Source organism: Spea bombifrons, chromosome 1, assembly GCF_027358695.1.
Source record: "Spea bombifrons isolate aSpeBom1 chromosome 1, aSpeBom1.2.pri, whole genome shotgun sequence".
Taxonomy (NCBI): domain Eukaryota; kingdom Metazoa; phylum Chordata; class Amphibia; order Anura; family Pelobatidae; genus Spea; species Spea bombifrons.
Genome location: NC_071087.1, coordinates 83316506 through 83388594, shown reverse-complemented (window position 1 = coordinate 83388594; position 72089 = coordinate 83316506). Strand labels below are relative to the sequence as shown.

Genomic DNA, 72089 nt, shown 5'->3' with positions numbered 1-72089 from the left:
GCTGAATTATTAAAGAAGACACTATCTATCACAAAAATCTTTAAAACATGTTTAAAGCATTTGACGTGGCTGCAAGATGACTGTGAAAAGGAAATAAGAGGAGCTAAAGTCTAAGTAAATGGACATATTTGGGGTAGTAGAACAATACAGGGAAACAGTTGATAATATGTGTTTCTGATTTATATTATTCTGCTGTGATTAATTTCCACCAGAAAATACCTACAATACCTTGTTTTTTAGTTTTAAATTATATTCAATCCCATACTAAATATTTCAGGATTTACGCTGCCCTACGGTACCTATGGAATAAGTTGTAATTAGCAGATATACATTTTAGTTAGTGGTAATTGTGTAGAACCGGGTACGTCTGCAGACAACTGAATGATAAAATATTGCATGTCCAAAATGGAGGGTTTCTGCCAAGATGTCGCAATAAAACTCCCATTTATTTCCACCTCCCCATTGCCGCCAATTTAAATACCATTAGCTGTATCGTTTGTGCTGGGGTCTGTATAATGGTGTCTGCCACAGAACACTGCATGGGGTTGGAATCTTCTGTCACTTTATCTTCCAGAAGGTAATCTCCGGGGAAGCACTAAGGGCAAAGCAAGAGACTGGGGAGGGGGAGGAAGAGGGATCCAATGCAATTATTTAATCAGACATTTGTTAAAATGACTACAAGCTTTACGCACAGCGTTTGCAATTTAGGAGAATGTACAATAGCATCTTCATCTAATTATCACATAGCTGTGGGACGCTCGGCATTTTTCTGAAAAGGTAACTGTTGGTTTTAAAAATTAGATACAATTGGGCAGATGTACCAATGTGCTTTGTGTGCTACGAGCGTACGAATCGACTCTTATTTTGCCTGCGGCAGATGTTACAAGCTCGGAGCAGGGAATCCTAGTCAGGGGAGCCATCTGCCTTATGTCCAACATGTGTACCCGGTGAAATACACAGGGGTGTAAAGAGACTTGTTGCCCCACACACCTTGTAAATTTAACGCACCCACACTAAATCAGAGCTACCTTGAGTAGACAGAAGTTGGTTTTAATCTGTCTGGAAAAGGCTACAGATTTCAGTGCTCTGATTCCATGTTCGGAATGGTAGATGAATTCAAATATTAATTTTTAGGGGCATTTAACCAGTCCTCCAAATATTCTTTGGTACCCTAAACATGTGCCTGTAGATGTGATTGGTTGGACTAATATTATTATCTGACAACATCAATGCACTTTAACCTTAGCCAGAGCTCGGCACCAACATTGCTCATGGAGGGCAGTTACCGTATTTGCTTAAATATAAAACAAGGTTCTTTTCAGAGCAATTCCTCTGAAAATTTACTCTTGTTTTATATTAGAGGTCGTCTTATAATACGACCTCAATACAGGTCTGACTATAAATCTAAGGTCCAGATGCCCTGCAGCACTGCAGGGCACCTAGATTCTCCTCTCTGGCAATGCGCGCAGACGACTGCTGCCAAGCACTTCTGCTAGGGCTTTTATGATGGATTGCCTGCCGGTGTGACATGACCTTCCGGTGCTCAGTCATAGAAACCCCGGCGGAAGTGCCGGCTAGCAGCAGAGGTTGTCTACGTGCATCATGCAGATGCCCCCACTAGACACCAGGGAGACTGAATCACGGGGGAACATGTCTGGGGATGCATTGGTAAGTCTGGGGGGGCAGAGTGGCATATAGGGGGGTATAAGGCATATCTGGGGGGCAGAGTGGCATATAAGAACTTTTTTCCTTTAGGGTAGTCTTATATTAAGGCTTTTTCTTTTTTCCTAAATTAATATTCAAATTTTGGGGGTCATCTTATAATCAGGTTGTCTTATAATCGAGCAAATACGGTACTATGGTCGTGGATAATTTTATGACAAACCTTGCCACGGACACTGGTGTCTCATTCATGATTTTTACAAGTGACACAAAAGCTGACAATGATAGGTTGTTTCCATAGAAACTGAAAAGGCTTCTTAACAGGCGTGTTTTGTGGGTTTAAACCTTAACAGGAAAGAATAAAAACATTTGCAAATGTTTATTTGTTCAACATATTATAGCGTATAATTCAGAGGACGTAGCTAAGGCCTCTGCAGCCTTGGGGGGCCTCGAGGTTTTACCAAAGATAGGTTCATCTGGACAAAGAATAGGCCCCTCAGAACGGCCTTATCTTTCTCCCATTCAAAGTAGGTAATTGTACTTCTGACTGCCCAAGCGATAAATCATGTCTGGGCCTGACATTGCCTGTCAATGGATCTTGACTTCTTATATACAATCAAATTTGTATTAAACAAGCAAATACATACTACATTAAATGCACAAAGCGACCACTACAGTAATGCTCCTTGATCTGTGTAATGTCATTCCCGATGTTCATTAATAACGTCTTCAGAGATCCTCTAGATAAATGAATTATAATCTACATGGTTACTATTTTGATCTTGTCCTAGACTTTCCAGGAATACTGTGATCATGTTAAGCGGTTCCTACTGTGACTGTAAGCAAACAATTTATTCACAAAATTGTAGATCTGTTATTTATTTATTTTAAGCTGTGAAGACTTTTCTCTTTCTAGGATAAGCGTAATGTTTTACATACATCTTGCAAATAGAAATAGACGTGTAGTTAAAAGGGAGGTATCCATATTATCCTGATACTTGGAAACTTTACCCAGGAGACACTCTCGGCAGGGGAGTGCCACACATTATAAATGTCACATATATAACCAGCCCTGCAGAATTTACCTAAATCATTCTGTTAACTTTACATTTATTTCTAAAAAGAAAACATATTTCCCAGCGATACACAATTTATGTTCAAATGGTATATATTGATGAAACAGCATCCAACATGATAATAAAGCAAATCCCAAATGCCCAAGTTATTTGATCCGTCTTCTCCCAAATCTATCCAGATCTTTCATTACTGATAAGTATGTTTGTCAAATGTCATTGACCTTGTTTAACAACCTTTGTCTTTCCTTTAACCACAGCTTTTGTTGGGGAAATACAGGTGCATGTGTTTACAAGACAGTAATGTGTTCTGTTAAACAATATATTTAATAAAAAATATTACTTTAAAAAATGATTTAACAATAATCACTTATTAGATATATTTAAATATACTTGAAATCAATTGAATTTGTGGAATGTTATGTTTTTAAACACAAGCTGCTTAATCATGTAATCACCAATCATTGTATTTGTGTGTTAGCAAGTTAATTATTGTTCATTCTTCATGTCATTATTCTCCCTTTTAATACTTAGCAACTGTGTGTATTAAAACTGTGTGTATAGATAAATATATATAGGAGTACCATTGAATATGCATACATTTTATTTTGAAGACAAACCTCAAGTCAAGCTAGGCCTAAAGTTAGGAGATGGGCATTAAAGAGCTTGGCATACCTTTTATTAAAATGTGGTTGCTATACTTTGCTGAAACCATCATGTTCGTTACTATAAAAGAGGATCAATTCTTCCACTTATATGCTCAATTAACTTTCTTGCCAACTCCACAAAAAATCCAAATGCTGTCTTTTTCAATTTGAGGCTATCTGATAATGATGCCAGGGGAACCTGGTATATCAGATAACTGGTGCATGAGGAGTACAAACTTCCCCATAGAGTACGGTAATAGAGGGTGTTTCTTTACTATCAAAGACAGAGAACTTATGTTACCTCACAAGTCCTTGGACATTGGAACTGGGGGTGGGGGTACTCCACTTCAGATTACTTCAGAGAGAATGAATAGCAGCTCTACAAATATTAGGTGGGCATGGTATTATGACATAAAGGTACAAGTTAATGTTTATATTTCTTGGACCGTTTAAGGTTCCTACACCACAGTATGCTTTCCATCATTACACCTCCATTTCTGTGCATGCTGGTAGTTGCAACTGTAATCAGAACAGCATTCCATGTATAACTCTTTCAAATTCAATTTATGGGGATAATTTGGTACCTTTCTACCTGGTAGAGCATACTATGGAGGTTCTGTTGACTAGACACAGTCCTGTAAAGTGTGAATGGGCATTTTGGGACATCTCCCTTGAGCAGGAGATCACTGTCACAGTCTTCTCCCTGGCCTCTCCCTTGGATCTGATGCCCCAGGACTAAGTCAGAATACACTGGCGGTCATATGTAAGAATGTCGGTGATCTTATCAGTGAAGCACACTATTGTTTTATGAGTAGTGCTCGCTCATCCTTTTGTTCAAGCATGCTTACATCTGAAACACCATATATTTGGGTCAGAGCTCCCTGTAGAATCTTAATTGAAGTTAGACCATTTTTTGAAAACCTTCTTAACAAGCTGATCCGGAGATTCTTTGAATATTAACCCTTTAATAGTCAATTACAAAGATAGTATTGTACTGACTTGTTTAAGTTGGCAACTAAAACATGACTTATCAAGAGGGGAAGATATTCTGCATTGACACCTATATTCAAGAGGGTTTCAAATTAGATATACCAGCGAGAAATGACCAATTGTGATGACTGCGTGACTGTGAGACTTATGTAGAACCCTGATGCTTCCCAGGTAAGAAAATGACCCTTGGTTGAACAAAACATTAATCACAACTTTTGTGGTTATAATGTTTTCACACTCAGCGTACAGAAAGAGCAGATACTTTAAGATGTAGCCAAGTTAAGGCCAATACATTTTGTAAGAAAAAGTTACACTTGATTAACATCCTCAATGTACTTGCATGTCTCTGCATCTTATTCCACTAATCTGCATGTTATTATCAGTGAATATATTGTGATCATTACAGATACTGTACTTATTTGCATGTTATTATATCTGTCCGCATATCATCACCATAATTTACCAGACACTTTATGCACATATATGCATCATATATTCATGCTACACACTGTATGAAGTAGGCCCGATCCTTGAAGTCACTAAACTCCTTTCTTCTTCCTCAACTTACATCCGATATACTTCTCTATTTTACGTAACACATTCATTATGTTCATATATTCAGCTTTAACATGATTCTTCTGTATGGACCTTGTTGGAGGTTTCATCTACCCCCACCTCAGTAAAGTAGAACTTGTAAAATCCTAGGTATAATATACACCAATAAGCAATATCATGAAATACCTAAATTGCAATTGTAATGAATATAGCTGTATAATATGCACCCACTAAGTGACCTACTATTATTAAATGTGAAATTTTAGGTCTCCAACCGTGTGATCTGGAAACAAATACGTTTTTTTTCACAGGCCATTAGATTTTGTGAATGATCTTGTTTTGGATCACTGCATCATACGCCAACCACAGAGTTGTTGTTGTAGGAGGCCCTACTCTTGTGATTTTACAACATAATAGAAGGTTGAGGGGGAATGAAACAAAATGTGAGGGATGCCCATCGAAATTAAAGAATGATTTGGGTGAGAAATCAAAAGGAATGATTTCTGGTAACTGTTTACTATTAAATTAATGAGTGATGTCCATGCTAGGTGGAGTCTACACCCAAGAAGACTCCAAACTGCTCAGCCCTTCTTACAAGAGAAGATCACTGGGGTCGTCCCCTCATAATATATTCATGTCATAAACATTCAACGCTCCTTCACACTCCTACCACTCCGTGACATGATCACTTTTCATTTGTTTCCCATCTAATTGAAATCCTGAAACAAGGTAATAAAATGTGTCTTGGACACAGCATTTATTTCTGTAAAATAAATATGTGAAGTTTTAAAAGTAAAAAATATCAACACACAAAACCTTAAACAATAATTTGACTTTTAGAATAATTAAGTAAAAATAAACAATAACAACTGTAATAACAGCAGTAATTTAATCACTTTATTTTTCTTAACAAACGGAACCTGAAGAATCAGCACATTGAACTACAGCAACATCAAAAGAGATAGAATCATTGAATGTGACTGCATGAGGCCTCTTAAGTCTGGATAAGTATTCGGGATATGGGATGATCGTGGATCTGAGGAATGATTTCTATGCAAACATTCAGTATTAAAATTCATAAAGAAATAAAATTGACTTATTTCTGCTTTTTATACCACACTTTACAAAGCACATTAGCAAATGCCACACATGGTCTCCCAATGTTTCAGGGATCTGCTTTCCATTCCGGAAATCGGTTGTTGGGTATACAGATTGGCGAACATTAAACTGAAAAGCAAGGTAGCTTCCACGACCCACATACAAGCATTGTTGAAAATGAACAGAAATGTGTGTGCTATATGGTCAGAATGACACACTATTCTAATGCATTTGGAAAAAAAGAACATTTTTTATGTACTGGCGCTTGCAGCACATTATGCTCTAAATTAAGGGAACAGCGTTGTAGTGATGTTTAATAGACAGAGGTCTCTTCTCATATTTAGATTTTAGGAAAAAAAGCACATGAAAGGGGATTGTGTCCTCTTTATATCTGTAAACGTGCCCTTTGCTTTTTGCACAGGAATGACCCTGTTGCTTTTAATGTGTGAAAAAAAAAGTAAAGTGGTTCTGAAAGCATATTTGTCTTCTGAAGGAACAATCCTGCCATGAAAAAATATTTGTAAATTTGGACCCAGCGTACAAATTGCTTTTAAGAGAATGCCAAAATGGAGCATATCTCATCACAGCCAAACACAATTTCTTCACTTTCTTCTAACATTTCAATGTCTTTACGAAAGCTTCTAATCTGTTTGATTAAGAAATTGATTCAAAATCTTTAAACTTTATCGCATCTCCATCAATCGAATGAAAATTTCAGGTGCTACGATTTTGTCTTCAGATTCCACTGAATGGAGTGAATGGGCTCGATTCTTTTTCCTCGACATGTCCTTATGTCGCCCCCAAAGGCCAGCCACTCTAGAATTAAGTACAATTTATGCATTTCACACGCACTTCGCTGTGAGCTCTGCTGTTATGCTAAATACTTATGGCAAAAACATTCTATCTTAACATTTTTTGCACATGCTTTACTATTCCTTTAGGTTTTTACCAACTTGCTTTCCACGTTTCCATTGATCCATGCAGCCTTTACTCATCTTTACCTCTAGATATTGCATTGTCCTGTTCTCCCTTCTGTTTTGCCATCTCTGTTTTCATTTCTCTCTCGCTTTATGTACATCTAGCCTGTTCTGCTACTATGGCATGCACCCTGCCTTCTTGATTCATTTTGCAGGCTCTACCTGCCACACTGGAAAAGTAACCAACTTCAGCTAGTCCCCAGGAGAACCACTGGATTCATGATCAACAAATTATCGCCTCCTACAGTGCTTGCTTGCCTACAAGCATTGTTCTATTAGCACTGTGTGTAAGAACCCTTAAGTACATGGTGGTGGAAAAGAGTATTTATTAATATAGAGTCTAACACTGCTAATGGATACACAGTATATGTATCTAGTAACACGTCCACCTCCTTACCGTGTTCCTCCCAAAGTCCTAACACATAAAGGGAACTCTTCGGGGTGGAACTGCCTATACATGCTCAGAAAACTTATAATAGGAATAAATTGTGGGTATACTAGAGAAAAAAACAACCCCCACATTTTACAGCTCCCTACCATTTAGGTTTGTTATTGGCTATTATGTTTTCTTCTAAACATTGTGTAATCTGTTCTGTTCCACGGGCAACATCTGATGTATATTTGAACAGTCTTGATCTGATAAACCAATATTTCAACGATTGCCAGCTTACTATTCAGTTTGTTCTCGTGTTGGATTTATTTTGTGCAGGATCTCTCGTATCATCCCCTGGATCTCAAAGGAATTTGTTTAAAGCCTCGTTTAGAATGTATCTGGATCATATTCTGTGTTTGCATTTTTATGAGACGCTTTAGGGCATTCACTAGAGTTATGGACTGTAACAGAGCACCAGTTACAAACTGTTTCTTGCTTACACTCCAATTTTGAAAATTCATTGACAATTACCCCGTAAGCACTTGACCTTGTTACTAAAACTGCTTGATGGGATGCAGTCCAGTGTGTAAACAGAAAGAAGTGTTAAAATCCAAATTTATTGAAATGACAAATTTGTCGCAAATAGTGATAAGGGAAATGCACACTGATGCAGAAAAATACCTAAAAAATAGAATCATAAAAACGAGCGGGTAGTATAAAAATATATAAATGGGCAGTATGTAGTTAGTAAAGTACATATATTTTATCACCACAAGTATGTGGACACCTGACGATCACACCTATAAGAGCTTGTTGGACATCCTTGCCCAAAACCATGGGCATTAATATGGAGTCCCCCTTTTACGGCTATAAAAGCCTCCAATCTTCTGGGAAGGCTTAACACAAGATTCTGGGGTGTTTCTATGGGAATTAGGCCAAAAGAACATTTGTGAGGTCGACACTGATGTTGGACAAGAAGGTCTGGATCACAATCAATTGTTCAATAGGGTTAAGGTGAAGTTACTCGAGTTCCTCCACACCACACTTGTCAAACCATGTCGTTATGGACCTTGCTTTGTGCACAGTCATGTTGGAACATGAAAGGGTCTTCCTCAAACTGGAGCCACATAGTTGGAAGCATACAATTGTCTAAAATGTCTTTGTATACTGATGCATTAACATTATATCTTCACTGGAACTAGGGACCTAACCCAAAGCCTAGAAAACATCCCTCTTCACCAATCTTTACAGTAGACACTATGCATTCTGGTAAGTAGTGTAGAGACTCAGACTAGTGAAGTGTGATTCATCACTCCAGAGAACATGCTTCCACTACTCCAGAGTCCAGTGGTGGTGAGCTTTACATCACTTTAGCCGATGCTTGGCATTTGCACATAGTGAACTTTGCCTTGTCTTTGGCTTTCATGTCAACAGCACCTCAAAATATATATGCTTTTTAGGGTGTGCTTCCTTTTTTGTACTGTTTGTATATATTTGCAGATTTAGACTAGATCCTATGGGTAAGCACTTCACATACAACACAGGTGTCTGGAATTCAGAGAAAGTTTTAAATTATGCAATGTGTTGGTGGGTTAAAATCCAGCGCAGTCCCACTCAATGGTAAGCAATACAGTCATGTAACAGGGACACCCAAGCCATCATATGAACTTTAATGCATATAATACCTGTGTGGTCCCTTTAAATTAGACTGTTCCTTTAAGATTAGATAGGACATGACACCATTGTAAGTGAATAATTTGTCATAGTACAGAGGCATCTTTTAATTGTGAATAGGCGTGTGCGTGTGTATATGCAGTTTACTTTGTACCACCACTACACGGACATAAATATAGACTTTTCATGTGAAAATCTGTGTTATGCTCTCCTTTTTCAATTTATACATGACTAGATGATGCACCCAAGTGAAGGATCCATAAAGGTTGTGTGCACAGTTGCTTCTATTATATATAATAAAGTATAATAACAAACATACTACTACTACTAAAAATAATAACAAGTGCATATATATAAGTAGGATTCACAAAAAATGTGTATAAAAATAAGGTGCACAAAGCCTGGTGTGAGGTGTGGTGGAGCGAGTATGTTTTAGTGTAAATATTTTTTGGACTGTGTGTGTTATGATGTAGTAATGTGAGTGTTTGTGTGTGTTAGAGTGATTGTGTATATGAAAGTGGTTATTAGTGTGAGTGTGTGTATGTGTTACTGGGGGAGTGTGTAAGTATGTATATGAAAGTGTGTATGTTATTTACTGGGGGAGGCAACTATCCAAGCATCATTTGAAGATCCTTGGCCATCGTTTGACCAACATACTTGCTGGGGACAATTTATATTGCTCCAGTGGATGCAGGACTACAACCGTATCACTGCAACAAACTAAAGACATATGGGCCTTGGGCATGTTTGCAATAAATTTCAGAGAGTCAATTATCGTTACAGACTGTTGCGTGGAGTAATGAGTTAATTATGTAAATGTTCATGCCATAGCATTTCCTCCAAGATTTCAATGTTTCGCAGTACCATTATGCCCAAATTCTCATCCTCCTTTAATCACACCATTATGGGGTACAAGCCTGACTTCCATTCATGATTATTCTAATAGGATAATTAGGTGCTATAATCCAATTCTTTCCTTTCCCTGTGTTCTAAAGAGTCTGTTCCTTTCTTCCTACTGATTATATGATTCTCTGCTCCAAGAAGCAGCAATTAAGGAAAAATCTTACTATTTACTGCTCTTTGAAGTGGGACAGGTTTCAAAATTCTCGAAAGAGAAATAGAACATACAATATGAAACCTTTGATTGAACTCATTTTGTCCCCAGCTGGTGAATGAATACGGTTAATAAGCAGAAGAAGAGCTTTTAGATATATCAAAGGGTTATCTGGGTCTTTTAATGCCAAAGGGATGTGTAGCCCGTCTACCACTGAAAGCGTTAAAGCGAAGGTGTACAATATGGCAGAGAACGTTTAACCTCTTGACTGCTTGTGGTAGCTCAGGTGAACGTTCTGCTAGGCTGCAAAGTAGTGTTGGCTGGGGAGGGGTTAAAAAGCCCTCACACGCCTGCACATCATCCGCAGTTGCTCATTGTCTGGAGCTGCACACCAGGAAGATGATTTAATAGCACTTTTCAGCAAACATATAAGAGACGCGCAGCAGGGTCTGTGACAAAATAATTGTCAACCTTCCTTCGCTGGCTGCTGCTCAAACACCCCAAATCTCCTGCTCTTCGAGCAGTGGATATAAAATACATATCAAATAATGCAGATTTTATTAGGTTACAAAATTAGGTGACTTTTCTGTATTCTGCAGAAATGTTAGCAGAACACAGGTCTTCTTGTATATTTAGTGAGTAATATATAAATACATTATTGTTAACCCCTTTCAGTGTTTTCTCTCTTTGACAAAGGTTTACAATGCTCTACACATAACACTACATGAGTGGATAAGGTTGGCTTTGCCATAAAATAGTGGAATTACAACACAATTAGGATTCTATGTACATGCTGGCAAATGTGTCGATCATTAAAACGATGTGGCCAAAAACCTCTTTCTATCTCCCTTTCTCCTCCCTTATGTCCATTCTCTCTCTCTCCCTTGATCTTTCTGTCCTGGTCCTTTCTGTTTTCCCTGTTCAACCTCTTCTCCCCCTCCTCTTCTGTCTCCTCTGTTCGCTCTCTCACTCTCCCTCTGTCCCCTCCTTGTCTCTCCATTCCATCTTTCTCTCTCCATCACCTCCCCATTGAAATCCTTACCTATCTTCTTTTAATTACTTATTTTCCTTCACCCTTCCTCTCTTTAACTAATCATTTGGAACATTCCCCACATTTTCTTGGATGCCATCCAGCAGTCAATTTGTTACATTTTACCGGAGTAATACTCCTCCTGACAAATGACCCCACTCTACAGAACATAGGCAGAGTCACAGCAGCCTTAGAACATCTCTTAAGATAGATGTAGATAATATGTTAAAATGAAATAAATAAAGGTAATTAAATCAACCTGACTACACTTAACACTTTAATCATTCATTATAGAGATGGGGGGTTTAGAGTAGAGGGGTTGGGAAAGGGCAGGTAAGAGGAGAGCTGGAAGACGAGCATCAGAGTGGAGGGGGTGGGTCAGAGTGTTGCAGACAGTAAGGGGCTGGGAAGATCAAAGTGGAGCTGGAGTGGGTGGGTCAGACCACAGTTGGCAGGGATGATCAGAGGGGACTTGGAGGGAGCAGGTCAGGGTGGGTGGGCCTGGGTCACAGCAGAGGGAAAGATGAAGGAGGGGCAGAGCAGAGAGGGCACAAAAAATGGTAAGGATGATCAGATAGGAGCTGGAAGGGACAGGGAGATGAAGTGAAGTGTGTGTTTTTTGCCAAAGACAAATGCATTTTGTGTTTCATATAAATAGATCATTATAAATCTCTGATGGACAACAAAAGGGCTGAGTGCTGCATACTGCATAGCTAAATTGCTTACATTTCTAACCAGGTGCAATCATCTCTGCAAGATTCCTTTGACTTTTGTCTCAGCTCATCATGGTACAATGTACAATCCTATATTGTACAAGCAGAAGAATGGACAACAGCCAGGACTATTCAGTTGAATGTCTTTCTACCTACACATTATTGTTGATCTTATGATGTTGAATGTATGACTCTGTTGAATACTGAACCTTAATTGGGACCTCCCACCTTTTTACGCTTTATGTTCTTTATGATTGTAAGGAATATGTATAGTTATAATTTATATAATGACACCTGATTCATTTAGATGCAACACAGCTGCAAATTACCGTATTTGCTCGATTATAAGACGACCCCGATTATAAGACGACCCCCCAAAATCAAAATATTAATTTAGGAAAAAAACAAAAAGCCTGAATATAAGACTACCCTATAGGGAAAAAGTTTTACCAGTAAATATTAATTAATGTAAATTATTTTCATGTTTAATAAAAGCTATGATTGAGAAAAATATATTTTTTAAATTTCCTTTTATTTGCCAACCTGCCCCCCCCAGTTATGCCACTCTGCCCCCAGAAATGCTTTATACCCCCCTATTTGCCACTCTGCCCCATGATATGCCTTATACCCCTGTATGCCACTCTGGCATATAGGGGGTTAAAAGGCATATCATGGGGCTGAGTGGCATATAGGGGGGTATAAAGCATTTCTGGAGGTATATAGGCATATAGGGGGTTAAAATGCATTTCTGGAGGTCCAGAAATGCATTTTAACCCCCTATATGCCACTCAGCCCCATGATATGCCTTTTAACCCAGCATGTACTGGCTGCCTTGGCTTGATAGGAGTGTGATTGCTGTTAGCAGTTTGATATATATATATATATCAAACTGCTAACAGCAATCACACTCCTATCAAGCCAAGGCAGCCAGTACATGCTGGAACCTGGGGATGATAGCAGTGGGATTACAGCCTCCATATGCCATGCTACAACCCCCACCCCCCTTACACATCCATGCTATCACACACACACTCACACTCATTCACAAACATTTAAATATTCATTCATTCCCTTAATCACACACACTTCACACATACTCAAAAACCCTCCCCCACTCCCTCACCTGAACTGCAGATCTCCCACTCGCAGACTTCTGCAGGGGACCGGCTGTAGCAACTTCTCTGGCCCCGCCCTCAGAGGAGGGAGGGGGGAGATAGAGTTCTGTGAGGACGCTGCAAGCTTCCTGCCCTGCTTCTAACAGAAGAGACGCTGCTCGCGACCGGTAAGCAGCATGGCGCCAGCATTTTTTTGGGGTCTGATTAGAAGACGACCCCGATTATAAGACGAGGGGTATTTTTCAGAGCATTTGCTCTGGAAAAAACCTCGTCTTATAATCGAGCAAATACGGTAAATGAGATGTCCTTATGCAATCCTTATGCAATCCACAATGCATATTTATTTGCTTTGTGTATGGTGCTTTGATGTGTTGTTTCCTGATATATTTGTGGAGAAAGAGAAACCTTTCTGCATCTCTCTTTCTCCACAAACCTATTTGCATTATTTTGGCCTCTTGTGCAGTTCTGCAAAAAGGCGGAGCTACAGAGACAGCTGTTTTTCCAATCGGGGAAGTGGGTGTGTCTAGAGGCTCCACCCTTTTCTGGAAACACACAAAGAGCAGTGGCATACTGCAATGAAACCAGGGAGGCAGAAGTGTGTGAGCATGGATGTGTACATTTATATGAGCATATATGTGTAAGTGTGTATGAGTATGAATGTATAGGTGTGTTAGGGGCAGTGTGTGAGTGTGTAAGTCTGTGCAAATGTGACAGTGTGTAAATATGTGTGTATGGGTGTGAGCATGGGTGTATTTGTGTGAGAGCGCGAATGTGCATGTGCAAGCATGAATGTGTATGTGTAAGCATGGATGTGTATGTGTGAGCAAGGATGTGTGTGTGTGTGATCATGGATGTGTATGTGTGGGTTTGACCAAGGACGTGTGTGTTTGCATGGTTATGTAGGTGCTTGTGTGTGAGCATGACTGTGTGTTTGTTTAAGTGTGTGTGAGAGGGAGTATGTGCGTTGGTCTGAGCGTTTGTTTGAGAAAAAGGTGTGCCAGTTTGTATGTGAGTTACCGAGGGGTGCAAAGGGCCAGTGTGGGGGGGTGTCAAATGTACGATATGGGAGGCCAGGCACATAGAAGCAGACAAGGAGAGAAGACATGGGGAGAAGCGAACGAAGAAAGAAGACAGAAGAATGAAGACGAAACAAGAAGACGCAAGAGAGGAAACATTGCTGATATAATAGAGGATAGGAGTGCAGATGCAGTCAGTGGAAAAGGTAGAACGACATTGTGAGAGAGGGTGAGTAAGAGTGTGAGAGAGCATGAATAAGAGTGTGAATAAGAGTGTGGGCATGGATGTGGGCATGGTTGTGCTGGGGCGCAGCATTTCATCCTTGGATCCAGGCAGCACAATGTCTTAGGCTGGCCCTGATCTAAGTATCTAAAGTATGGCTTTGTGTAGTTGCGTTTTACTGCCCTTCTGCTTCAATAAAAACCTACTTAGTGCATATTACTAGGTAACCTACTGATGATACAAATATGCCATATAAAAAATAAGGTGAGCCTTCTCCTTTAAAATGTTCCTCTTTTTCCTTCATTAAGGCTCATTGCTGAAGGTTGCCGCAGTTGTTACCTTGGCACTCACCATTACTGGGGAGCTCCTTCATATTTATTTATATTTTGTGTATATGAAAATCAAGAAAGTTATTTTGATCACCTTCCACATTCTTCTGTGCTGTATTGCGTGTGTATATTTACTATTATAACTTATTCCACTCGTCCCTATGCAATTGTTTTTAAACGGGTAAAATGGGAACTCTACGGGTTTGATCTTGAGTCTCAGGGTGAAAATCCCCATCCCGAGGTGTCCGAGTCACTTTTTGTTTTCTCTGGGCATGGGAGCAGCATTTAGCCATGCCCATTCCCCACCCACTTCCCTTCCTACTTTCAGCTACGCTTAAAGTAGCCTGGGGCTAACCGCACCCATATGCCCAGCTAGCCCTGCCCTAGACAAAACTGGCCCAACCCTGAGCATGACTACCCCCACCGCCACTTGGCGAGCCCCACTTCTCCTTAAAGCCAGCTGTGGATTAAATAACATGAAAAAAGCCCTTGATGGGTATTTTCTGTTCCCCCTTTATCCTACCTATGAATTAGCATTTTACACATAATTCAAATATTTGCTTCATGACCTCTTGATCCCACTTTACTTATATACCAACTATCTCACAGGTAGAAAGAGTTAATTAATTAGTAACAAAACACTTTGTTTTCACGATAGGGAATCTTAGCAGAAAATCCCATAGAAACTGGAAACTCGCTAATTGGATATGTTTTTTCTATAGACTCTGTTTTAAAACGGCCTTGGCTTCAACTGAGCAGGAATAAAATGTCCAAGGCATCACAAGAAAAAATTAATGTTATTTTTGAACCATAAAAATAACATTTGTAAGCTACTTTACTAAAGGGGTATAGGGATGCTCTACATTTTCTCCATTTTGTTGAGTAGTGTATACTTGTATTCTGTAGCAATGTCATTTTGTTCAACCGTAATATGCATATTGCCTAGTAAAAATACACTGGCAGTTTTAAAGTATATTTTTTTCCAAACCATAATATACACATTTCCACTGTGAGTCTTTTATAGGACCTGTTCTATCTGCTTTACCATAGATTTGTGCCCAGGCGCTGTTCTCGCTGCCATGACCTCAGCTAGTGTCATCCCGATATTGATTGTGCGCTGCCAGCCTGCGGCCTGGCCAGTATCTGGCTATATGTTAGTGATTAATCTGTCACATTTTTGATCTCTGCTTCCAGTTCTTCACAAAGTCTTAATTGTAGCTCAGCATCAAGCAAAGGTACTTCATTCGAGCCGATCAGAAAGACAGACCAAGACCCTTGGTGTCCACCATGAACACACCTAAAATATCACTTACTGCTTTTAAATTATATGTTATAATAGCATGTTGAGTCCTTTGATATGCATCTTCAAGCTTCAATACAAATTAGTACTCTACATGGATAAATCCTTGTTATTCCTTGACGTTTACCTTTGTCGGGAGTCTACAAAATGAATCAGGTCAGGGAACATCTGGCAGGATTAGAAAATGAGTTCTAGACAAAGTTTGGACATTAAAAGTAATAGAAGTAAGGGCACTAATGTTGTATGAGGAAGTAAAGGTGTTATATACAGCAAAGTTGGAGAATCAGGACTTTTAACTTGCTGGTATACTGTTATCAAACCTAGCACACTAGCATTTGCTGTATGAACCCATTGGGACAGACCCCCACTAGACATGTATCGGGGCATACAGTTAATGAGAAACCCACTGACCTCTTTGAAGGTAAACACAGTATGGAGTAGTTATTCTAGATAGCAAGATATACCGTATTTGCTTAATTATAAGACGACCCCCCCCAAATCTGAATATTAATTTAGAAAAAAAAGCCTGAGTATAAATCTACCCTATAGTTTTTTTTTTTAATTCACAGGTAAACTATTTTTTCATATTTAATAAAATAGAAATAAACTATGACTGAGAAAAATGAATTTTTTGTTTTTATTTCCTTTTGCCAACCTGCCCCCCCAGTTATGCACATCTGCCCCACGGCTTGCTACTCTGCCCCCATGATATGCCTTATACCGCTATATGCCACTCTGTCCCCAAGATATACCTTATACCCCCCTATTTGCCAATCTGCCCCATCATACCCCTTATACCCCCTTTATGCCACCCCCCGACTTACTGATGCATCCCTAGACTTGTCCTGCATGCTCCAGAATCCCTGGTGTCAAGCGGGGGCTACAGGTGGACGTCAGCACGGACAACCTTCACTGCTCCCAGGACTTCCGCCGGGGCTTCTATGACTATGAGCACCGGAAGGTCACTTCCAGGCGGTGCTCCACCATGGAAGTGTCGGGTAGCAGCGGAGGTTGTCTGCGCGCATTTCACAGATGTTCACCAGCTGCCAGAGAGGACGATCCAGGTCCCCTGCAGCACTGCGGGCGATCCTCCTCTCTTGCAATGCGATGCGCGTAGACAACCTCCGCTGCTGCTGGCTGGTACTTCCGCTGGGGCTTCTAGCAGTGGAGGATGTCTGCGCGCATCGCATAGACGTTCACTGGCAGCACTGCGAGGGGATCTGGATTTTAGTCTTATAGTCACACCTCTATTTGAATACAAGACGAGGGATATTTTTCAGAGCATTTGCTCTGAAAAAACCTTGTCTTATAATTGAGCAAATACGGTATGTGCATTTCACTGGCATCCAGTGACTTAGCAGAGAAAAGAATATTATTCAACTAGTAATTTACCATACTCTCCCCCAGATACAGATCCTTCATGAGAACAATGTCTGTGGCCTACTGTTACTGTATCATCTCAATACCATTTTGCCGCTCTTTAGTAGATACAACCTGAATGCTGGGTGGATGAAGAATAAATTTGGCAATGGGGCAACATTGTCTGGATGAGAATTATGAGGAGTAAAAGAGCTTAGCATGGAGTGAGTTTTAGGTCTTGGGGAGGGCAAGATGCATTGCAACGGATGTGATGGCCTCTCCCAGGCCCCTGCCCATCACCACCAGATAACGCAGCCTGCTCGTGTGCAGTTGCTATCAGTTGATACGCCAAAGTAGGCCGTTCGCCTACAGCCAAACCTGTGAACTCTCTGGCTCCAGCTACTCATAGCCCCCTCTCGCGGGATTTGGGTAGGAGGTCCCACTGATGGTTGGAAGTGGGCAGGGTGTGGAGCATGCTGCAACACTGCTGCCACAACCCTGCAGTGACCCGGAGACAAAGTTCTTTACCCAGAGTCTACAGGCAAATCCCAGAGAGTTCCCAGATATGCCTAGAGCGCAACACACTCACCTGATATGTCCATCCAGTGGCAGCGCACGGTCACTGGCTGTATTTGTGAGCATAAAAACGAATCATGTCGTCGCACATATCCAGTCGTTGGCCGTACTTACATCTATGTAAGAGTGTCGGGGCTGGCTTGTGCTCGGCTGGACTTAAGTTCTGATTGCTGGCTGTCTAAAATAAATCAGTAATGTCAGCAACTGGGGTATGTCTGCTTGTATAGCAGCTAATCAAGTGACATGTTTTAGAGGCGATGCTCCTCAAACTCAATATGAAAGCAGAGGGGTTTTATAATAAGTAAAAACAGGTCAGAGTGCATAGCATTAACATTTTAAATCTACCATTAAATTCTGTTTTCTCCAGCACTGCTTGTCAACATAATATTGTATCAGATGAATGGGCTCTCATTGCATTTTACGGCACTTATATATCATACTTAGCCGGGATACATAACAATAATGAGTGCTCTGTTGCAGAGGATATTTGAATAAAAAGTGTTTAGTGGTTTCATTTGAAGGGAAATGTCATATTATTTCGCACATTTGGCTGCAGGCAACAAAATATTCCATAGTAATGTGTATTTTGTTCTTAATGGGCAGATCGAGCTAGCACAGGGCCATGTGGGCAACAAAGATATGCACACATCGTTAAATTCAGTTTAAAAAAATATAGCAACGTGGTCCGTTACAGTGTGTCGGTTTGTGCCTGCACTCTGCATATGCAGCCTTTCCTAGATGCACGAACAGTGGTCTTACTTAGATATGCATTTGCCAACAGTCTAGAATTTGTCAAGACAGTCCTAACAACTAGACTTTTCTCCAAGCTACCAACTGCACATTCTAGGAACTGCTAGCATGGATGCATGTGCAATGCCCAATTCAAACACTGGCATCAAGGATGGGGTGTTCTGTTGGTAGACCGTGGCATAACAATATGACCCTGCCCATGCAGTATGGGAGATGCATGTTGTGACATACTACTGCTGACTATCCTGTTGGACAGAAGGTGAACAGAAGAAGCAGACCACACCTGGAGGTTGAGAGTTCTGCACCAGGCACGGTAGCTTGTCCTTTTTGAGCAATTGTGGAGAGCATCTGTTGTGTGACCAGCTAATGTAAGAGTGTATATGAGTATATTTTCAAAAAATATTAGTAATCGGAAACCAAACTTATGTTATATTCAAGGTAGTCTCTTAGTGGCAATGTTTACCACTGCACTGCTTCATGTCCTGCCATGGTTTGCTGGTCTCAGGTTCTGCTCCCACCACATCTGATCTGGTTACACTTGAAACAGCGCACCAATGATAGGAACACAACATGGCGTCCCCAGACAAGCTCAGTCAATCAAATCAAACATCAAGGTTCAGCTAACATACATGCAAATGGCTGACACTATTCCCATGGACTTTAATGGGAGTGTGACAGTGAAAGAAAGATGCATACTTAAATATGCTTTCTGTTTTCAGTAGGGGCAGCCAGAGGAGGAGTTAAATGAGACAGAAGCCTCCAAACACTACATAACGCGTACAGTTCAGGCCCATTGGCTTATAGTTAGGGTTGCCTTATATATATTTAATATTAAATTCAAAGAAAATGAGACCAAACCAGCTCTATTATTGACCTTATTCACCAACGCCTTAATCATAACATTTTAGCATTCCTACAGGGATGTAGTTTTTATTTTTTAATGACTACACCTACTTAATTGGCTTCACACAGCTACTTTCCATCAGATCGGTTTAACATCAGTACGTTACTATGTTTTTTTCTGCTTCCCCTGGATAACAGATTTTATTCCTATACCCTAATTGTTCTGAATCTGTTTCATTAATTGCATTTTAGCGTGTGAGTCTCCTAGAGGAGCGTGATCTTTCTCGCTAATTGGGTGCCCTTGACACTGTTTTTTGTGTAAAGGGGAAAGATGTGATCAGGGTAGCAGAGAGATGGCACATACAGAAGAGAGCTTTTTCACTCTTTCTGCCATGCCATTCCTTCTATTTCAGACTCCTTGAGAATTGGGGAGGACTTATGATTTATTTATCTTATTTATCTATATGTATATGCGGACTCAGAAGCAAGGCTTCTATATATATAATTATATATATATATATATATATATATATAATATATATATAAATATATATATATATATAATATATATATAATTATAGGATAATTGTTTTACAAATTAGGATAAAAATTTTTTTTATCTATTGTAATCTATCTTTTTCATTATTGACATTGTCTGTATGAAACTTTGATTCCTGTTGGCGCCAATAATAGCAAAAACATTTGGAAGTAGGCCCTCCAGCATAGAGATCCCAGCCTAGTTATATTATATATGGATTGAAAAGAAAGCGTGAGACAAAGGATAGAAAGATTAGTGGGGAGTACATTTTAATAGGCTTTACAAGATAGATTTTATGATTATTGCTTCTTTTACACATTTGCTCATTAACATAATCATTTCATTAACTTATTAGGGCTGAAGCACACATATTTGCAGTTTATGGCCTGTTAAGGGCTTCCAGATGGTTGGATTGAGACCAATGGTTTCATGAAAGTCTATCATATATCTTCCCATTTTGCTGCATAGGTTATAGCTAAAAACGAAAACTAGATATAGCTGAGAAAACAGAGTCTTTAGTCAAAATTGATAAATTTTATTGGGCCGACATAAAAAAAAAGATGTTAACTTACATAGGCTTTTCTTCCATCTGAGGAAAAGACCACTGATGTTCCAAGAGCTTATATAACTTCACATATTTTTTTTATGTTGTCCAATAAAACATACACAGTAACACAAAACATACACAATAACACAAAATCGCTTATCACAAAAATCTCTCTCTCTCTGTATAAAGGTATCCGGACCTATTGAGAGATGCATGCCTAAAATTGTGCTTGTGGCTTAATTCTATCTATAAGCACAATTATATCTATATATATATATATATATATATATATATATATATATATATATACCGTATTGGCTCGGATATAGGCCGCCCCCGTATATAGGCCGCACCCTAAAAGTTTGGTGCTTTTTTAAAGAAAAAGTTTTTTTTCTTTAAAAAAGCACCAAAAAAAACATGCTGCCACTCTGTCCTCCCTCCCCGAGATATGCTACCACTGTCCTCCCTCCCGAGATATGCTGCCACTGTCCTCCCTCCCCGAGATATGCTACCACTGTCCTCCCCCCCGAGATACGCTGCCACTGTCCTCCCTCCCCGCGATACGCTGCCGCTGTCCTCCCTCCCCGCGATCCGCTGCCCTCCCTCCCCCCCCGAGATCCGCTGCCCTCCCTCCCCCCCCGAGATCCGCTGCCCTCCCTCCCCGAGATCCGCTGTCCTCCCTCCCCGCGATACGCTGCCGCTGTCCTCCTCTGCCCCCCCTCCTCGACTTACCGGAGCAGACTCCCGGGTGTCTTCAGGGCCGGCGAGGGACATCTACGCAATACGCGTATGCAACTTCCGGTACCGTTACCGGAAGTTGCATTTGCGTATTACGTAAATGTCTCCCGCCGGCCCCGCAAGACACCCGGGAGTCGGCTCCGGTAAGTCGGGGGTGGGCAGAGGTAAAACGCTTAGATAACCTCCCGTGCCGGCACCCCCCCCCCGTGGGAAGTGCTGGCAGGGGAGGCTGTCTGAGCGTATCGGGGAGAAGGATGCAGGTCCCCTGCACCGCTGCGGGGGATCTGTATCTTAACCCCGCTGCCTGCCCGGCGCCCGGGACTGCATGTCCCGGGCGTCGGGCGCTAGACCCCGAATATAGGCCGCACCCCCACTTTAAAAACTTAAAGTGGGGGAAAAAAGTGCGGCCTATATTCGAGCCAATACGGTATATATTAAATTATGTGTATTTTTTTGGTGTTAGACACACAGGATACACCTCAGTTTATAACATGATGTTCGCACTTCCATTCACAGATCGCATTGTCTCATTCTGGCAGCAAAAACATTTACATGTTGGGCAACTTTGAACATTTGCCCCCATTTTTGCATCTGTGACATCTTTATACATAATTGCCAAATTCACCAGGCGGGGAAACAAAAATCCAAGCGTTTGGAAGGTTACTTTACAAAAACTGTCTATTATAGGTTTTATATGAATAAGACAAAAAGTTGTGAATATTTAACATATCATTTTTAGCTTTTGGATGCAAGGAGAGGATACCAAACAAATGTAGGTAAAAAAAGGTTAGTTTCACTTTGTACTGTTTTAAGAAAAATCTCTAGCACATAATTATTTTTGTTTATTTATTATTTCTTCTTTTTTTTACACTGAATTATCTGTTCTCACTTAAAATTTGGGTCTACTAGTTATACGCAGTGTGGCCTTACCCATGGGGGCATAAAAATAAAAAAACTGCAAAAATTAAAAGGGATTGTGATGCAAAGAGGGGGGAGGTGAAATAAAGGTATGTGTTATTTGTGTAAGTGAGAGAATGAGGTGCAATGGAAAATTCACAGGATGGAATATTTCCTGCAGCTTTTCATTACCAGATGGAGCTGTGTAGCAAGAATTATTGCGGTAACACATCTCAAGGCAGCGGAAAAAGATAGGGATTCACTTGGATTAGAATTCTGCCCTATACGTGTTTCATTCATATTTCATTCATTGCTATATTTTTGACCCAGTGGACAGTCTTTTTAAATGTAGGATACATTAAAATATGCATTACTCATCTTGATTTGCTCATATGCGTTTTAATAAACATTCTGTATAAAAACGGAGGAGCAACTAACCTTGATAAGCTGGGACATCCCCGAGGCTCTCAGCATCCACGAGCTGTGATGAGAATGGTGATGTGAGAGGTAGCGGTGTATCACATGCAGAATTGAGCAGAGTCTAGTAATTCCCTTTTAATTATGTTGTCATTATAATAAAATGTAATTTCCAAAATGTATTGATTCATGTAATATTATTTTATTTTATTTATCATCAAAGACTCCATTTGCTATTGTCTGAGCTGTTCCGGATCATTTTTTTGGGAAGCGCCCACTAATAATAAATAAATATGGCATTTTGTCAGATTTACTGTTGCTATTGATACATTGTTATGTTAAATGAGGTCTGGGTTGTCCAAGACCAGCTTGCTCATCTTTAGTGGAAAGGCGTAGCCACTGACCAAATTTGGCATTACACCGGCGGAAACTGGGCCTTATGCCCCAAAGTGCTGATGCATTCCATAGGCAGAATATCTTCTGGCTTTGGCTGCCACCCCTATATTGTAAGCTGACCTGCTTGTGGTGTCACCAATCCTCAGATGGCCCAGTGAAAGGCCACCCACATGTAGGTAAGAATGGAAAGCAGTAGCATGATAAGAAATGCAAGCCAGTATCCTTGTCAAGTCTTTCCTTGCTGGGATTTTACCAGCAGACACTTTTCTTTCTTTTCCTTGCAGGGAAGACATATAAGTTAGCTGTGTGCTACTGTATGCATCACCACGTCTCTTATATTCTTCTTTTGCAACGCAACTCTCTTGTGTCCCTCTCAACGTTGCCCTTGCTATGTTTGTCTTGTCACTAATCAATATAAATAAATATGAAATCAATATTTAAAAAAAAAAAGTGTATACAAGCAGCAAGGCACAGCTTAACTCCAGATCTTATGGAAAGCTTTGTATGAATCAAATAAATACCGTATTTGCTTGATTATAAGACGACCCTGATTATAAGACAACCCCCCCAAAATGTGAATATTCATATTCATTAATTTAAGAAAAAAAGTATGATTAGTAAATATTAATTAACATATTTAATAAAAACTATGATTGCGAAAAATGCACCCCAGACATGCCTGATACCCCCCTATTTGCCACTCTGCCTCCCTGATATGCCACTCTGCCCCCCTGATATGCCTTATACCCCCTATATGCCACTCTGCCTCCAGATATGCCTTATTCCCAACTATTTGCCAATCTGCCCCCCTGATATGCCTTATACCCCCCGGACTTACCAGTGGATCCCTAAACTTGTCCCCTGCATGTGGGGTATCACTGTACTCACAAGATGTTGCTGAACACATATATAATTTGGACAATAAATGAAAAATCGTTCTATAAGAAGTTCAAAATTCCAGGTTTGAAAACTGTAATGTACATGGTGACCCCCAATGTCCAAAAACATGCCGTACCCATGCATGTAGGGTATCGATGTACTCAGGGGTTGTTGCTGAACACAAATCATTTTTTTGTATTTTTATCTACTTGCTCATACCCTGGGAAAGCAATCTACTGAAAGATTTTTACAAATTAAAAAAATACAGAAATGTTTGACACAGTTTGGCACTAAATGGTTAAATAAAAAGTGTTAAAATGCCCCTAGAAAACTAGTTCGGGCTGTCAATTGTTAAAATGATATATTGTTCTTTTGTTCAGCACTTTGGTTTTTCTGGCTGCTGTTGGGGCCAAACTCCCAGCATATCTCATTTAAAACAGTAATGCATCATGTTTCATAATTAAGCCTTGTTAGAACAAAAATAAATGGACATACCAGGCATTTAAGGTGTTTTCAACGACAAACACCGAAATACATTGTGGGGTTTTTTTTTTTTTCCATTTGCACTAGGCAAATTCAGTTTTTATAGATGAAACCCCCCCAAAAAAATTCTTAATTGTTCCCACTTTTTTTAAAAAGAAAATCATACTAAACCATGATTTATATTTAATTATAATTTCAGAAGAAAGCCTTACTTGCCCTAGATAAACCAAAACAAACAATAAATAATTTGTGGGGTAAACTAAACGAGTTAGTAGAACAGAGACATAGCAAAAACATGAAAACCGCTCTGGTTGTTTTTGGAAAACATTGTAAAATAACCCTGGTCCGTAAGAAATTAATAATTTGACACCAGCGGGAACACCCCCATTTAAAAGAAAAAATAGGCGGGGAGCGGGGCGTGTCAAGACCCCGCTCCTGTGACCCAGAGGATTCGGGTCTTGACCCGGAGAACCGGAGAAGTAGCGCTCACCCGGCAATCTCCAGGTCAAACCCGGAGAGTTCCCAGGTATAGTAATTGGTTAGGATGAGCAGTGCTGCCAAACGGAGGGTCAGCTTGCCTTCTTGGGTGCTCTGCCCCCCGTATCCCGCTGCTTAATGGGCCGGTTAAAGGAGAGATCCTTGATCTCCTCAACCAGTCCTTTTACACAATGGAGGATTTGCTGACTCAGCACAGCCCCCATAGACTGCATCAGAAGGGGCTACACACCTCTAAGACACACAGCGCAGGATATGACATCATATCCAGCCGCTGTAAGGCAGTACAGGCTTTGACAAGAAGGGGGTGGCTGAGGGCGCTGCCCTAAGGTAAATGCATTCCTGATGGTGAGCTAAACATGCATACCAATAAAATGCTTATCATCTCATGATGATGACCTAAATTATTGTTTTATTAATGACATCTTTGTATAAGTAATGGAAGGTGAAGTGTGCTGGAAGCTTAAGAAAGTTTTTTTCGCTCTGTAATGCTCCCCATTAAGCTGCTTAGATTTGCCGAGCAAAAAGAAAAATAAGGTGACTTGCTGCCCTCTGCTGGCAATACTGTGCAATTGCAACTCAGCGTATGAATGGGATTCCTTCAGCTGACCAAGCAAATTCATTAAACGTGAATGAATGAAGAAGAGGCTTGAGACGCAAGCTCCTACTTTACGACAGACAGTAAGCGATAGGGCTTTTTGGCAAGATGGTTTCCTCCGTGCTGTGTGCTGGCACGGTAAGCAGGTACAGTTGTGATTTAAGGCTGTAAAGCTGTATTGAAATGACCTCATACAGAGTAGTATATACACAATATATAGTCATGGAAAGGAAAAAAAGTTTTCTGACTATAATCTTTTCTTAATAGTTCGTAGAGGATAGTTTCAGAACAACAAACTGTGCACATTGAACACAATTAAAGGTGTACTACGTTGCTACAATTCACTGGCCATTTTGCACCATGAAATGCCCTTCACCTTGTTTCCTCAGGGTAAGTTCGGTCCTCCAGAGAGATGGCAAGCAGTTCGGCAAGCAGTTTCTCTTTGACCATAAAGAGGAGACCTGTTGGAACTCTGATCAGGTATGATGTATACATGTTCCAGGATTCATCTGCACAGTACAATAACATATGAGGTCATCTGTATGGTTGAAGCTCAAGGGACAAACTTATTCTGCTTCCTTCACCCCAGAGGATGTGCTTCGCGTTCTGTGTATGAATCACTAAATGCAGAGCGCGTACATATACATGCGTGTATTTATCTTAGTAATGTTCCTTTCCAGGGATCATCTCAATGGATCACACTAGAGTTTCCAGAGAGCGTCTGGGTTTCCCAAATTGACATCCAATTCCAAGGTGGTTTTTCCAGCAGAACTTGCACAGTGGAGGGTGAGTTTTCGGCTTTATAACTCTCATTACCTTCCCCGCCAATACAGGTTTTCAGGATCTAATCGGATTACTGTAGGGGGACCAATTATTGCCTGACGGTATCGTGCATTAGTTTCTTAAGGAGTTAAAAACATGCAATGCCTGTCATATACCGATTTACAACGCAGCTTTCATATACTTCACTTAAAAAAACATACTCGGTTTGGGTGTTCGCTACTAACTTTTGTCTGTGCCAAGTGTACAAATATTGTGTATATACAGTATACATTATGCAGTACAATTGTAGTATATAGTGTTTATATGTATACATATACCCACACGTATATATGTTGATTTGTGTTGAGTGACCGCATGGAATTTTTATAGCCGGGATCAGATTATTTTGATTTTAACTGGATGGTTGTATACTGTTCCATTTATGGGTATTTCTATTTACAGGATGCCAAAAAGGTGAGGAATATGTGAAAATAGCAGATTTTTACCCAGAAGACATCAATGCCCTTCAGATATCCTTTTTTGGAGTGGATCTTTGTTTTAAGTTGACCGGGTGTACACTGTGTACTTAAATTATACTATAAATGTGATTGAAGCACATTCTGCAAATAGGCCAGAATTTCATTATTTCCATACAAGCATGCAGATATATCTGAAAGTACTTTATCTCCGTTATGCCTTTCATGTTTGATTTCTGTCTTCTCCAGACGCAATAGAAAGAGTCTTTATCACCGCAAGTCAAACGTTCTACCGGTGACCATCGGCTGAACTGTATTTTCTGTTCCAGTGTTATAGTTCTCACGGGTTCTTATAGCATTGTCACCATGAATCAGTTGCTAACTGTCCCACCCCTCACCTGTTCTTTGTGTAATTGAAATAGGTACAGTCAGTTGCGTATTTAAGATTAAATTGTAGGCATTATTTTAATGTTGTTTCCTTAACACCTTTTCTCCACAAATTTAGTTTTCCCGAACAGTCCGTGCAGAAGATCAGAATTTCGTTCTCGAACACTGCAGATTTCTTTGGAAGAATTGTTGTTTACCATCTGGATGTTCTAGGCCGGAAGTAAAACGGGTTTCCATTTTTGGTGAATGGAGAAGTTTTTATTTTTCGAGTAGAGGTGGACCAAGAAATGGCGTCCTATACAAGCTTGATTCAAAACTGAATACATTAGGATAATAGTAGTGACTTCAACTGGAATTTTTACAATGTAATGTGAACATTTGGGGCAAAATGATGGTAAAAACGTGGTGCCTGTTCATCAACGTTACGATGAGTTTTAGCACCCAGATTAGATATATGGTCTCCTCAATCATCATCTGTTTTACAAATGTTATTACAAGCATTTTATTAAATGAACCCACTACACCTTAACTCTTGCCCTACAGATCAATGACTTTACCAGATGATAGCCAATACCCATATACCGTATTGGCTCGAATATAGGCCGCACTTTTTTCCCCCACTTTAAGTCTTTAAAGTGGGGGTGCGGCCTATATTCGGGGTCTAGCGCCGGGCAGGCAGCGGGTTTAGGATACAGATCCCCGGAATCGGTGCAGGGGACCCGTATCCTACTCTTTGATACGCTCAGACAACCTCCCCTGCCAGCACTTCGCACGGGGGGAGTGCCGGCACGGGAGATTGTCTAAGCGCATCGCGCAGACGTTCACCGGCAGCGGCGACGCGAGCATAAACAACCTCCGCTGCCAGCTCGTCTGCACGATGTGCTTTAACAATCTCCCTTGCCGGGAATTCCCACGGGGGGAGTCCCGGCAAGGGAGATTTTTAAAGCACATCTTGCAGACGTGCCGGCAGCGGAGGCTGTTTCTGCTCGCATCACCGCTGCCGGTGAACGTCTGCGCGAACAATCTTCCTTGCCGGTACTTCCCACGGCGGAAACAATGATTGATTATGTGCTGTGGATAGCTTTTAGAGCTATATGAAAGAGGGACATTGATTTTTGCTCCCAAAACATTACTTTTGTTTATAAAGCGCCGGCAAATTTCACAGCGCGGTTACAGTCAGTAGAACAATTTATAAACACATACAATACGCATACACACAATAACAAACTGGTGCAAAGAAGAAGAGGACCCTGCTCTTGTGAGCTTACAATCTAGTCGGTGGTTGAGGGGTAAGTGAGACAATAGGAGAGGAGTGCTTGGATGGGGATGAGTTGATCTGGTTCCAATGATGTGTTGAAGCTGTTGATTGTTCAGATGGCTTGATTACGATGGTTGGGAGTACTGGGAGGGAATGTTGTACGCTTCCCTGAACAGGTGGGTTTTCAGAGAAGTTGTGTACGAGACAGAAAGTCTGATGGAACGGGGAACGGAATTACACAGGAGGGGTTCAACACGGGTGAAATCCTGAATACGGGAGTGGGAAGAGGTAACAACAGTAGAAGATAGCGGCAGGTCGTGAGAGGAGCGAAGGGGGCAGGTAGTGGTTTATTTGGATAGGAGGATAGAGATGCAAGGTGGTGCTGAGTTGTTGAGGGCTGTATAGGTCAGGGTTAAAAGTTTAAATTTGGTTCTGGAGGGTATGGGGAGCCAATGAAATGATTGGCATAGTGGAGCAGCGGATGAGGAACGGCGGCAGAAAAAAATGAATCTGGCTGCAGTGTTGAGAATGGATTGAAGCGGTGACAGGCGCGAGAGGGGGAGACCGGTTAGTAGGGAGTTGCAATAATCCAGGTGGGATATCACAAGGGAGTGGATTAGTAACTTGGTGGTATCTTGCGTGAGGAAAGGGCTGATTCGGGAGATGTTTTTCAGGTGGAGGCGGCAGGATTTGGTGAGTGACTGGATGTGAGGGATGAAGGAGAGAGCAGAGTCAAGGGTGACACCAAGGCAGCGAACCTGGTCTGTTGGTTGGATAGTGGAGTTGTCAACAGTAATAGAGATGTCAGGAAAAGTGGACAGAGCAGATGGCGGGATTACCATGAGTTCGGTCTTAGAGATGTTGAGCTTTAGGTAACGGGACGCCATCCATGATGCAATTCCTGATAGACAGTGAGGTGAGGTAGAAGAGAGGGGGAAAAGTCAGGAGCAGAAATATAGATCAGGGTGTCATCTGCATATAGGTGGTACTGAAAACTAAAGGAAGAAATAAGTTGTCCGAGGGAAGAAGTGTAGATGGCCGAAAGACAGCTTGTCCTTCTAAAGATGTGTGCCTGGAAGTTATTGTGGAGACTGACATAATGAAGCAGACCCAAATATCAGACAGACACATCTTGTATCTTATAAAAGCTCATTGGAGGGCATTTGTTTATCTGGGAGCTTGGGGAAGAGTTTTGCCTTCCCGTTGACTTTAATTTATTATTAAGGTCAGCTTCTCTTGTGTGTTAATATTCATAGTAAATTATAACTATTATCTTCCTCTGTTCTGGTTCTGTATGATGCACCGTTAATGAGGGAAGATAAACAGCCATCCCGGTATAATGTATAGTGAAACTGGTGAGACAACTCAATCTATTATGCAGAAGAAGCCAAGCTCCACCGGCAACACAAATTCACTGCCAATGATCCCTTCTATACATCTTAATATTAATTTAGGAAAAAAAGAAAAAGCCTGAATATAAGACGACCCTATAGGAAAAAAGTTTTACCAGTAAATGTTAATTCATTTAAACACTTTTTTTAATAAAAGCTATGCTTGAGAAAAATATTTTGGTTTTATTTCCTTCTATTTTCCAACCTGCCCCCCAGTTATGCACATCTGCCCCAGAAGTGCCTTATACCCCCTATATGCCACTGTGCCCCATGATATGCCTTTTAACCCTCTAAATGTCACAGTGCCCCATGATATGCCTTTTAACCCTATATGCCACTGTGCCCCATGATATGCCTTTTAACCCTATATGCCACTCTGGCACTTAGAGGGTTAAAAGGCATATTATGGGGAAGAGTGGCAAATAGGGAGGTTTAAGGCATTTCAGGAGGCAGAGTGGCATTAAAGGGGTTAAAAGGCATTTCACAGAGCACTCTGCCTCCAGAAATGCCTTACACCCCCCATTTAACACTCCCCCTCCCTCCTCCAAACTTACCGGTGCTTCTGAGTTGGGGGGGGCGCATAACACAGGAGAGTCCAGGTCCCCTGCATCTGAGCCCCAGGTGCTTAGTCCGGGCAGCATGTAGAGCTCCACGCGAATCGCATAGAGCTCTACACGCTGCCGGGACTAAGCACCGGGGACTCAGAAGCACCGGTAAGTTGGAGGGGGCATAACACAGGAGGATGCAGGTCCCCTGCATCCTCCTGTGTTATGCCCCCCCCAAACTTACCGGTGCTTCTGAGTCCCCAGTGCTTAGTCCCGGCAGCGTGTAGAGCTCTACGCGATTGTATCGTGTAGAACTCTACGCGATTGTATCGTGTAGAGCTCTACGCGATTGTATCGTGTAGAGCTCTACGCGATTATATCGCGTAGAGCTCTACACGCAGCCCGGACTAAGCACCGGGGACTCAGATGCACCGGTAAGTTGGGTCGGGGGTTAACACAGGAGGATCCAGGTCCCCTGCATCTGGGTCCCCAGTGCTTAGTCCAGGAAGCGTGTAGAGCTCTACGCGATTGTATCGCGTAGAGCTCTACACGCAGCCCGGACTAAGCACCGGGGACTCAGAAGCACCGGTAAGTTGGGGGGGGGGGGGTTAACACAGGAGGATCCAGGTCCCCTGCATCGCTGCGGGGGATCTGGATCTTAGTCTCATAATCAGACCTATTTGAGGTCTGATTATAAGACGACCCTGATTATAAGACGAGGGGTATTTTTCAGAGCATTTGCTCTGGAAAAAACCTCGTCTTATAATCGAGCAAATACGGTATATATATATATATATATATATATATATATGATTAACAGCAATCACATTCCTATCATGCCCAGGCATACCCAGATTCCAGGATGTACTCGCAGACTTGGCATGATAGGCGTATGATTGCCCTATCTACCCCTTCTCACTCCCTTCTGCCCTATCTACCCCTTCTCACTCCCTTCTTCCCTATCTACCCCCTTTCCCCTGCCTCACTCCCTTCTCCCTACCTACCCCTTCCTAACTATCTACCCTTTCCCTCTTTGAAGTTCACTTACGTTTCACATATACCAATCCACACACATACCAATCCACACACATACCAATCCACACACATACCAATCCACACACATACCAATCCACACATACACCAATCCACACGTACACTAATCCACACATATATACCAATCCACACACATATATACCAATTCACACATATATATACCAATCCACACATATATACCAATCCACACATATACTCATGCACACATATACCAATCCACACATACTAATCCACACATACCAATCCACTCTCACTGAATGCTTTCCTACCTTTCCTCTTTTCTCCTTACAGCTTCTTTTCCTCCTCTTCGCTCGTCTTCTTCAGTTCTTCTGTCCTCTCTGTCTTCTTCCGGGTCAGAGGGCACGGACAGCGGTGGCCGCGGCTTCAGTGCTGTGCGCCGGGATCTGACAACAAACCCCGGCACACAGCAGCTGTTGCCGCACGGATCACAAGGGAGCGGTATCGGAGGTCTTTAACAGACCTCCGGCTCCCTTGAGTGATTTTAAGCCGGGTTCAAGGGAGATCCTTGAACCGGCTTAAAATCACTCAAGGGAGTCGGAGGTCTGTTAAAGACCTCCGATACCGCTCCCTTGCGAGCCTGCTCCTCCAGCGGCGGACATTACTGTGCGTCTCTGGAGGGGTGCCGGGTGCCCCCCTGATGAGCGGCACCCGGTGCGGACCGCCCCCCGCCCCCCGCTAGGTACGCTACTGGCGGCGGCGGACCCCGCGGCGGCGCCCCCTGGAGTGTGGCGCCCTGTGCGGTCGCACAGGTCTCACACCCCAAAGGCCGGCCCTGGCAGGACCTATGGGCTGCTGCCGCTATATGAAAGTCAAACCCACAGAGCAAGATTCAGAATTAGGACAACATCCAGATTTTGAAATCGAAATATTGGGCACACGTCTCATTTTGTTGTTTCTTCAACTCCTTTAAATAGTCTTTGGGCACTTGATCAGTGGAATGAGCCACAAAAACCACTTGGCAAGTCGTAATCGTGCATAGCGGAGGTTATAGCCTAACGAGTAGACATACACGCAACACCAAGTACATTATCACTTTATAAATAAACATTTAATTAGTGCAAGCACAACCGCCATTTCCAGTGGGTAGATACCCAGTTATGTAGTTCAGCAACAGCTGTAATATTATTCAGCCCTTCGTATATTAACATATGTATAATAAAAATATCAGCACCTAGAAAGTGGGAAATGGCAGACTGAAATGTCTGCTGATGTATACATGAATAAATAATGATATATATATATATATATATATATATATATATATATATATATATATATATATATAATATTATATATGTGGAATCCTGGGATCCTGCATTGTGTATCCACTGGCTAGACATGCATATAAATGCCGTTTGCTGGGACTGTTTATGCCATCATGCTGTAAAATTATACATATGTTTTTTAAAAAAAGAACCAGTATTTTTTCTGTTAACAGCATATGTTAGATTTTACAACTTGATTGTATAAACAGCTTGACACTTTAGTGTCATGTGTTTGTGTTATATGGACACCCTATTAATCTGGCAGTATTTCTTGGGTTTGGCTTGCGTCCGTTCATTTAAAAATGTCATATTGTATACAACTATTTGCATCACACAAACAAAATACACATTTACCGTATTTGCTCGATTATAAGACGACCCTGATTATAAGACGACCCCCCAAAATCTGAATATTAACTTATGAAAAAAAGAAAAAGCCTGAATATAAGACGACCCTATAGGAAAAAAGTTTTACCAGTAAATGTTAGTTCATGTAAACTATGTGAACAATTGTTTGTTAATAAAAGCTATGATTGAGAAAAATATTTTGTTTTTATTTCCTTTTTTTTTTTCAACCTGCCCCCCTAGTTATGCACATCTGCCCCCAGGCTTGCCACTCTGCCCCAGAAATGCCTTATACCCCATATATGCCACTGTGCCCCATGATATGCCTTTTAACCCTCTAAATGCCACTGTGCCCCATGATATGCCTTTTAACCCTCTATATGTCACTGTGCCCCATGATATCCCTTTTGACCCCCTATGTGCCACTCTGCCTCCAGAAATGCCTTATACCCCTATATGCCACTCTGGCATTTAGGGGGTTAAAAGGCATATTATGGGGCAGAGTGGCATATAGGGAGGTAAAAGGCATTTCAGGAGGCAGAGTGGCATTAAAGGGGTTAAAAGGCATTTCACAGAGCACTTTGCCTCCAGAAATGCCTTACACCCCCCATTTAACACTCCCCCTCCCTCCTCCAAACTTACTGGTGCTTCTGAGTTGGGGGGGCGCATACCACAAGAGGATCCAGGTCCCCTGCATCTGAGCCCCCGGTGCTTAGTCCGGGCAGCATGTAGAGCTCCACGCGAATCGCGTAGAGCTCTACACGCTGCCCGGACTAAGCACCGGGGACTCAGAAGCACCGGTAAGTTGGGGGGCATAACACAGGAGGATCCAGGTCCCCTGCATCGCTATTTGAGGTCTGATTATAAGACGACCCTGATTATAAGACGAGGGGTATTTTTCAGAGCATTTGCTCTGGAAAAAACCTCGTCTTATAATCGAGCAAATACGGTATATAAGCACTAACCAGTACTAAACAAAATACATCTAATAAAAGGGAACAAAGAAACCCTATCAACTCCAGATAGAAAATATAAAAAATACTCCCTTAATCTGCAAACACAGCACAGGCTACTGTGGAGCTAAAGAAGAGTAGCCAGACCATAACATTTCAGTAGTCAGTCGGTGCCTTTCTACATCGCAAAAGAAAGACATTAATGCCCCTGCTTGATTCTCTTACAAGATAATGTAAATGTAAATGTTCATCACAAGTACACCCTCTAGATTGTAAGCTCGTTTGAGCCGGGCCCTCCTCACCTGTTGTCTCTGTTAGTCAATTTGTTATATTACATGCTAATTGTTATGTCCGGTCTACCCATTGTACAGCGCTACGGAATTTGATGGCGCTATATAAAACAATAAATAATAATAATAAATAATAAGTACACGTCTTATTGATGCATTCCTATTTATTAATCTATTAGCCTATACATATAACTAAATGCTGACGTGATCTGCAGTTTCTGCTGCAAAGAGATGGCTCCATCTGATGTAAATGTGATGTATTTCTGCTCCGGGAGCGCTTTAGACATAACGGGTCTTCTCGCCAGCTTTGCTGATTTATTCAGCTACGTTTGGAGCAATTTTTTTTCGTGGCCCTCTTTTTCATGATCTTGGATGTAGGGTTCTTGTTCATAGAAAGATGTTTAGAAATCCACTCGAGATAATACTGGGTGGCGGCGTAAACTCCAGGGCTTTTCTCCTGGGCGCAGCCGGAGCCCCAGCTGGTTATGCCGACCACAGTATAGAACTTAGCTTTGCTCCTTTTGCACATTAAAGGTCCTCCACTGTCACCCTGTGAAAAACAAAGAAAAGAAAACATTCCTGAATAAGGACTTTCAATAACTACAACGCTTTAACTGAGTTTCACTGTCTTTGCTTTTCCTTCCTGTTCCTGGACACAGTGTTACAGAACAAGTACTGTCCAGGACGCATAAAACTATAACAATCCTCACCCATCATCACCCATGCCCAGAGTAAAAAGAGATGCTTACCTGGCAACTATCGATGCCTCCCTGCTCATATCCAGCGCACAGGTTGTAGTCACCCACTGCTCCGTTGTACCAGGTTGGGCGGTTGCAACGGTCAACTGGAATTAAATTCACTGGGGCTTCTTGAAGGACATCTGATGTTTCTGAGGCTAAAGAGAAAAAGAGTATATTAAACATAGGACCATCATCAGAAATCTTGTGGCCCAGTAAAAACCTAAAACATGGCCCCTAACCCATACAATGCTACTCACACCACCCTCACAATGAGGCCACCAGGCCCCAGAGCTTGCACTGGGGCCACCAGACCCCAAAGTCCAGAAAGGCTCAAAGCCAACAAGGGAAAACTTCAAACACCAGTCAGGAGGCAAGTAGCAAACCCTATATATAGGTAAAAAACCTAGGATAAAGCTGTGCTTACATCCTTCTTTGAGGACACCCCAGCCAGCGACGTAGCAGTCATCTAGGTTGTCCACTATGGCGTGTTTGGCAGGAAGGCAGGCAGGCTGGGTGTAGTCATCAAATTTGATGGGCTGATTGAGCCGGAGCAAGGCGATGTCATCACGCTTAGAATCCGGGTCGTACGTCTCATGTTCGATCTTCTCTTTTATGATTCTGATCTGAGCATGTGCCCCCATGTCTGAGAGTTGGTTGGCCCCAAACACGAGTCTCCAGCCATAATATTCACTGAATAAACCAAAATACAAGTTATTAGTGATCTTTCATTCTTGGTCATTAATAAATACCATACTGACCCCAACGTCTCAATAGGGCAAGCCCCTCATGAGCTCGATGTGGTTATGTGAACGGTTAAATCTTTAATTTAATCTCTAATTAATATCCTGGGTGGACAGACAAAGAAATGCACTAGACCACTAATTCCAAATGGTATATCGCCTTGTGCTCGATTTTCTGCAACACCCACAGAGGCCAGCAGTCTCCTAAACTGACCCAATTCTGCATTCATTCTCCCATAAAACAATTAAAGTACTTACTCGCCAACATCCCGGAAACAATGGGCAGCTGTCAGAACCCATAAATTACTAAGGACGAAACCTCCGCATACGTGGGAATACGCATCGTCCCTGTACTCCTGGATGCTGACTATCCAGGGCCAGTTACCGGGCTCCGCATCCTTTCCTCCTACCACGCGGGAGCCACGGAAATCCTCCACTAAGGGTCTGTCTCCACAGACTGAAATAGAAATAGAAAGACATTGGAGAAACAAGAGGTTTTACTTTAATGGAAAATGAAGAACATGCTGAGAAAGAATAAAAAGGTAGAGAATTGTTATAAAATAAAGTCAAATAAATGTGTGGAGGGGATAGATATAACTATACTCAATTCTAAAATTATATCTGGACCATTCTTAAAATTCCCAAGATTTGCCATTATTATTATTTATTACTAGTAGTATTAGTATTATTATTAACCCATTAATGACAAAGCCCGTACATGTACGGGCTCAAAATGCATTGTTTTCAATGGGTTTAGGCACCGCCCATTGTCCTTAAGGGGTTAAAGGCCATGGTTTACAAATATAAAATACCATTAAGAACAAACATCTTATTTTTTCACAGTAAATAAAGTAAGATTTCATTTTATTGCTATTAACATGACATACAAAATCATAACACACACACATTATTAAATAACATCCTGATTTTAAAGCTATTGGACAGTTATAGGCATTAACGTATTGGACCAATGGGGGGAGGGGTTAGTTAAGGAGTTATTTATAGAAGAACAGGCTGCACAAATATAAAATATCCATGAATTGTAATAGTAATGGTAATCATCTGCATCTCCCCTAAAACCATGAAGGTTGTGTCATTAGAAACATGTACTTTCCTTCTGTAATAACAGATCTACTTACCTCTATAGTCAGAGCTCTCCGATGTTCCTAGGAAAGCCCAAATAATTATAAAAATCACACACAACTTCATGCTTAGTCCATGGCACTGAAAAGCAATCTGTTTATTCACAACAGTGTGCAGAATATGTCGTGCACCTGCTAGGATTCTGGCATCATAAAAGCAGAGGTAGGTATGAGGTCACAAAATAGTGAAAGTGTGAAACATGGAAATACAGACTGAAACAGGGAATGAAATAAATAAATCAATCACTTACACGTACAAAACATAATATTAAACGGACAAAAAAAGCACTGCTTTTCTATCATGTCTCATAAAATATTAATTTGCTGCTTTTAGAAGAAAATTTGTAATTTCAACAAAAGCATCCAAACAGGAAAACGTATGGTTTATAACAGATTTATTTAAGCGATCAATGTAAACGGGAGTTTAAGCAAGCATGGGATAGGAATAAGGCTAAGCGGGCTATAACAGGGACTAAGGAATGTATTAAGGGGATGAGCAGAGTAGATGGCCGAACGGTTTTTAACTGCCATCACTTTCTATGTTTCTATGTTATGAATATAACACATGGATCAAGCAGTGGAACTTAGATGATCTGGTGAACATGACACATAAACGTACATACATACATACATATATACACACATACATACATATACATCCCTTACACACAGTTATACACCAGCAGGCACGGTTATCTGGCTGATGATTACCTATATGTAGCCACCTTGTGCCACGAGAGCGGCATTGAGTAGGAAAGATTTAACTATATATAGAAAATATTTTTATCTTTATTATTTATTTTAAAATAAAACATTACTGTAGACATTTAATCAGCCAGACTGGATCCTTAAGCTTCTCTAATGTGTAAAAAAAATGTATTACAGCCAAATCTGCCAGACTAACAATATATCTCTCCCCTGTGATACTAAATATATAGAGCGATACTTCCAGATAATGACTTCTGCATGCCTACGATTAGTAAAATTAGGCTAAAATGTACCTGATGAGCCTCTGCCTATCATAAAATTAGCATTGAGGGTAATTTAGAATAGTAAGTTTTTGAATAAATAGTAAATCAAACAAGAAGAGGAGGCACCCAGGATTACAGGACCCCGACCAGTGCGTCATCTCTCTGGCATCCCATCTAGGCAAGCAAAAATTATGAAAAAAAAAACGATGTATCCTTCTCTATTTTTTGTATCAGCTCCTGAGTTTTTTCAGCAACTCTCCAGTCGCTATACACAGCGCTCCAGGAGACAGATACGTTGTTACTCTGGTAGATTTTGTTGTATGTTTTTCATTGCAACAGATACAATCATTGATGTTTCATTTTCCTGGGCCGGCTTGGGAAGATGAGAGGATCTCATCTTCCTGATCATGAGAGATCAGGGTCCTGGTAATTAAAAATATGCCAAACCCTGCACATCTAAATTCAGCTAATTATGTATCAAAAGAAAGACTTTCTCTCCTTAAAAAAAAACCAATATATAGTTTACATGGGTACGCTATTCTCAGGGAAGGGGATTAATGGCTGAACCAACATGGCAAAATGACAAAATAGCCCCGTTTCCCTCAGCATGGTGCCATAATTAACTCCGTTATATTTAGATGCAAATATGTAGTGATTTAATATAAACAGACAATGCATATCTTCTTATAAACCAGATCCGTTGCATATGGCCATGCTAGACTTCTGCTATCCCTGCTGCAAAGAGATTCATAATATCCTGAGACTCAGCAAAAAAAAAAAAATATATATATATATATAAAAGGTTTACTAGCAGCCTATCTTCATATTATAAAGTTCTAACATAATCCATTAAATTGCCAGTGAGAGATGAGTTTGTGCTGATGGCCCAGCTAATCCCTATCCATATATCTGTCCACGATCAATAGACGAAATTGCCAGGATGCATGTGAATATGTCTTATTGGCTATACCATTGATTATCCTATAAAAGCTTAATAAACATACATTTATGCCTTGGCTTTGACAAACTGTTTCCATAGAGCTAATCCAATATAGGTTTAAACATTTACATAAAGCACGTTACCCCTGCTTAACCCCATCAAGGATGTGGCTCAAGCCAACCAATAGAGCTCTTTTAACACAGAAACCATATGTTTGAGTTATGAGTATCACTGGTTGTAACTACAGGGGCCAAAGCTGCGACGGGGCCAGTGCCTTTAGGGGGCCTGGTGCGACCCCTTGTTTCCATCTCCTCGTACCAGCTCGGAAGGGCCCTTCCTAAACTATTCAGAAAGCTGCAGGAGTGGTGAGAGGTAAGCGAGGACGAGCGTGATGTATATAAATGTTTTGTATATATGTATGTATGTGAGCAAGAATGTAGAATTGTGTGTGAGCATGAATGTGTAAGTGGGGTGAGATGGAGTGTGTGTTAGTGAGTATGTGTAATTTGTGTAAGTGTGTTTACATATGTGTGCCAGAGTGTATGTTGAAAGTGAGGGGGCAAAGAAGGCACAGACAAGTTGTTTAGTTGGGGGGGACACAGAGCAATTTTCGCACCAGGGCCTTGCGGTTTCTAGTTACGCCCCTGATGAGCATGCATTACAAGGTTCACACAAAAAGTTTTGAAAAATTTGCAATCACACCTTTATTCTTTAAGCACAAAATATTCCTTTTTTAAAAAAAACACACATTTACAAGGCTATAAAAGAATAACAACTCATACTCCATACCACGAACATATTTTTTTGCATAATATCAACACTGTTGCTGGCAAGGTTGAGAGCAGAAGTGTTAAAATACAATCCAAAATGGGGGGGGGAGTTTTAGGCAGATTTCTGGCTTTCTGCAGAGGGACTGATTATCACACCTGTGCAAAGGCACGTTCAGTTATTGAATTTTTTTAATTACATTTTTATCTTATGTAATGATGTTTGGCCAAGCCCTTCAAAAGTAAAGGCTTGGCTTCCAGGGAAGTCTGTCTTAAGTGGCTACATAATGAGGCCTGCAAGCATGACTTGCTACGAGACGCATGATTCTTCAATGCTAGTTCTCAAGCACGAAGAATCGAGCAGGTGTTCCGGGCAGGTATACTTATTGGACCCCAGGTGGATCTGTGCTCCGGGTAGGTATACTTATTGGACCCCAGGTGGATCTGTGCTCCGGGTACTTCTGAAATGAGCACAGGTGACTTACAGAGCCGCTTTCATGGAGATCCAAGATATATGGACTAAAGGTAAACACTGCGGAACGAGTACGGTCCTACCTTATTTTAGAGTCATGCAACCTAGCGGTGTTTTAATATGTATATCTTTGATATCTCTTTCACTGATTATTATCCTCAGCTTCACCATGCTTACAAGATTAATACTATTTTCGGGTAATTTATTAGATGACATATTTCTTCAATCAATACGTTTTTCTCAGCAAATGATTTAATAATGCAATGAATAAAGTCTTTTAGTTGCTAAAAGGCAATTTACGGGTTAAAGGAAAGTACATTCACATGTCCAAGGGTAAATCCAAACTTATAATCCAGCACTGTCCCTCCACGTTTTACATTAAATTAAGTAGGGTAACTTAATGCAGGTTACTGCATGTAGTAGCCGTTCAGGTGACCCTTCAGTACAGGAAAGGTTATTTGCTAGATTAGCTGACCTAATCTCTATACATATAAAAGATCTGTCAGTGCGGCAAGACATAAAACCCACTCAGCATTGCAATTTCCACCATTTGACCACCCATTGAGCATTTCCAGCCTGACTCCCTTCAGAGCCCAAGATTGTTATGTGTGCTCTGGAGTAATGGCTGTAGTCTCCTGTCCAGGACCCTTTCGGGGCGTGCAGTGGCCATGGCAGAAGCAAGAGCTTCTGTGTAGGAGGTCAGCGTCAAGTTGTATGGGTGCTGCTGCATACATGAGAGCCTTGTCAACTTGGACCTGCTATCTGACAATACCTCTGGGAGGTAGGTGAACGCTAAAGAAGGCAGTGGCAGGGAGAAGAGGAGATCGCGAGAGAAAGATGCAAAAGGCAAGAAGAAAGCAAAATTAGTGGGGTAGAGCACAACTGAAGTAAAAACCCCTGTTCTTGGAAATTTGCAGCGAAACACTGCCAATACACTCAAAAAGGTAAAAGAATTTTTTTGGGCGCGCCATTTTAATGACGAGCATACATACACTAGTAATAATACAAAAAAGCCGACAGGCATTTATAATACACTGTATATATTATACACACACAACTTCCATAAGCTTTGATGCACGGGTGCTGCCTCCGGCCACAAATCATACAAAGGAGATTAAAGAGGACACATCAGGTCTTCTTCACAATGCTAATGGTGTGCCCTCATATATATATATATATATATATATATATATATATATATATATATACCTTTAAACCTGAAGTTTTTAGCTTTTCACTATTGTCTGTGAATTTCTCCCTCCCAAGATAACACAAAAGAGATTTATTCACATGACATGAAACTGTTGGGAAAAAGTCCTACTGGTGCAACTGCAACCACAACTCACCTTTTAGTAACTAAACCCCATACTGATAAATTCATACCAAACGAGTAGGACCACATTGGTCAGCCCGATGCTACTTCATTGGCTGAACACAGTGCCAATGCCAGGTGGTATCTCAGCCCATACCGACCCCCCCCCCCAAACAAATACAGCCAATAATACATTTAAACTGCAATCAAGCCATTTCATGAAAGAAATATCCACTTGTGACAGTTTGTGGACCCTGCTGGATGCTCTACTGGAGACGTGGTACCATCCACAGCTATTCTTCATAATAATCTGTGACAGAGACAAAGTCCATCATGTCCCCTAGATACCCATTATAAGCCGTTCTGTTGATCCTTTCCTAGGTTACTTGGCTCTCTGATCATCACTCCTTGTTCTGGAAGAGTTTCAGAATATGATTTTCGATGACCTGTTGAACTGAAGAAAGGTCCAGAACAGATTACCCAAAACACATACAATATTAGATGGAGTGCTAATCTGCCATTTTTCAGATTTAAACCATGTTTGACATGGTTAAGAAAGACACATTTAAACACAGAGGAATTCTACAGGAGGGAAGCATATTTAATGGAGGAAATGGAGTGGTCGGAGTCTAAAAATGAAGAGTCAAAGGCTTAAATTTAATGTAAATTAAGGAACTTTTACTACACTGAAAGATAGATATATAAGTGGAGCAACATTCAAGCAGAAGAGGTTAATACTGTTAGACACTAGGATGAGACAGACATTAGCCTGAAAACAAGATGAGAGCAAGGTTTGATGTTTCTGCACCAGGAAAAAAAGTGTACAAAGTAAATTGGCAAATGGTCCTTATCCCATTTCTAATGCTCAAATATGTGCATACAATATGGTATTTTGCTCTAATTTCTTGCAGGTTTAAAACACAAATGTTTTACATGTCTATGTGAACTTCTTTCAGTATTTTCTATACAAAACATAATAATTAGTAATAATTAGTATTCATTAATACAGAAACTATTGAAAAATTAATCAAAAATCTTTATTTTGCTTGAATAAATATATCAAAGTTTATTTTAAATCAGAACATTTTGATGCAAATGTATTTGCTGCTATACCTTTCTTATGACCCAGAGCCACAGCAAGATCCATCGGCGTGTACCCGGAATCTGCCTCCATGGTCAAATCAGCCCCTCGTTCTATCACAAAATAAACAGTTATCGCTATGCATCAGTACTATTAGGGGGATTTGTTTACAATATTGTTAATGGGGGTTATGGATAAAAATCCATTTTAAAGGCCAAGTGGAGCAGTCGGCATGCCATCCCGTTTGCGGCTATAGGCCTTTATACCACTGTACCAGAATTGCTTTTACACAACCCCCAATTAGCATTGCCTGGAACAAATCAGGAGGCAAACATAGGTAAATGATGTCCATTTTTAAAAAGTTACATCAACGCATTACAAAGGATTCTATAACCTATGCCTAGCACCCTTCTCATTATTGTCTATCACTATCAATAGCTAACTTCTTATATCACTGTTTCTAATACTTCCTATAACAGCATATTTCATCATTCAAATTCTGACCAATCTTAATACCTAGAAATTTCTAGTACTTATCCACCGCCTAGTGGTAATCAGAAACCACTTTGTCTTACTAGGGTAGTGCAGATGACAGGGGCTTGCTAAATCTCCCTACAGATGAAAAAGAATCACAACCAGAGACTCAAAAACATTTAAACAAAACTTATTCAACATTTTGCCTCCCCTTCCAGGAACTAGTAGGGAAATTACTGGAAGCTTCACTGCGGGTTGACAGATGGATAGATTTATTTCGTACCACTTACACATCTGACTATAGATAAAGCAAACTAAAAATGGCTCTCCAGCTGCTGTTAAACTGGGAGTCAAAGGTTTGATTCTATGGATCGCGAAAAAAACTGTCCTGTGCCAAACTTGTGCAAATGCCCTTGCCCTTCCCTGTCAGATGGCCTAATAGAATCTTCACAGGGGCTTTGGTACCCCCAACTGTATTGACCTTCCTCTAGGAAGGGCTTGACCCAGAACTAATAGGGTGTGTTGGCGGCCAATAGGCCAAGACCCACTGCTTCTCCCAAAACACTCTCCATGTTATCATAGCTACCGCCTTTAACATGCTTTACATGGGTAAATCCATGGGTAAACTTTTTTGTTGTTTTGGAGCAGAGAAAAATAACTTGTTGACCTAGTGAATACTTCTGTTGCTGTACATGATCAAGATACTTTTACATCATTCTGGAGTTTTTGCACCTTGAATGGGTTTCAAGTTGTATGATGTCACGGTTCCCTCACACAGGTGAGTAGAAACGACAGATCAAAATTACCAGATTCATTTCTATCAGCGGTGCCAAGGTGAAGCGATCCAAAAACCACGCATGGTTGGAAGTGCTTTGAGGAAAGGAAAAACATGCAGGTATATTTGAATTAGTAACAATATTTACATACCGAGCAAAGCCTCAACGCATTTCACATGATTCCCTCGCACTGCATACAGCAAAGGTGTTCCTCCATTCTGGAATCAAAAGTACAGACTGAGAAACTGATTTAACACAGTGGACGAAAAAAACGAGCTATATGTGACCAAACGATGCCTTGAACCACTGATGCTTATTAAAAAAAAAAAAAACATTGCAGACAGTATCGATTTTAACTAAACACAGTTAAATTGGAAGTGTCATCATCACACGATCACAGGCTGACATGCAGGGGTTCAGGCTGTTCAGGTGTTGACTTCCAAACACCTTATACCAAGTTCAGTTAAAAGTATACGCATGGTCCGCAAATATTCTAGATAAGGATGGCAGGGAAATGGCTGCATAAAAAGTTTTAGAATGACCCTTCTCAAATTTGTCAAGGCTATATGCTTTTCAAAAAATGTTATTAGCGCTACATTCAACACGCACCAAAATCTGAAGAAAGATCTAGTTCTAAAAAAAATGATGCGCATCTTGTCATATTTGCCTTGAAATTATCAAAATGGATCAAAATCCTAGGAATATGAGGCGTTTCCAAAATTAGGACAAATACCACTATGGTTAGTTTCTTTTTTTCATGTGCAATAGCTATGTAATAATTACGGTATAGGTGAAACTGTTTTATGGTCCCAATTTTAGATGGTTTTCATAAATGTCAACTACTGTAGCTGTTGGATCTAACACCGTCCGATAAGGTAATGCAGTTCATGTAGCACCAAGCATTCAGCCACCAAGTGTAGGTTAACATTTTCAATTTCAATTAACTAGAAACCTATGTGGTTTCTAGATGACCGTTCTTTATTCTCTCACCCAGTCATATATATTGATGTCCACCTCCTTACTGAGGAGTAACACCACAATGTCAGAATATCCTCCAGTACTGGCCAGGGACAGAGCGCTCTCTCGTTCAATAGCCAAAAAGTGAGGATCTGCTCCCTGAGAATAAGAATCAAAGGATTAACATTTTTGGCACAACACTACATACACATTTGTGTAAAGATTTAGAACAACACTGTCTCTTTAAATAAGAAAACCACAGGTATCACTAAGCAAAACTTGCATATCATGGTTGGCAAATCTATTCCCATTCTCACGCCTACAAAGACGGCATACGCTGAATTTGGTCCTTAATGAATGAAACACAGAAAAGAATAGTCTCTCCCAACCGGTTTCCCTCTACCAGTTACTAAGTGATTTATCGTACAAAGCAGACCAACATCAGTTGTAGCTTCAAGGGTCTCTCAGTACAGGCAGGGACGTAAGCATAATCAGTTTCATTCTTCTTTCATTGCTGGTTATTATGCATGGATTTTGATTTGGTTAATAAATTATATGTATTATTTCATCCACCAAGTGAAAGTGTCCTATGCTGTTAATTCCTTCCTTAACTGTTCCTACAACCTTTATCAACTCAATAAATAACCGCACAAACCTGCAGAGTTCTATGCCTTACCGCTTACAAGACACAATGCAGGCGGTAATACCAAATACCTACAGCTCTGCACTATTACCATATCAAGTAGGTAACGGGCAGTCTCTATCTCTCCAAAAGCAGCTGCCCACATCAGAGGTGTAAACCCTCGCTCATCGGGACGATTTAGTAATGCCTCATCTGAAAATGTAAAAAAGAAACAGCTGCATAAAAAAATCTCAACGTTAATGGATCCACCACAGAGTGTATTGACTGTAAAATATGGGTCGCCCTATCTCGCCATGTGGCAGGATAACCATAACAGAGACGAGCAAGTATCCAGGATAGTAAGAGGCGATATAGCTGTCAACAATGTCAAATACCTTTCTGAAGATATTCTTTGAGCTGGGTCAACTCTCCTTGTGCAGCAAGCTGATGTATAGACAGGGCTGAGGAAAAGAAACATCGAGGACACTTCTTTTAAAATCATTTTTAGAAATTTGGAGAAAAAAAAAAGATATTTTTAACAGCGTAAGCACTTTTAAGTTCATGTATATGTCTATGTTTAAAAACAAAAAGTACTACTGCACTGAGCTCATAAGAATCAGAAACAAAAAGCGTAACCACTGCCATCCTAATTGAGGACAGCAGCCTGGCTGTACAGTTGTGTGTACCTATGTCTTATAAACGTAATGGACTGCTCAAGGGAAAGATTATTAGCAGGCAAACATACTCACAATCCAGTGTAGCAGGCAATACGGATACCATGTTCCCTCGCTGCCTGTTGGTCAGAGTAGTAGAGTATTTCAGGGAGCCAACTGTATCAAAGGAAGAGAAAGTCTTTTGTTTGGGCAGATCACAACATTTTAGGAGAGAATGCTAACAACTCTAATTGTTAGCATTCTCTCCTAAAATGTTGCAGTAAACATTTGTCTGGCATTTGTACATATCTGGAATGCCAGAGCAATTTTTTGTTGATGACAATTGAATTAATAATAATATACAAAACAATTTTAAAAAAAATGGTTAGTCAGGACCGGCTTCATCGATAATTTTAGTATACTGTCAATTGCCAGGGAGTAAGGAGAATAAAGTGTTAGTGCTTTAAAAACACTATGGGGTTTATTCACTCAAGGAGTTGGCAGGGGAGTCTGCATGAGTGTTGCGGATTCAACTCCCTGATTTCCCTATACAGTATTAAAGGACATTCCTGTGAAAAGTCTATATGTATGGTTTCTTGATGCACACATGAAAATCTGAACTGTTGGGAAGTCCAAGGAGCTGATCAGAATGTATTCAACAAGTCATTCTACTTCATTTGTATCCTATTAGAAAATGTATAGTGGCAGACAGAAAAAGCTAGTGATGTCCTCATACAGCAAACAGGCATAGTATCTAAACATCAGCCTTCAAGAACAGGATCCCCCCCTCCCCTTCAAATGAGTGGTGGCATTTGTGAAAGCTACAAAGTTCATTAGTGAACCAACATTGACTAACACAAAGTTTAAGTTTGGAGAAACACCATTAAAAGGATGGCCCTCTCTAATTAGCTTGCAATTATGTGACACCCAGAGAATGAGATTCGCCCAGAAATCCTTACCATTCAGAGGGGTTACTTCCTCCTCCGTGTCTGAACCGCTCTGGGTTGCCGGATAAAGGTGAAGTATTACCGTGGTCATATCATCACTGGTGATCGGAGGTGCCAAGGCAACGCCTTTCGCTGCTGTCTGGTCCGCCATTACTGTAACACAGAGCTAGAAATTGTTTGTGTAGCCAGTGCACCACAGAGACACAATAGAAACAGAAACCGGCATCAGATTTGGTCCATCTCATCTAATATACACACACGTACCAAAGCAAGAATTCAGAACCTACCCAGTGAATGCCATATAAAGAACACCTAAGTCAAAAATATTGGGGATTCCATCATACGAGCTAAATCAGTGGGACCGCACTGCATATTAGCCCACTGAGACATACGGCCATTTAGTATGATGGAATCCTCAATATGTATGCATCAGAAAGTTGCTTTCAAATAGTATTTGGGGATGTATAACTTTGTTGTGAGTACATCTGGTAATTTCAGCAGTACCCTGGAATCTCAATGTGTATGCTTTTTAGGGTGTGCTTCACCTTCTGTATTTTCGGTATATAAAAATATATATATTTAGATCACTTTGTTTTTCCTGAACTTTGGTGCTCATGTGCCAAAAGCGTTCCCATTGGCGGGATTATGCAACCAAGAAAGGGGTGATCCGCTGCATCTCTGAGCTTCAGGTTCTCCTAAAGGCAAGTCGTTTTTTAAAGGTTTAATGACTCCATATTACTCCAAGTACTTACATATGCGTTATTTTATAGGGAAGGTTATTTGAGACAATGGCATGCATCTGAGAATTTATGAATTTATTTTTAAATATACGTGTTCATTTTCAGCAGAAGGTGACATTTTTTAAGTAACAAGTTGTACTTTCCTGATCCATATTAACAAATCTGCAGAAACCAAGGCATAGCGATTGGTACCTGGGAGTCTGTTGTGTTTTGTACAAGTCAGGGATAGTTTTGTTAATCTGTAAACATCATTACATAGATGCATTTACTTACAGGGCTGGCCAATGAGGTTTTGCCCAGCTGGTGCTAGACAGGAGGCAGCTGCTTGGTAAGTGACAAAGAGTGAAACACTGCAATTTAGAACTTATTCGAAATGAGTTATTCTGGATTTTTTGGTTGCTATTCTGTCTCTCGCTGTTCAAATAAACCTACCATTAAAATTATAGACTGATCGTGTCTTTGTCAGCGGACAAATGTAAAAAATATTTTTTTCCTTCACTGTGCCCAAGTGTCATAAAGTAGGTTGGTTTAAATGCCAGGCTGCAGCAAATTGTGCATATAAACTTCCTTGCACAACAGATGTAAAAGAACAACTCAATATTTCCAGATAAAGCATTAGATATACTCACTTAATTTAGCGTCTTACATCAGCATCCTCCACAGTGCGTTCAGTTTCATGAGTGCAAAGGTTCTGCTGCTGTCAAAAAAAAAAAAGCAAATGCAATTTCAAATACTTTGTATTTCACATACGGTATGATGTCATATAAGTGTGCAAAAACGATTACGTAAAGGGAATTCATTTGCTTATGAACTATATTTGTTTAGCTACAGGGTCTCAACTAAAGTCATCCCCACTGGATCAGAGATAAGTCACCAAGTAAGAACAGCGACACAAACATTTAAAAATTACCTCAGAACTAAACTGTTTTGTAAAATAATAAGGAATGAGGCGAATATGAGGTTACACACACACATATATACATATATATATATATATATATGTATGTATATATATATATATATGTATATGTATATATTATATATGCAACTAAATTCTAAGCCCTTACAAAATACTCGGTTAAATAGCTATATTTTCCTGCAACCCCCTTGTAAAACAACGTCATTGTCAATACTAATTAAGTTTAAGATTACAAGATCTCCAACCCTATTCAGCACAGGCAGAGTTAAAGGGATCAGATACCTTGGCAGAAACAACTAGCAACACTTCCTGGATTGCCGATATTATCGATTCCCTGGTTGGGTAATCACATTCCCCTCTCTGATTGGTAGATAGAACCAATTTTGTCATTGGCCAGGTAGCTTTTTCGTAAACATAGTTAGAAAACAACTTTTACTGTTCCATAAGAAGCCCAAAACGTGATACCCTTTTATATATATTATATAGGGTATTAAGTTTTGTACTTCTTATATATAATTTGGTGGTATGTATGTACAAAACACTACTATTATATAATAATAATGAATGTTTTCTTACGCTGAGGCAGTTATTCAGATTACACGGTTGTTTATGTATTATACCTGAGCTCATTCTGTAAGGTTTTCATTATGGAGAATAGAGACCCAGAACATTGTACCCCTGCAAATCAGGACGCTTTTTGGCGATGGACACGGTAGTTGTTCAGTTTGTTCCGGAACCTTTTTTCACTCGGTGCGCCCGGACGTATTTGTGTGGTGCACGCGCACCGATCCTAGAATGGAGGAGCAGGAGATGCAGATAAAGGTGAAAAAAGGTACAAAATACTCACTGGATGTAAACTAGAGGGCGGTACTTCAAAACGTAAATGTATTATTAAATGTATTATTAATTAATATTTGTGTGCATACCTAACACTTAACCATTCCTCGGTCCCAAATCTCTCTGTCCCTTTTTCCTCCCAGGTACATCATTGGTCCTCTAAGGACATCTTTTCATGAGGTACCTGGTTCATCATTGGTCACATAGGGCTTAAATAACTATCACATATATCTGAGACCATTTTTACCTAATTGAATATTTATGGTTCTTGATACTGCACTTAGGTGGTGTAGGTAGAAGAGAAGCTTTACATTTACTATATGTGTTGCTGCATAACTACTTGAGTGCCCTAAAACCATGCAATAAACTAATCAAATGCCTTTGTGTTTTCAGTCACAGACAAGTTTACTGAGAGTATGTATGTCCTTGCTAATGAGCCATCAGTGGCTCTATACAGACTGCAGGAGCATGTCCGCCGGTCTCTTCCAGAACTTGCTCAGCACAAGGTGAGAGGCCATCTGTGGCAGGTATTTCTGTTTTCTGTAGAGCATGATTGTTAGAAATTGACTTTTTGTGTCTGTCTCTTAGGCTGATATGCAGAACTGGGAGGAGCAAAGTCAAGGATCAATATACACAGTGGAGTATGCATGCAGGTACCTATGAATTTTGCAATCGGGTGATGACATTATCTGTAATCAGTAGTACTGTATTTGCTTGATTATAAGACAAGGTTTTTTTCGTTGTCTTATAATAAGACCTCAAATAGAGATGCAGCGCTGCAGGGGGCCTGGATTTTCCTCTCTGGCAGCTGGTGGACGTCTGCACGATGCGCTCAGACAACCTCCGCTGCTGCTGGCACTTCAGCTGGGGCTTCTATAAGGAAGTGCCGGCGTGACATGACCTTACGGTTCTCCACCATAGATGCCCCGGCGGAAGTACCATCCAGTAGCAGCGGAGGTTGTCTACGCACATCGCACAGATGTTCACCGGCTGCCAGAGAGGAGGATCCCCCGCAGCTCTGCAGGAGACCTGGATCCTCCTATCTGGCAGCCGGTGAACATCCGTGCGATGCGTGCAGACAATCTCAGCTGCTACCCGACACTTCCACCGGGGCTTCTGACGTGACCTTCCGGTGCTCATAGAAGCCCCAGTGCAGGCCCGGACTGGGACAAAAAATAGGCCCGGGCATTTAAGCCTGAGCAGCCCATATTTATTTATTTATTTATTTATTTATTGTTAAAGCCCACCCTTCATGTACCATCTTTGCATTTAATCATTCACACAAATCATTAACACATTCATTAATGCAGTCTCACAAATCATTCAAGCAATTCATCCACACATGAATTCATTAATTGTCATACGCATTCACACAATTCATCCACACATTTATTCATTCATTCTCATACGCATTCACACTACCCCCTCTCATCATCTTATCTGCCCCTTCTCACTATGTTCCCCCTTTTCACTATGTAACCCCCTTCCCCACTTATCAATATGTACCGCCTCTATCTATCCCCTCTCCCCCTTTCTCACTACCTAACCCCCCTCTGCCCCTTCTCACTGCAGCCCCCTCCCTCACCCTACTTACCTTGTTGCCAGAGCAAGCAGCAACTGCGACCGCGCCTGTGGCAGGGCAGGATTGACTTAGGGGCTGATGGAGCTGCAGCTCCAGGCTAGTACCTTAAAATATGGCCGCATTAAGGCAGAGCCCCTTAAGCCCGCCGCAACTGCAACCGGGTCCGCCACTCTAAGGCAGAGCCGGCCTTAGGTGTTCTGGCGCCCTGTGCGGACTACTCCTCTGGTGCCCCCCCATCCCAAAAAAAGAAAGGAATAAAAACTTGTAACAAAACTCCCCTTTCTCACTATCTATCCCCCTGTATCACTATCTACCACCCCTGCCTCTTCTCACTGTTATCATTATATACTGAGGCAGACATTGACGGTGGTACAGCATAATACTTATCACTATATACTGAGGCTGAAATTGACGGTGGTACAGCATAACACCTACCACTATATACTGAGGCAGACAATGACGGTGGTACAGCATAACACCTATCACTATATACTGAGGCACACATTGACAGTGGTACAGCGTAATCCCTATCACTGTACATTGAGCCAGACATTGACAATAGTGCAGCATAACACCAATCACTATATACTACGCCAAACATTGATGTGGTGTAGGCCTACCACTTCATTGTCTGGCTTAGTAGTAGGGATGCACCGAAACGAATTCTGGACTGAAACCGAAAATGCAGCATTTACCTGTCCGAAACCGAATATGACCTCCCCACACCATAAAAAAATCTAACACTTTTATTTAAAGTAAGTAACACACCAAAATAGGACAAAACAATTAAAAAACAATATTATATGTATATATATGATTGTTAACAGCAATCACATTCCTATCATGCCCAGGCATACCCAGATTCCAGGATGTACTCGCAGACTTGGCATGATAGGAGTATGATTGCCCTATCTACCCCTTCTCACTCCCTTCTGCCCCATCTACCCCTTCTCACTCCCTTCTCCCTTATCTACCCCTTCTCACTCCCTTCTCCCTATCTACCCTCTTTCCCCCGTCTCACGCCCTTTTCCCTATCTACCCCCTCCTAACTATCTACCCTCTCCCTCTTTGAAGTTCACTTACCTTTCAGGAGTCCTGCGGTGGGGGTGCAAGGCCTCTGCCTCCCAGCTCTGCCACTGTATGGAACAGTATAGAGTGATGGGAGTTATGATGTACTTTTAGAGCATAATTAGATCATGAAAAAGACATTGGAAATGGTACAGCATAACACCCATCACTCTCACACACTTACCAATCCACACATATATACCAATCCACACATATATACCAATCCACACGTATACCAATCCACACATATATACCAATCCACACGTATACCAATCCACACGTATACCAATCTACACATATACCAATCCACACGTATGCCAATCCACACGTATGCCAATCCACACGTATGCCAATCCACACGTATACCAATCCCCACATATATACCAATCCACACATACACCAATCCACACATATATACCAATCCACACATATATACCAATCCACACATATATACCAATCCACACATATATACCAATCCACACATATATACCAATCCACACATATATACCAATCCACACATATATACCAATCCACACATATATACCAATCCACACATATATACCAATCCACACATATATACCAATCCACACATATATACCAATCCACACATATATACCAATCCACACATTTATACCAATCCACACATATATACCAATCCACACATATATACCAATCCACACATTTATACCAATCCACACATATATACCAATCCACACATACACCAATCCACACATATATACCAATCCACACATATATACCAATCCACTCTCACTGAATATTTTCCTACCTTTCCTCTTTTCTCCTTACAGCTCCTTTTCCTCCTCTTCGCTCCTCTTCTTCAGTTCTTCTGTCTTCTCTGTCTTCTTCCGGTTCAGAGGGCAACAGCTGCTGTGCGCCGGGGTTTGTTGTCAGATCCCGGCGCACAGCAGCTGTTGCCGTGCAGATCACAAGGGAGCGGTATCGGAGGTCTTTAACAGACCTCCGGCTCCCTTGAGTGATCTGTGCGGTCGCACACCCCAAAGGCCGGTCCTGCTCTAAGGGGCCGGGAAGCCCCCACCAGGGCCGGCCTTAGGGGTCTGCGGCCGCACAGGGTATAAATTAAAACATCAGGGTTTTTTTTCCAACTTTATTTAACATCCTCCATGTTAAATAAAGTTAAAAAAAACTTCATTTAACATGGAGGATGTTAAATAAAGTAAAAAAAAACCCAGATGTTTTAATTTATACCCTGTGCGGCTGCAGACCCGTAAGGCCGGCATTGGTGGGGACTTCCCGGCCCCTTAGAGTGGCGGACCCGGTAGGTAGGGTAGGGGCCTGGAGCTGCAGCTCCATCAGCCCCTAAGTCAATGCGGCCCTGCCGTGGCCCGGCCCACCGGGCAAATGCCCGGTGTGCCCGATGGCCAGTCCGGGCCTGCCCCAGTGGAATTCCCGGTAGCAGCAGAGGTTGTTTGCCCCATATCTGGGAGGGAGAGTGGCATATAGGGGGTATAAGGCATATCTGGGGGCAGAGTAGCAAGCCTGGGGGCAGATGTGCATAACTGGGGGGTAGGTTGGCAAATAAAAGGAAATAAAAACAAAAACAATCATTTTTCTCAATCATAGTTTTCATTAAATATTACAAAATAGTTTACATGTGAATTAATATTTACTAATAAAACTTTTTTCTTATAGGGTAGTCTTAGATTCAGGCTTTTTCTAAATTAATATTCAAATTTGGGGGGGTCATTTTATAATCGAGCAAATACGATATTTACATACTAGTAAGTTTATATATCAGACACTGTTAGGCTAAAGGATCCGGAATAAGGTCTGCAGGCATATGCTTTTAGATATGTTAAAGAAAGCAGAAAAAGAAAACAAGTAAGAAGATAAAAAGGGAGGTATGTGGGAGAAATTGGGTCTAGCCCAGGGTTTCAATTAATATTTCTAACGGTGAGACATATGAAACAAATTGCTCGTAAGAGAACAACCCTCTTGTTCCCTTGTATCTTAATGTGTGTCAATCTGCAGGCACTGTATACATAAATGTAATGTGGCGGGAAACATGAAAACCATCTTAGAAAGAATTGTCACATATTTGAAATTAAATTGCATGCAAGATTGTACAGCAAATGTCTTCTCGGGGAAGCTACTTGCAAGATTTCCAGGACAAACTTTTGAAAGATGCCTAGTTTAAGGCAAAACATGCATTACATTACAAAATATAGTGCTGAAAATACCAAATGAAAAAACAAAAAGCAGCATTTCTCCCTTGCTATTTGGGTCCAGTCATTTTACACGGTCCTTTTGGTAGTATCTCATAGATGTTTTGTTTCGATAGGAAGCAGGTGAGATACAGGTCTATTTTTTCCCATCTGCATCTGTTAGTGAGCTAAATGTTGTAGATCTTCTTCCATCTCAACACTGTTCTTGTTTTTCCTATCCCTAAGTGCCGTCCGCAGTATGACATTTAGCAGTGTGCATTTCAAGAGCATCGAGGGGCTTCTGAAACGGGCTGCCAACTTAAAGCACCAACTGAATGCCGTGCAAGGTCGAAGGTAGCTTGGCGTGAATTTGCCCTGCGCACCGTGGATCAGCACTGAACACCAAGAAGAGGGGCTTTCATCACAAAAAAAATGAGAAAAAAAAAACCCTTGACTGCTTCTGCACTTAACTATACAGTTATATTCCTTTGATTTGTGTGTCTGCAAGAAATGCCTTTCAACGTTTTATTGTGGGACTTTGGAAGTTATAGACAGGGGAATATATCCAACCATTGGAAGTAAATTTACACCGTGTATATGGATCATTCCAGGGAGTTATAGAAACGGTTCATATAGAGAATTTTTGGTATCTAAAGGAATGCATTTGGGTCTGTAAGGTAGATGAATTGAGAGAGATAATCAATATACTTTGGGAGTACTTTGCATCAATTATCCACTGATAAAGGATGGTTTATTTTGTTACACAAATATATACAGTTGTGACAATAAGAACAAATACAAAGTATGACAAGGTAAGTTAGGATTGACAAGAATGTGTTAATGGGGCAAATGTAGTTCCCGCTATGGCACTTTATATTGTAGCATCAGGTGAACATATGGCTCTTCTCGGTTTGCTTTTATTAAAGGCACAATTTAGTCCATGACTTCAGCCTTCTTTATGAATGGCCAGCCCCAAATGAGGGTTCATTAAAAGATTAAATAGTGCATTATACATGGCCACAACACCCCTTCTTTAGGAGTAGCCTGACATGTTTGGCCCTTCATAATGCATAATGAAGTCGTGGACTTAAATCCTCAACTCGGCTGCAAAAATCCCACATACTTGAAAAAGCCCTAAAGTTGTGTTCTCTTTCTGGACTGTATTTGTGACTTCTTGGAAGAAATGACATCAAGCCAATTGTAATTTAGTGGATTTTGTAGTAAGTACAACATGTCTTTATTAACAAGCTGTTTTCTCATTATTAGAGGTTTAAACCTAAATCCAACGCCCCCTTTTAGTATTTTGCCATTCAAGCTTTGTTCAGTGTAATGTAAATGTGTTTTTTAGTTTGTTCATACTGTGTTACTATATTGGGAAAGCTCTGTTCCACCATTGTATTTTTATTGCATTTGTTTTTTTTATTAAAGTCTAGTAAATCCCATTCCGTAAATGTCTGAGCAGAGATTGTGACAGCGCGTATCTCATATATTTGGTCATCCTCATTTTATGGAGTGGTTCCACTAAGCCAGAACTGAATCTGCTGTGGACATCCAGAATTTTAACCAATACTGGGCATCATGGGTTTATTTAATGGAACATTTAAAATGCCTCTGAGGATTGATTTACATGTTTCTTAATTGACTAGTTACAGATATTTTATTGAGAGACAATTATTTAAAAGTGGTTGAACATTTCAACCCTTCTAGTCTAGCCTGTTTTTTCCTGATGTCAAAACTGCTAAATGTAACTAGACCCATGTCTTCCCAAAAGTTCCAATCAGGCCACAGAATATTACCCCAAAAGCCACGGGGGATCATCAAAGCTTCTGGCAATTGTGAGATGAGACTTTGTGTTCTTGTTGCTCAGCACTGGTTTTTGTTTTGAAACTCTCCTACGGATATCATTCTTGCAGACTCTTTCTTATTGCGTAATCGTGAACACTGACCTTAACTGAGGCAAGCAAATCCTGCAGTTTACATGTAAGTCTGGGTTCTTTTGTGACTTCCTAGATGAGTTGCTGATGCACTCTTGAAGGCTACTTCTAACAAGGTTCAACACTGTTCCAAGTTTTAACCATTTGTAGATAATGGCTTTCACAATGGTTTGCTGAAGTCCCAGAGCCTTTGAAATTGCTTTGGAACCCATTTTCAGACAGATAGATGTCACTGACTTTGTTTGTCATCTGTTTTTGAATTTCTTTAGATCATGGCATCATGTGCTGCTTTTTTAACCAAATAGACTACTTCACTTTTCTAGACGGGTTCTACTGATGTTTAGATTCAACAGGGTCCACAGTAATGATGCCTGGGTGTGTCTAGTAAAATTGAACCCAATTTACCAATCGGCCCTTTTTTAGATATTGTTCCATAAAATAGTTCTGCGACATACATATTTATACACAACATGCATTACAGCAACATCTCTAGTTATGGACAAAGGTGCCATTGTTTTGTCACATCTCTTTTATTTGATGAAAACATATAACTAATACAAAACCCCCTAAACCTTTAAACCCCCTAACAAAACAAACAAAAAAACACAACCAGTTTGTATATTTGTGTGTTTAAAATGTGGCATTGTCCCTGACCACATTGCTGCCAGGCATTAAGAATTTTGATGTGTCTGATACGCAGGGGAGGACTGGCAGCATTCAGCCCTGGGTGCTTTCCAGCCAAGTAGCCCAGTGATTAATCAGCTCTAATAATCATCAGGCTGACAAACCACTCAATGTTCTCTATCTACACATTTACAGGGAATGGAAACATGCAAAGCCTATCACTACAGCACAGAAAGGATCCAGTCATTATTTAAAGGCTGCCTTTGTTGCACCAAAAGCACCCTGGTGCCCGTTTGTGGAAGTTTCAGTTAGTGGCCATAGTCATAGCAGCCTTGGTGGTAATTGATCCTCTTGCCATCCCTCACCTGATAAAGAGTACCAGATGCATATCATGCTATATATCCTTGGTTTGCAGCAGCTGTGCTTACTTTATTGCGTGGCTCCTGGTGAACACAATATGCCAAAGCTCAGTTCCTCAGAACATCCATTGCTCCCTTTCATGCCAAAGTTATGCTCCAGAGTTCGTTTTCTTTGGAATTCCATAGTGTTACGCATCTGGCGCCAGTTGGAGTGTGTCTATTAAACATTATGATCATCTTGCCAGATTGCGTGTTCCAACCTAATTTAATTAATGGTATTAATATTTGTGTAAGAAAACCCCAACAAGTTGTACAAGAGTTATAGATGTAACAAGATGTCTATGCTTTGGCCATGTATGGGGCTTAATCTTTAAGTGGTTGAGTGGCTCTTTATACCAATGTGGAATCTTTGCCCACCACTCCTGGTTTTCTTGACATCACGGTTCTCATTTCTTGGTGTACTCCATTCCATGGTTTGGAGTTAGGCTGCATAAGGCCAGACTCCACAGAAAGGGTTCGTTGCATCCTGGGTATATTATAACGCTCTTCTCCATTCCTGTGACCTGCATTATCACTCTGGTTTAGCACATTAGTCATGTTGCCTAGAGGTGGGGAAAAAGGCTGTAGTTTTTGCTGATGCTGCAGTTGTTGATGTAGGTGATGCTGCTGTTGCTGTTGTTTCTGCTGCTGCTGCTGCTGGACAAAAGGAGGATAGGAAAACTCACGGTGGATCTCAGGACGAGGCCGCACTGGAGACACCTCTTTGCCATTATTGAGGTCACTGGAAGGAACTGAATCATTAAGGTCACCACCATGAGCAGAGTCATTTTCGAAGAGAGCACTGGGCAGCTGGTCATGGCTGTGATGAGTAGTCTGGGAAGCCTTGTGAAGAGTGTGGGTTACAGTGACTATCATAAAAATGGAACCCAAAGTCAGGATACAGGAACTGGCGATTCCTGTCTCGATTTCAAACAGAATTAGCATATATAGCGACAGAGCTGTGGAGACAAGAGATTTGATGAGTCTCGCTTTGCAGGCATTGAGAACAAAAAAAAGCTGCCTAGCTTATCAACTAGCAGAAACAATAACTAATCGTATAATAGCCAGATTCAAAAGAAATCCATGCATCCTACAGCAAGTAATAGTTAAGAAGTCAATAAAAGGACTGGTTATTCTGGTATGAGCTATAACATAACAAATATCATCACTAGCCACTCCAAATGATGTTACGTTCCTGAAGTCCAGTGTTTTTATAGACCTTATGAAGAAAATTAACCTGTAATGGGATACGAGTTTCACAATGGAGCACTCGCTATTTTTATTTTTGGATATTTCCTCTTTAAGGAGGATGTCGGGCCTCGGTCCGGTACTGGAGGCTGCAGTGTGTATCTGAAGTGTACCTTATCATGCACACATTTTGGATTCCTTTGTGGAAAAATGTAATTGCATCAACAAGGTACTGTTGTATTGTGGCCCATGACATAAATAGAGCAATGTACACAGGGCCGGCCTTTGGGGTGTGCGACCTGTGCGACCGCACAGGGCGCCACACTCCAGGGGGCGGCGCCACACTCCAGGGGGCACCGCCGCGCGGTCCGCCGCCGCCGCGGGCTCCGCTGCCGCCAGTTGCGTACCTAGCGGGGGGGAGGTCCGCACTGGGTGCCGCTCATCAGGGGGGCACCCGGCACCCCTCCAGAGACGGACAGTAATATGTCCGCCGCTGGAGGAGCAGGCTCGCAAGGGAACGGTATCGGAGGTCTGTTAAAGACCTCCGATACCGCTCCCTTGTGATCCGCGCGGCAACAGCTGCTGTGCGCCGGGGTTTGTTGTCAGATCCCGGCGCACAACACTGAAGCCGCGCCCACCACTGTCCGTGCCCTCTGACCCGGAAGAAGATAGAAGAACTGAAGAAGAGGAGCGAAGAGGAGGAAAAGGAGCTGTAAGGAGAAAAGAGGAAAGGTAGGAAAGCATTCAGTGAGAGTGGATTGGTATATGTGTGGATTAGTGTATGTGTGGATTAGTGTATGTGTGGATTGGTATATATGTGTGGATTGGTATATATGTGTGGATTGGTATATGTGTGGATTAGTGTATGTGTGGATTGGTATATGTGTGGATTAGTGTATATGTGTGGATTGGTATATGTGTGGATTAGTATGTGTGGATTAGTATGTGTGGATTGGTATATATGTGTGGATTGGTGTATACGTGTGGATTAGTGTATACGTGTGGATTGGTATACGTGTGGATTGGTATACGTGTGGATTAGTATATGTGTGGATTGGTAAGTGTGTGAGAGTGATGGGTGTTATGCTGTACCATTCCCAATGTCTTTTTCATGATCTAATTATGCTCTAAAAGTACATCATAACTCCCATCACTCTATACTGTTCCATACAGTGGCAGAGCTGGGAGGCAGAGGCCTTGCACCCCCACCGCAGGACTCCTGAAAGGTAAGTGAACTTCAAAGAGGGAAAGGGTAGATAGGGAGAAGGGTGTGAGAAGGGGTAGATAGGGCAGAAGGGAGTGAGAAGGGGTAGATAGGGCAATCATACTCCTATCATGCCAAGTCTGCGAGTACATCCTGGAATCTGAGTATGCCTGGGCATGATAGGAATGTGATTGCTGTTAATCATATATAATATTGTTATTTAATTGTTTTGACCTATTTTGGTGTGTTACTTTAAATAAAAGTGTTAGATTTTTTTATGGTGTGGGGGGGTCATATTCGGTTTTGGCCAGGTAAATGCTGCACTTTCGGTTTCAGTCCAGAATTCGTTTCGGTGCATCCCTACTACTAAGCCAGACAATGAAGTGGTAGGCCTACATCACATCAATGTTTGGCGTAGTATATCGTGATTGGGGTTTTGTTACAAGTTTTTATTCCTTTCTTTTTTTGGGATGGGGGGGCGCCAGAGGAGTAGTCCGCACAGGGCGCCAGAACACCTAAGGCCGGCTCTGAATGTACAGTTCTAAAACTCTAGGCACTAAGGAAATCAGATTTTTGTAACAAACATTTAACCGTGTAAATTCATCTTAAATGGTAAACCTGAAATACGTTTACAACAGGTTGCTTATAAGCAGTTACAAAAACAGCTAGCTGGTAAGCAAAAATGGTACAGGTGTTCTGACAGTGATTAGTGAATAGCTGAATCCAACACTTAAAACAATAAAAAAATTTTACTCTTGTTTTAAGTCTTTAAGATTTATAGATTTCAGCATACCTGGGAACTCTCCGGGTCAAGACCCGAATCCTCCGGGGAGCCGGGTCTTGACACGCCCCGCTCCCCGCCCATTTTTCTTTTAAATGGGGGTGTTTCCCACTGCCGTCAGAGGGAACACTTCCGACGTCAGCAGGAACTCCCATTAATGTCACTGGGACCACCCACCGACATCAGCGGGACCGCCCGCTGACATCAGTGTTCAGTCCTGGCCGGAGCCCAGAAGTTCCCAGGTATGGTTTTCAGCATCCATATGTGGGAACTGCCCACAGTAGGTTATCAGAGGTCCTTCACTTCTGGATGAGCAGCTTCATGATGGGGCTAGTAGCATACAAGGGCAGGGCTTGCACCAGACATCTTTAGTAGGGGAGGCCAAACACCACTACCCTGTCTGGAGAAAGCAGAAACTGACCTATGGAAGCAGGGCCTCACCCAGAGACTCCGGGTCAAACTCAGAGAGTTCCCAGGTTTGAACATCTGCCACCAATGTTGCTCTTGCATTTTTTTCTTAGTTACCCAGAATTTCTCAGTGAAGACTGTTTTGGAATCCTGCATCTCAGCATGTGGCAGCAGTTTAAAGCATTAACATTTTGAAACCTGATTAATATGTTATACTAGTTTGTTGTTCTTTTAAAGTGACATTAAATGGTAGAGGAATCTTGGCACTTCATTTTCACATATCAATCTCTCCTCACCTGCTAAATACAGTGAGATTCCAAGGCAGAAGAGACAAACAGCAGACTGCCGAACACTCCGGTTATCCAAAAGGAACCATTCTCCCCTAAAGAAATCACAATAGAAAATGTCAGATTTTGAAAAATCCCCCCCATATGCATTTCCCGCTTTTGCCAGTTACCCCACTTTTAGGCAAATACATCCCCTGTCATGTGATGTACTTTCCTCCAGGGTAGTCTAACGAGAATGGGGGCCTCACACTGCCCTTTCAAGTTTGCCACTAACCCTAGGCTCACCCCTGACAGTCTAACACCATATGCTGACACACACTAATGCTAACACCACAACAGAAACACAAAGACACTCTCACTCCTATATGTGTAACAGACAGAAGATTACAATGTGGCTGGATATGCCTGGCCAAACACTACGTAAGCATAAAATCTAGCTTGTGGCCGCGCATATTCAGCTGTTGGCATCACTTATGTTATGAGATGGCCCCTGGTAGTGCTCCTATTAAATTCAATGGCAGTTAAGCTTGTATAGAGTGAAGTTTACTTTTCTGTCGCAAGAAAAGACAATGCATGCACATATTGTACTGTATATAGTAAAATGCATTGGTATCCATGCAAAATTAACGCCAATGCATTTTATATAAAGTATAAGTATTGATTTTTGAGGAAACAGAGCCAAGCAGAATCTTGTATTATGTAGAACATGCAATCGGACCTATTTAAAATGTTTGAAGTCTATGTCGCTGCCAAGAGTTAATTCCTGTGAAAATACCGACGTGCTAGAAGATGCTTCACGTGGAGCTATTGTTATCAGGGATCAGATCAGAACAAAGAGTTAGCATTTCAAATCTGGGGCAGACATTCATTGAGGCAAAGACCAGGCCATTAAAATGCAAGAATAGAATGTCCTTCCTAAGGGGGGTTGGCGGGAGCCCTTATGTTGTGAAGCTGGCTTCTTAACAATCCCTGTGTATCTTGTTCAGTACATATAATCACTCCTTCTCCCGTAGACACTACTTTGATATACGAGCCAGTTCACGATTAGTCTACGCTAGCAAAGCTGTTCTATATGTAAAACACAAGCTTTAGACTCCCTATAACTTAATACTTGGATTAGAATATGCTTTCCATAACATAGGCATAAAGTAATATAGGCGCACGCCTGGGACTTTTCACTAGTAAGAAATTCAGCATGTGTGTACTTCTATATAATTATATAGGATGTTACAGGCAAAGGGCAAAATGTGGCATTGATATAATGGAAAATCATTTCTATTCTCTTGAGCAGTGCTCTGCATAATATTGCTAATTAATTCAAAGTCTGCCATTAAGGTCCTGTAGTGCACCGGCAACTAATGAATGCCTCTCAATGAATGCTGCGGCCAGAGCTGTGATGTCACACTTCTCCCATGGAGTGGATGCTCAAAGCCAGTTTGAAATAGGCATTGCACATGCGCATTCAATGCAGAGCCAGATGGCCAGAGACCTCAGGACAGTTGGCAACTAAGCACTGATTGGATGGCGTCAGACCATTGTAGAATAAGATCTGTAGAAACCAGATCAATCACCTTATTTCTTTTTGTACTGCTATGGCAACAAACCCCTTCAACCCATAAGTGTCTCAGTGTCCCATGGCAGCTAGCTCCCAAATAATTATAAATGGTGCAAAAGTATCTAATTATATAAACAATCTTTGTGATTGGTTATTCATTATTACTTGTAAAGTCATAAATAACAAGAGTAAGAGTCATTTTTAAGATCAAGCACCTGCTCGTCGTGCACTTACCTCCTTGACTCTGGATCTTCTCGGCATACTTCAGCAGTAAAGTAGGAGTGGAGCAGACACAGCAGAAAGCAACTTGTATTCAGGGCAAGACACAAAGATGCCAACACAACAGACGCTGGCAACAGGACTCGACCAGCCTCCGTGCCTAGTCCAGCTGCATGTTCTCCCTGTTTTGCAGTAGACTGGACCTGGAAGATTAGGATGGCCGAAAGAGATGCCATGATGGCAGCCAGTACCCCAAAAAGGGCTAGCACAATTAATGACTGTTGACTGTAATGGGAAGGCATGCTTTATCTCTGTTGCAATCTTCACTCTGCTTCACCACCAAAACAAATGTTGGAATGAATGGTCCAGAAAAGAAAAGAATGCAGACCCTTTGTCCAACAATATATTATTCTTAAATAGCTAACACCGCTTCTTCTCACCCCGACTCTGAAAATAATTTTCCAAAGCGCAATCTCAAAAAGTCTTTGTGGACTGTCTAGCAATCTTAAATTCCTAGGCTATACCATAAACCTATTTATATGTCGGACCTTTCCTGACCACCTCACACCACCACCAAAAAACACAATGAGCTAAAATTAATTTGTTCAATAACTTAAAAAAAGCAACATGTACATGTAGTTACATATAACGCTAGTTGCTACCAAATTTTTCTACATAAAAAATATAGAAAAAAATATGTAAAACAACCAATTAGAAAAAAAAAGAATAATGCAGATTTCTAATATAGTTTAAAATGCAACAATTATTTTTGTCAATAAGATGAAAAAATGTCAGTAGAAAAAAATATACTTTACATATTATATATCCTTTAAAATGTACAAAATATGCCGATTAACCACTAGTAAAGCGTAATTAAAACATTATATCACATAAAAAAATACTTTCTATTACTAACAAAGTTTCTGACTAAACAACATCCCAGATAACTATCACATTAAAAGCAGAAGACAATTTGGCAACAGGTACTAAGAACAGATATACTCAGATTCCAAATCAGCCCAGCTACTTTACAGGAAAAAAACTTAAAATATCTGTAACCCCCTCCAACAACACAAAACCTCCATCTCCCCAACTGTCTCTTTCAAAGACACAAATTGAAATGTCTCGATCACCCTAAAGTTTCTTACCCCTGATAATTCCTCTCCTATGAGATCTGCCACCCTTTCAAAATCTCTTTAGGAACATTTGTGAAATATGAGTTCTAGGATAGTGGTGGTAAGTGTGAGGCTCTCCTAAAAAAGAAGGTCTTGGTTCTTAGTTTCTTGGAAACTGTGCAGTTTCCAGAAGGATAAAAGAAAGAATCCCTGAATTGTATTGTTTGTGGAGAAGGAGGGGGTAAGGGGCGGGAATTTCAACCGTTTCTTTTTAACCTCTTTCACTGCTTAACGTCCCCCAGGGTCCAGCAAAATGTTTGTCTGCATCATTCAAATTTTAAATTTTCGACTTACACCATGATGACTATCTTTGATCTTTTTTTACGTTACGTAGATTTATACTCACACAGAAAGTAATCCTCCAATCATGCTCATTTATTTGAGAAGGTAATAATTATTATAAGGAGCTCGAAGATGTACACGTTACATCACTCACTGTTTCAGTAATGCATATTGGACAGCCTTGGTCCACATCTACCAACGCATGCTTCAAACAAGATGGCAAAGTGAAGTGTGCTAACAGAATACAAGATTTTATATGAATGCATGAAAGCAAAACCAATTAAGTAAGGAACGTAGAGGTGAATGCAGAGCCAAAACTCTTTATCACATTCTGCAGTTCTTGTGCGTAGTCTTAGTGCCAAATGGTTAACGTGCAAAATGTTCTAATGTGTGGAAGTAGATAAAGCACCTGCTAGGGGTGCAACCGAAGCCTACGCAATGCACTGGGGTGGGATGAGAAGTCTGAGCTTCCTAACTATGAGTGGTGGGGCTACAAAGATGCAATTGGCCTGGGGTTCCACGTGGTAGACTAGCTCTAATTGTGAGTTCATGTTGGTCAATGCAATATACAGCACTGACACGCTTTAAATTATGGATTTCTCTTGAAGCATAAAAGTATGAATTGGTCCAAGGTAAGACTCTCCATGTTCCTATAAGTACACATTGGTGGTATGATGTATTGTACAATGCTTGGGTCCTTCCATCGGTTGCTATAGTGATAAAACCACTTTTCAAGGTTTTCAAATTCCACAAATCAAAGATGGAATGAATATGATGTTACCTAAATAGGCCTTTTTTAATTACGGTAAATGGCAGGCAACTGGTACACGGTTGTCTAACAAGCTGGACATGTCCATTAATAGATATTGCGCGTTCCTCAGAACTTGAAAGGCTTTACCACAGCATTACTTTTAGAGGATCTATCCTCCCTATTTACAAATAACAATGGTGCATGAGTATACAATTGCCGTACCCCTAACTTTATACCTACGAATTGTGACTGCAGAGGCGTGTTACATCAGGGCAAAAGATGACTTTGGAGGAAAAACACTGGTACAACAGTAGTTAAGAAGTTAAAAAAGGTAGAATTAGGTGCTAAATAGTTCCCTATAATGAGCCTAACCTTGACAGAGAGACCTTAATTATGTAGAGAACCGTGTGAGGAAAAGTTATCTATTAACAAAGAGCAATGCACAATCACGACTTGAGGTTGTTTGAAGGGTAACATTATTCATTCCTTCTGATGAAAGGGTTAACCAAAGTAAGATGATGCTTGTTGGGTGGGAAAATATACAATAAGATATACCAGCCTGAACCATTGATACAAGGCAGGATGGATCCATGCTTTCATGCTGTTTACACCAAAGTCTGACCCTGCCATCTGAATGTTGCAGCTAGAATAGAGACTCATCAGACCAGGCAACATTCATCCAGTCTTCATGTAGCCGGTGTGGTCTTCTGCTGCTGTAGCCCATTTGCTTCAAGTTTCGACGCATTGCGCGTTCAAAGATGGTATTCTGCATACCTTGGCTGTCATCTCGAACCAGTCTGCCCATTCTCCTCTTACCTCTGACATCAACAAGGCATTTTCGTCCACACAACTGCCGCTCACTGGATTTTTCTCTTTTTCAGACCATTCTCTGTAAACCCTAGAGATGGTTGTGCGAGAAAATCCCAGCAGATCAGCAGTTTCTGAAATACTCAGACCAGCCCGTCTGGCACCAACAACCATGCCACGTTCAAAATCACTTAAATCCCCTTTCTTCTCCATTCTGATGCTCGGTTTGAACCTTAACAAGTTGTCTTGACCACGTCTACATACATGCCTTAATGCATTGAGTTGCTGCCATGTGATTGGCTGATTAGCTATTTGTGTTAACTAGCAATTGAACAGGTGTACCTAATAAAGTGGCCAGTGAGTGTGTATGTATATATATATATATATATATATATATATATATATATATATAAGCTGTTTGCTGTCTCTAACGCCAACATCACATCCTCACAGACACAGAGTGGTGATCGGTGAAGCAATGCTTTTGCGACCTGTCCTACCTATGTGCTTCCTCAGCTTGCACAGTCTTGGTGACCCGTCACCCATTCTATTTGTATGTTGTGTACAACCCAGGCCCCTATACACATATGTACAGCAACCCAAAGCCATCCCTTCATGAGGCCTTCCAGTCGCTGCATCTTGTGCTGTAAGGACAGGAGCTTCCATTGCTGAGATAGCTAGCAGGAGGGAAGAACGGGTACGAAACCACTTCATGCAGATTGGCATAGCTACCGTCATTTTAAAGACCAGGCAGTCACTTAAACAAAAGGATACATATTACTTTGTAACTCCTTTGAGATGCATTCTTGACCTACCTTTCAGTAGAAGTGTCTGTTCACCACCTTTTCCATCGTCATATGCGTCATGCTACTGATTGGCTGCTTGGAGTAGCCAATCACTGGCAAGTAAATGCTCCCATTTATAGCAATGAGTGCTTACCGCACTGTGTGGGTTGGTTCTTTATTCACACAATGAGAAACCTTTAGTGACTGTTATTACTAAAACACTAGAGGGCAGCAGCATTAAAACAAACAAAAGAACAAATCATAGAGGGGAAAGTCCCATGTAAAAACAAATTCTCGTTAAGCACAAAAAATATAGTACTTTATACAGTGATGTTAGTTAAAATTGACTAAATTTTTGTCTCCTGTGTTTCAACAAATTTCCGTTATCTCCATACTGCCTGCTATTGTTTTTTATTTTGTTGTTTTTTTTTTTTTAAATTGTTGTATTGCCAGCAGGTAAGATTACAAAACATTGCATTTCTACAAAATACAGTGGTTGAATGTATCTGTGATATAAGAAGGGTGTTTAAACAAAATCCTGGCAACTTATCATTCCAAATATCCATTTCACCCTCCTGCCTTAAGAAAATGATATCCTCCACGTTTAAGGGATTTTATATTGCAACATATTCATTTTAATCAAACGTATAAATGATATTAATGGTTTTAACGATATAAATGTTAAAACCATTAAGAAAAAGTAACAGTCTCTCTTTGCGGCCTTCAAAATATTTTGTTGTTTCTTAATATTTTGGTAGACGTTCCCTGTTCACGTTGAGCTGACCCTTTATGGCAATGCTAATGAGGTCCATTCCTCTGTAGACTTTTATTAGTCAGAGTATCTGACTCTTATACAAAAAAGAAAGCTGCTTTAAAATAGAAAATAGCTAAATATTAAAAAATGTAGGTGTTCTTATTTAAAGTCTGTTCTATCATTTACAGTCTTGAGGCGTAATACATACTCCTTTTGTCTCTCATCCAAGTGGAAGTGGGTGGCAACAGGGGTCCAAAACTTGGAAAAAATATGCCCAGTTAAAGGGTGAGAGATATAGGACAGAGGTGATAAAAGGAGAAAATAAAGATTAAGGGCCAAGCTTGCCGGGTGAGCGCTGCTCCTCTGGTTCTTCGGGTCAAGACCCGAATCCTCCGGGTCGCGGGAGCGAGGTCTTAACACGCCCCGCTCCCTGCCCAATTTTTTCCTGTAAATGGGGGTGTTTCAGCGGGAACTCCACCGACATCGGCGGGACCGCCCACCGACATCAGCTGCACCGCCCACCGATGTCAGCGGGACCGACGGCAGTGTGCAGTCCTGGCCGCGTCCCGCAAGGGAAGGCTCCGGGTGGCCGGAGCCGAGAAGTTCCCAGGTATGTTCATTAGGGTCTATGATTTCATCAAAGGGGAACTTCCACAATCTCTTTTATCAATAGGCCTGCTTAAAACATGTTTTTAAAATATTGCACCATTGTACAAACTGCTTATAATATTCCTTATCATACTGTCTATGGTAAACAATAGAATGGCCCAGTCTTAATCACCCAATTGGTTACTTTGACAAATGAAAGTCTATAGATCAGTGGACTTTGTTAGCTTTGCCATAAAGAATTAGCACAGCAAGCAGGGATTGCATAGCTGACAACAATGGCAGCCACCAGGTCTACAGATAAAATAAATTGATTGGAACAAAACAAGATTAAAAATGAATTACAGCATTGTATTCTAGGCTCAAGGACATGGGACTTCCCCTTTAAGACAATAAATCAAAACAAGTTGAATATGACAGGGTCTCAACCAGACTTGGGACCATGCATCCACTACATCCCTGCCTTTAACAAGTCTCCCACCTGCTCCCTGGATCACGTAAGAGTCATTGTTTTATTGCATCAGAATAAAAAAGTCACATCTCTCAATGGAATGTACAGAATCCATAGGGAATTCCCAGAATCCTTTACACTATCAACCAACACAATTAGGAGTAATGGGCAAGTGGATAGCCCTCTTAAAAAGTTACTTACCTACCTACTTATAAATTATTTTTATTTTACCGTATTTGAGTTTTCTTTCAATTTTAACAAATATTCTATAGGTGCTGATTAGCTATGTAATATCTGGAACACTATCAAACAGAGATGTGTGGCATATATATGTGAGAAATAGTTACAAACAGATGCCAATAATTATTCCTAAAATTGTGAGAATGCATAACATCATCAATTATATCCATCCATGAACGCAGGTGGATCAAGCTGTGTCTGTACTTCAAAACTATGTAAAGACCAACCTATGCTCATATGATTTGGGATGAAAACCAGAACTCATACCCCAGAACTAATGTCCCAGGCATCCCCCTCACCACAAATAACTTTCTGAAAATTACATTACATTTTTTTATAAAGCGCCGGCAGATTCCGCAGCGCTGTGACAGTCACAAGAACAATTTAGAAACACATACAATACGCATACATACAATAACAAACTGGTGCAAAGGAGAAGAGGACCCTGCTCTTGCGAGGTTATCTATCTATCTATCTATCTATCTATCTATCTATCTATCTATCTATCTATCTATCTATCCATCCACCTATATATATATATATATATACACACCTATACATATATCTTTCTATAAATATGGTTGAATCAACGAGTCACCCTTCACTTGAGGAGGAGCTTTGCTAATCAGCCCAATTAACGTGACACTGGCAGGGAAAAGGAATCTATGAGAGGAATTGGAAGAAGGGCTGTCTCTGAGCGTGAAGCACTGTGGAACACCTGGAAGATCGAACAGGCACTTCAGAGAACACAGGTGAGTCTCAGTCACATAACGATGCTTCAGGAACTATCACTGTAAATTAAAGACTGTCTGCAACTGGCGAGAAATTGTGAGTAGAAGAGTGATCATGGAGAGCGATTTAGAGGTCAGAGTTTCAGTGACACAGACCTCAATGAAATACAAGATTGCAATGAGATGGGGTTAATGCCTCCAAGCTATGTCTAGTATCAAAGTGATGTTTGAAAATGGTCTACTTACACTTTTTATAATGGCCCAGTGTGTCCCCCAAGCATTGTAACCCAAAAACTCTCACTGTAACAGGTCAGACCATCAGACTCACACAATGTCCCTGCATCCTTTCCATACAATGAGACAGAATAATGGATTAGCATGATGAGAATGATGGTTGTTCACAAGTAGAGTCTCATAGTTTATCTGTCACTGCCAAGGGATCTTGTCCTCCTCTGTCACTTTTACAAAAGTTGTACCAATCTATGTGTACTTCAGCCAATTTGGCAAACTGAAATATTGAAAAGGATGTATTGTATGTCCAGTGTACTGGATTCTTTGTAGGGAAATCAGGAATGCATGATGGACGATACAGTATGGAAAGTGTGAAACTTGAGCACAGAATTAATACTTTAGGTGGAGAGCAGTGGATACTAGGAATTGCCCTCTAATACCATAAGGGGATTCTGAGACACAGACATCCAGATGACCCATAAAACATACGCAGTACACAGATAGCATTCAAAGTTATTTCCCATCAGAAATAACTGGTTCCGAATCAACTTTTGTCCAGATGCCCATCTTCTGTGGTATTGCTCAGAATATGCCTACATTGCCTTGTTGACATTGGTACTGCTTTACATTAGGTGCCCACATTATAGGGTGTTGGTTCATAGCTGACTACCTTAAAAATAAAGTCACACAACATCAGCCTCCACTAAGTGGGCAAACATACACAGGGTATGTACATATTCTTTTATACATAGTACAAAGAAATGCTTTGGGTAGCTACAAGCGGTCAAGTCAATATCATACAATACTATTTGAAATGTGTGCAATTCTTTTTGAGACTATTTCAACGACCTAGGTATAATTTAACCAATAAATTGTAGATTTCAGATGTTTGTACTGTAAACCAATCTCCTTAGACAAAAAAGGGGTTAACTCAGTACAAGAACATTTCTTCTGTATAAATCCCCAGCCTGCGTGGAAGTAATTAACTTGTGAAATAAACAGGGGATATGATTCAGAATGTCTGATATTGTGGCGTCTTCCCATAGAGGACGTGGGTCCTAAGAGACGCTACATATTGAATGCTCTCACAGGTACGCTAATGTGTGTTCATTCACAGAAACTAGTAATAGGAACTTAGGATAAAGTAAGATTGCCATAACTTCTCTTATTTCTAAAAAAAAAATGCTCCTCCAACTCCTCCGTAACTTCTTAGTTTATCAACACAGTGATAGATAAATGGAACAGCTCCCCATCAGGAAAAATGGGCAGACTAGATGGTCCTAATGGTTCTAGTCAACTTCTATCTTTCCCTTTTTGTACCTCCTAGCTCCATAAAACCTCTCCCTATAAGTCTTCCTGGTGTCCCATACAACCTGTCCCTATAAGTCTTCCTGGTGTCCCATACAACCTGTCCCTATAAGTCTTCCTGGTGTCCCATACAACCTGTCCCCATAGTTCCTGTTGGCAAAAATATGACAAATAAAAAAAAAAAACGAAAAAGCCTGCGGATGGAATAAAAATCTAAAATAGAATACAAATGGAGTTTAGGAAATATTTGCTTTATGAAAATGTCTCAATAACAATAAAAGAATCATAACATGTATAATTGGTGAGAATTTCAAGAGAGATGAAATATGGGTGTATTTAAATATATATGCAGGGCAGTGGCATTATTGTTTGAAATAAAATTAATAAATAAAAGACGTTCCACGTTGTCACATTGAGAGGCTATAGCATGAAATAAGTTTTAGACTTAAAGCATTAGAGCATTAATTCCTTTTTTTCCATTTGATGAAGAGATGGTCTGATTTTTAGGACTGTGTATCCTCATGCCCAAAATAATAATAAATAATAAAGTATGAAATTGATAGGTGACGAAAGTATGGTACGTGAAGAATTGGGTTTCAACATAGATATTTATTCATAATTAACATAATTTACAGACTGGATGTTCCGAAGGGTTCTTTTAGTTCGTCAGACTCTGCTGATGACCCTTAGACAACACTTAATATGCTCTCGGTTAATTACATGAAGTATACAGTTGCGTACGATTTGTATCAATTTTGTTTTGCGAGACTGACTACTGCCAACATGTAAACCACAGAATGACGCTTGTCTACCCACTTAGCACTTGACTTTAATGAACCCACTGGGACCATCCATCAGCCACTGCCTGACGCAAGACCTGCTGTATGTTCCAGGTGAATTAGTACAATCAGTTGGAGGTAATATTTCATTTATGGGGTCTTTTATGTCACAAGATATAAGAGACGGAGAGAGGAATGGGAAAACAGGGACATGGCAGCTCTCCTGTGGTTTCACTTGGTTCTTGATGGCGTCTGTGGATAATCCCCGGGTGCATACAATTAAAACTAGCTAATATATGTAACTCCTTATATGCCGGGAATCTGCAACACCACCCAATATATTCACCTTGCATGAGGAAAGGGGCGATTTCATAAACTCTTAAGAAGAAACTCTCTGAACATAATAGCCCTTCACTGAAAAACAAAATATTAAAGTCTGTATTTATGAAGACTTAACCAGTGTGTTGTTCGAAGTACTAAGTTGTGTGTAACTATAAGCTTCTACGACAAGCACTCCATAGTTTAGAATTGCTTTTTCTTGGCTTTGTGAGATATGGCACAAAGTCTAAATATACTC

The 72089-nt window shown here is 40.9% G+C and overlaps 5 protein-coding genes across 7 annotated transcripts; 2 read left to right on the top strand and 3 right to left on the bottom strand.

Annotated features, from left to right (window-relative positions):
- The first annotated feature begins 25371 nt into the window (after nt 1-25371).
- On the top strand, nt 25372-27499 carry NR2C2AP (nuclear receptor 2C2 associated protein). The gene is made up of 5 exons (XM_053465752.1): nt 25372-25491; nt 25735-25825; nt 26026-26131; nt 26570-26638; nt 27082-27499. The coding sequence occupies exons 1-5, from the start codon at nt 25454-25456 to the stop codon at nt 27192-27194; spliced, it is 417 nt and encodes a 138-aa protein (XP_053321727.1). The 5' UTR covers nt 25372-25453; the 3' UTR covers nt 27195-27499.
- Nucleotides 27500-34285: 6786 nt separating this feature from the next.
- Nucleotides 34286-36780, bottom strand: LOC128500253 (acrosin-like). The gene is made up of 5 exons (XM_053469379.1): nt 36711-36780; nt 35830-36028; nt 35256-35521; nt 34841-34986; nt 34286-34641 (listed from the first exon to the last, which is right to left on the bottom strand). Exons 1-5 carry the CDS (start codon nt 36778-36780, stop codon nt 34411-34413), a joined length of 912 nt encoding a protein of 303 aa, XP_053325354.1. The 3' UTR covers nt 34286-34410.
- A 4309-nt stretch (nt 36781-41089) lies between these two features.
- Nucleotides 41090-48646, bottom strand: RFXANK (regulatory factor X associated ankyrin containing protein). Of its 3 annotated transcripts, none has more exons than XM_053465749.1 (10): nt 48627-48646; nt 48055-48122; nt 46698-46851; nt 45835-45915; nt 45481-45546; nt 45198-45298; nt 44497-44622; nt 43658-43724; nt 42289-42369; nt 41090-41629 (listed from the first exon to the last, which is right to left on the bottom strand). In XM_053465749.1, the coding sequence occupies exons 3-10, from the start codon at nt 46834-46836 to the stop codon at nt 41577-41579; spliced, it is 714 nt and encodes a 237-aa protein (XP_053321724.1). In that variant the 5' UTR covers nt 46837-46851; nt 48055-48122; nt 48627-48646; the 3' UTR covers nt 41090-41576. The 3 variants fall into 3 exon arrangements, with proteins under 3 accessions (XP_053321724.1, XP_053321725.1, XP_053321726.1); XM_053465750.1 differs by lacking the exon at nt 48627-48646 and adding an exon at nt 48590-48614; XM_053465751.1 differs by lacking the exon at nt 48627-48646 and having other exon boundaries at nt 46698-46838.
- A 442-nt stretch (nt 48647-49088) lies between these two features.
- Nucleotides 49089-54924, top strand: BORCS8 (BLOC-1 related complex subunit 8). The gene is made up of 4 exons (XM_053465753.1): nt 49089-49176; nt 49575-49687; nt 49770-49834; nt 54261-54924. The coding sequence occupies exons 1-4, from the start codon at nt 49140-49142 to the stop codon at nt 54370-54372; spliced, it is 327 nt and encodes a 108-aa protein (XP_053321728.1). The 5' UTR covers nt 49089-49139; the 3' UTR covers nt 54373-54924.
- A 2085-nt stretch (nt 54925-57009) lies between these two features.
- TMEM221 (transmembrane protein 221) lies at nt 57010-63120 on the bottom strand. The gene is made up of 3 exons (XM_053465748.1): nt 62628-63120; nt 60848-60933; nt 57010-57929 (listed from the first exon to the last, which is right to left on the bottom strand). Exons 1-3 carry the CDS (start codon nt 62912-62914, stop codon nt 57322-57324), a joined length of 981 nt encoding a protein of 326 aa, XP_053321723.1. The 5' UTR covers nt 62915-63120; the 3' UTR covers nt 57010-57321.
- Between the last annotated feature and the right edge of the window lie 8969 nt (nt 63121-72089).

Bases quoted from the DNA above. Each gene is read 5' to 3' on its own strand.
- NR2C2AP (XM_053465752.1), top strand. From the start codon at position 25,454: ATGGTTTCCTCCGTGCTGTGTGCTGGCACGGTAAGCAG. The intron at 25,826-26,025 runs GTATGATGTATA...GTTCCTTTCCAG, and splicing joins CCTGTTGGAACTCTGATCAG to GGATCATCTCAATGGATCAC. The intron at 26,132-26,569 runs GTGAGTTTTCGG...TTCTATTTACAG, and splicing joins CAGAACTTGCACAGTGGAGG to GATGCCAAAAAGGTGAGGAA.
- BORCS8 (XM_053465753.1), top strand. From the start codon at position 49,140: ATGGAGGAGCAGGAGATGCAGATAAAGGTGAAAAAAG. The intron at 49,177-49,574 runs GTACAAAATACT...TTGTGTTTTCAG, and splicing joins GCAGATAAAGGTGAAAAAAG to TCACAGACAAGTTTACTGAG. The intron at 49,688-49,769 runs GTGAGAGGCCAT...TCTGTCTCTTAG, and splicing joins CAGAACTTGCTCAGCACAAG to GCTGATATGCAGAACTGGGA.
- TMEM221 (XM_053465748.1), bottom strand. From the start codon at position 62,914: ATGCCTTCCCATTACAGTCAACAGTCATTAATTGTGCTAGCCCTTTTT. The intron at 60,934-62,627 runs GTAAGTGCACGA...TGATTTCTTTAG, and splicing joins GAAGATCCAGAGTCAAGGAG to GGGAGAATGGTTCCTTTTGG. The intron at 57,930-60,847 runs GTGAGGAGAGAT...TTGTCTCCACAG, and splicing joins AATCTCACTGTATTTAGCAG to CTCTGTCGCTATATATGCTA.
- RFXANK (XM_053465749.1), bottom strand. From the start codon at position 46,836: ATGGCGGACCAGACAGCAGCGAAAGGCGTTGCCTTGGCACCTCCGATC. The intron at 45,916-46,697 runs GTAAGGATTTCT...CCTTTGATACAG, and splicing joins GGAAGTAACCCCTCTGAATG to TTGGCTCCCTGAAATACTCT. The intron at 41,630-42,288 runs GTATAGCAGCAA...ACCTTTCTTCAG, and splicing joins GGCTCTGGGTCATAAGAAAG to TTCAACAGGTCATCGAAAAT.
- LOC128500253 (XM_053469379.1), bottom strand. From the start codon at position 36,780: ATGAAGTTGTGTGTGATTTTTATAATTATTTGGGCTTTCCTAGGAACA. The intron at 35,522-35,829 runs GTAAGTACTTTA...TGGTTTATTCAG, and splicing joins TGTTTCCGGGATGTTGGCGA to TGAATATTATGGCTGGAGAC. The intron at 34,987-35,255 runs GTAAGCACAGCT...TTTTCTCTTTAG, and splicing joins GGGTGTCCTCAAAGAAGGAT to CCTCAGAAACATCAGATGTC.